Source organism: Perca fluviatilis, chromosome 14 (assembly GCF_010015445.1).
Source record: "Perca fluviatilis chromosome 14, GENO_Pfluv_1.0, whole genome shotgun sequence".
Lineage (NCBI taxonomy): Eukaryota > Metazoa > Chordata > Actinopteri > Perciformes > Percidae > Perca > Perca fluviatilis.
Window position 1 is genome coordinate 16794652 of NC_053125.1, and position 70992 is coordinate 16865643.

Genomic DNA, 70992 nt, shown 5'->3' on the forward strand with positions numbered 1-70992 from the left:
AGTCCTCAAAGTCGCAGCATTCTTTGTGGCTTGTTGTGATTTACACATTTCCATGAATCATGGATGTGTTGATGACATAAATGAGGAAATATTAGAGGAATTAAGGAGACGTGATGTTGAACTACGGTGGGATTGGACACTCCGGCGGAATCTGGTCCGGGAGTAATGCGCGATGCGCTCCTGATGGAGCGGGTGGACGGAGATGGAGTGGGGGGAGGAGGAAGGGGCACAACAGGTGGAGGTGGTGCGTTTGGAGGCCCACGCTCCATGGCTGCAGCAATCGTCTCCAGACTTGAGGAGATACGCCCGAGAGGCCGCAGCAACATCGCCACCCGGCCAAGACGGGCATTTATTACTTTGCCGCATCCCAGAGAGCTCCCGCTGGCGTGCGCCAGGCAAATCCGCCGTCATAATAGCAACCCGCCATGGAACAAGCGCGCCTGCTCTTAAAGGGAATGAAAGATGATGCTCTGATTGGTTATTTTCACGTTACGCCCAAACCACACCTAGCTACTTCAGACCAACCCATTTAAGATTTGCGTCAAGCGCAAGACTCATTTATCCCGCCCTTATAATAGCAACAGCGCCAGAGATCCGCCCACAAAGCTACTTGCATTTGGCGTTTCATACTTGCGTTTCAGATCGTTAAAATAGGGCCCACAGTCTGAAATCCACATGCCTGGAAAGTCTAAAAAAACTTGCCTCAAGGACAACTACTTGTGGATTTGGAACACCTGAGGTTACACATTTACCGCAAGACAATCATTTCCATGGCGTAAACCATTCCATATCCACTCTCATGTAATCTGAATGAGTTTATTGACTTTACCCCTAGATGGTGCTGAATATTCAGTGCATGTCAAAAAAACAAAGTGGCATGTATATGCACATTAATACAAATCAGAATCTTCTCCGAAACAATTCCACAAAATGCAAATGACGCAGGTGACCTTGCCCGGTGGGGAAATGAGAGGAAAAAGCGGCACACATCATTGTCAACAGAAGTGATAGAAGCAAAAACTTCCCATTGAGGCAACTGGAACATCTCTATTCTCCCCTCCCCTTCCCTTCCCTGCAGGGCTGGCAGAAAAAGTTTCAAAATGTTAGAGCATGAAAGATTGTGAGCTTTTTGATATTGACATATTTTAATGCAACTGTGTTTCTCCCAGTCAAGCAGGTATTATCTGCATAGTGAAGCAGTCTATGTAGTCGATAGGAGTGTGTTGTCCACCGTGTGTGAATAATGGATGAGGGTCTGTGAGAGCTGAGGTGGGAGTGGGTGTATTCATGCTTGGTGTGCTCCATGAGGCTGTGAAACCCAAGGATAACGGCTGCTTTATATTTAACATGCAAAAAAATATTTTCTAATGTTAGGAATCAGACATTCCTAATTTATGCGGCTGCGATGTAAAAGCAGCCACTGGTACACAGACGATGGATGCTCTGGTGACTTCTGGACACAAAAGATGCTAAGTTGAGTAGTCCTGCCAACATCTATTTGCATTCTAGCACTGCCACTACAACTGAACCAGTATTCACTATTAAAATATCAACAAATTCAGTATCCAATTATCAGCAGGTTGAAGCAGTGCATCTACACAAGTGCTGTTTTTATTGGCCATCTTCACAGGAATAATTCAGTTACTTATACATTCTGTAAAGGACTTCTGGAGACTGTAGTGGCCAAGCATAGCCATCATGAAAGTCTTTTGTGACAATGTATAGTGTTTCTGCACCACTAGGGGCAGCTAATGCAGCTTTTATCAACATAATGCCAACCCAAATAACAAAATATTTCTGCATTTCTAATTGTATATCACATTAAATGACGCTTAAATTACATTCATATACTACGTATTTGCAGCAGCAAATACACTTCAAAACTGCTCCAGATGGTCAGGCCTGCATCGTGCATGGCAACTTGCTGCCATTCGGTGTGTGAATGGGTGAATGAGAGACAATGTGTAAAATAGAATCAGCAGAGTATAAATGCAGTCATTTCCAATGTAAAACTCAATTGACCATTTAAAACTTCAGAAGGTATTAGGCAAAAGGAATTAGTTATGTAATATAAAGGAGACTGAGTTGAAGGAAGAGAATCTTTGAGAATGTATACATTGGTTCATTTAATCATACATGAGACTTTTTGCAATGCATGTTGCTCAGGGAGGTCATGATTGTGCACTTTTGGTCCTGAAGAGCTCGGCATAGGTAAAACCGGTTATTGCCGAGAAAAATTAAGAAAAGTGAAGAAAGTGGCTTGATTTTCAGACTGGGAAGAGTTGTGACTCATGCAGTGACATATAGCTACCACATATTCAACAGTAACACTGTGCTTCTGAAGCACATTCAAAATAACTGCTGGTATTCTCTGGAATGAGTGTCTGAAATAAAAGAAGTGAAAACATTTTCATGCTAGTGGTCACTTCTGAAATGGACATATTTCAGGAACAATAGGACATTATGGAGAATAAAGTCTGTTTGGTAATGGAGGAAGATGATTTTGAGGCAGATAAAGTAGTTTGAAAAGTATCCACAGTAAGGTTACAGAATCCAGAAGTCCAAAGCCCTAAATCAAAAATCACTTCAAATCCCAAGTAGCTCTCCCTGCTTTCTACCTCCCTAACATTGCTCTGCTCAATAGTAGCTCATATCTCAGACTAAGACTCTCAATTCCAGCCGCAAAATGAAAAACAGATAATGCTTTTGCTCTCTGATTCTTCAGTCGGTACAATGTGTCCTCCAGATATGTGTGTGTCTTGACACTTGATGGGAGTAAACTCGATTGGCACTTTCACACCCATTCTTCATCTGTCACTCCATAGAATCCACATCTGTGTTCTCCTCTGCTTGCCACACTTCACTCCACACTTCACTCCCATACATGCCAGTGCATGGGAAATTACAGGAAATTAAAATTCCCTCTCAACATATACCAACGTATCTGAGCCCCACCGGAAGGTGAATAAATAAAACTGCGATGCAGGAGTCAGAAGGAAGTGCACAGCTCAAACCTTGATTTATTGCTCCAAGGATGAGGGAGACAAATGAAGGGAAAAATAATGAAATAAATTCATACAAAACAAGATAAGCATCATAGAAGAGAGGCATCATGCATTATGCAAAAATTACCAGTACTTGGTGTGTGTGTGTGTGTGTGTGTGTGTGTGTGTGTGTGTGTGTGTGTGTGTGTGTGTGTGTGTGTGTGTGTGTGTGTGTGTGTGTGTGTGTGCACGCGTGATTGATTCACAATCTAGGGATGGCAATGTGTCTTGGTTTGTTGTCCAACTCTGGACCAGACTGAAATATCTTGACAACTATTGGATGATTTTTTGGTGTAAAATTTGGGCTAAAATTAAAAACATTTTGCCACACTAATTGTAAGGCCCATCATTGCCTCACTGTTGCTACAAACGTGTAGTCTTGTTTTATGTACTGTGGGCTCCATGAAAAATATGCACTGGGAGGAATCATGTTCACTCTCACATCAGTCTGACTTCCTCAAAATTACAGGTTTTGAGCTCTGCGTCACACAAATGACTGGTATTATGGTGATGGAAGGGAGTAAACAGGGCTGTTGGTGTAGGAATGGGTGGAGGGACGGATAGTGAGGAAGATGCGGAGGGGCAGGATCACTTCGGAGACTTGACCTCCTTTTCTGCCCACTGTCAGAAGCTTGCATTGAGAAGACATTGACAGGGAAGAAGTCAGTCATTCAGTCAGTCCAGTATATACCCCTCAACTGTCCACCCACACTACATTTGCAGCTAGGAAGAGGATGGGATAGTGGGCCAAGCAAATTTCCACCCTTGCAATATGATGCTACAGATTTGGGCATTCTGGCTTATCAGCAGTTCCCATGGAGGGCAGGGTGAGAGCCTACAACTCCTGTATCCACCTCCTCAGCCTTTTAAATCGTTTGCCTGTGCCACAGCTGGCGCACAAAGCAGACAATGAGCTTTTCATTGCTGCCATTCACCTACACAAACCACTGTAATTGTTTCTTGCTCTGATTTTGCTTTGATTGTGCATCATCCGGCAAACCGCCAAGCAAACCTAACAAAGAAACCATGGGCCCCTGTTATCACCGCAGATGAATGGGTGTATACTTTGTAAATATTTCAGCGAGATGGAACGGGAACAGGAAAAGAGGGAGGATATCCCGTTGCCAATTGAAATCAAACAACCCATCCTCCTGTCAGTGGTCCAGCATTTCCATGTCAATGCGTACAGATGTCTCACCATCTGTAGAGGGTCTTGTAGAGTCCAGGACTGCATGGGTTAGGTTAAAGGTAGCTGATACCTTCCTTTTACCTCAGGGACTTGAGGGAAGAAAAAGAAACTCACTAGCTCACCCATTCATACATACAAATTACTGTACTCTGCTGGACTTCTTTTAAGAATATAGTAACAAACTACCATAGCTACAGTATGGAGGTTTGAGAAAACACTAATACATCGAGAGTAATTGTCAAATATATCGATGGCTGTGTGTGAGCACTGCAATGAAAGCACCACACAGACAGAAGGCACTGCAGCAGAGAGATGAGCTGACAGACGGTTACAGTACAGTGAAGTAAACAGTGTGTCCTTGAAACATGTGTCACTGTGAAATGCAATAATTGTCTACTCTGAAACACCGAAAGCGCACTTCCTGAGGGAATTGACAACAATGATTTATTTGCATGTCTCAAACAGTCCTTTACTCTAAATGGCTCTCATGTCATGTGTCTCTGTCTCATCTGTCAGACACTGAGATGAACACGAGAGCGCAACACTCCAATCTGTTTTAGGCAATCTCTCATGTCATAATGCCCCTGTATGAAATTAGTAACTGCCATTTTTAAGCCACATTCGATTGTGAGATGGACAAGACAACAAAACCGTGCGAGTGAATAGGGGATCCGTTGTGCTTCCACATGAGATTGGGGATGTGATGGATACCATTGAGCACACAGGGAATATATCTTTTGCCACTGACTTTTTACAACCCATTGTCACTTGAAACTTGTCAAATACAACCGCTTGGTCCGTGGCCCTCAGCATCTGCATGAGACGCACCGGGCTTTCAACTGCTCAACCACGGCGCACTGAGATACCGTAGTATAAAGAGCGACAAAGTCCAGGCAGGAAGGATAATAGTAGAAAGCCACACAGACCGTGTAGGAAGGCAGTCGAGATGGATGGGTCAAACTAACTTTCACCACCAAGGAGACCGCTGTTTGTGTCCCATGCGACACCAAAATAAAACAAAATGAAATGGGTTTAAAATAATATTTACATCATTAAGGTGACAGCTGTCTGAACGGCCCGCGGCTTGTGTCCAAATAGACCGTGCGGGTATCTTTAGCAGAGCGGAGAGCCGATTCACTCACACTTCTGGGACGTGCCGCTGCTGGTGGATTATCGAGGTTGCGACGTGCCTGGAACGCAGCGCAGACATGCCCAGTGGAAAATAGGTGTAAGAGTCTTATTTTGCAGATCAGGTTTTAGCTTTATGTAATGTAAGCAGTAATTATAACGGACAGTGTTTTTCCCTGGTTAGGTTTTAGCACCCCACTCTGAATTGTCTGCCTTTTTAAATGGTCAAAAACTGTCAAACACCCACTGTAATTTTTTGCTGTTCATTTATTTATTTTAATTTGTAGAAAATATGGCAAATGTCTTTCCAATAATCTGACTGATTTTAAGTGGAGTTACTTGAGCTTCTTCTTTTTTTTCCTACTGCAAAAAATTGGGAAATGTTCCAAATTCTCCTAAGTCATTAATAATTATCTTGGCTGAGGAAATATAAATAAATAAAATTATATCTACTCTCCAAAACAGATGGAGGTCATTGATGCTTTATTTTTTAGCCAAATCTATTGATCTAGACTTTTCAGGGTTGAGTTATTATGGGATAACTCGTCTTACTCTGGTTTGTAAATAAGATTTTAGTGTGTTTTACAGTGTAGAAACAAGGTGACATACTAACTATAACTGCCAATACCATAGCCTCTTCTTTGAGCTATTGATTGATACCTTCCCAGCAGCCTTTGCTTGTCCATACACTGTCACTTTGAGTTCACAGAGACTTTTAACTTCCCTGGAGATCAGTGATCCATCACAGTGAACAACTTGTCTCTAGTATTTGGTCAAACTTATGTTATAGCTGTTGGTGCAATGCTTTCCGACAGCCAACCATGAATTCTCTAAAATGAACCACTTTTGACATTTTGGAACATGGCACCTTCGATAATCTTCAGTAAAAAAGATATAATTGAATTTACAAATTTCTCACAATGTCAAAAAACTCAACATTATAAATTCTGTAAAGGTAGATGTTCTGGCAGTGCTGTAGTACTGAATTACAATAGATTACCTCGGTGTACCTAATAAAGTGGCTACTGAGTGTAGATTAAACTACCCAGCAAAAAACAGTATAAAGTAGTTAAAATGTAGTTTCATCATGACAATATTATAATGCTGCCTACACATTCATACATCAGTAATAACATTCAAATAAAATAAATAAGAAATGTTACACTCTCGTGGCATTTTGCTGCTTATACTATGTACGTATGTACGCAGGTCAAATTTAAGTAAAATTTTGATTGCAAGACTTGTAATAGTCACTAGTAATTTACTATTTTTACATTGTGCTATTGCTACTTTTTTTAAAGTAAAATATGTCAATACTTCCACCACTCTTTAATTGTCTGCAAGTTGATTTTCAGATTTTTACAGTGCACAGAAAATTAACTGGCAGCATAGTTTTTTTTTTTTAGAACTGCATTTGACACTATTGACCATACCATCCTGTTAAAGAGACTGGAACACTTAGTTGGCATTAAAGGAATCGCACTTAGCTGGTTTAAGTCCTATTTCTCTGAGCGATCCCAATTTGTTAACATTAACGATAAACCCTCCAAGCACGCTAAAGTTAGCCATGGCGTTCCTCAAGGCTCAGTGCTTGGACCAATTCTATTTTCCTTATATATGCTTCCTCTAGGTAATATTATTAGGAAACACTCAATTAACTTTCACTGTTACGTAGACGACACCCAATTATATCTGTCAATTAAGCCAGGTGAAAGTGGGCAGTTAGCTAAACTTCAAGCGTGTATTAAAGATATAAAATCCTGGATGACCCACAATTTCCTGATGTTAAACTCAAACAAAACTGAAGTAATTGTGATGGGACCAACGCACCTCTGGATGGTATTGCCCTGGCCTCCAGCACTACTGTCAGAAATTTAGGAGTTATTTTTGATCAGGATATATCCTTCAACGCCCACTTAAAACAAACCTCAAGAACAGCCTTTTTCCATCTTCGTAACATTGCCAAAATTAGGAATATCCTGTCTCAAAAACGATGCTGAAAAACTAGTCCATGCATTCGTTACTTCTAGACTAGACTACTGCAATTCCTTACTATCAGGTTGCTCAAATAAGTCCCTTAAGACTCTCCAGCTGATCCAGAATGCTGCAGCACGTGTTCTGACGAGAACTAAGAGAAGAGATCATATTTCTCCTGTATTGGCTTCTCTGCTCTGGCTTCCTGTAAAATCTAGGATCGAATTTAAAATCCTCCTCCTGACCTACAAAGCTCTAAATGGCCAAGCACCATCATATCTGGAAGAGCTCCTAGTACCTTATTGTCCTAGTAGAGCACTACGCTCCCAGAATGCAGAGCTATTTGTGGTCCTAGAGTCTCTAAAAGTAGACTGGGGGCCAGAGCCTTCAGCTACCAGGCTCCGCTCCTGTGGAACCAGCTCCCACTTTGGGTTCGAGGGGCAGACACCGTCAACACATTTAAGAGTAAACTGAAAACCCTCCTCTTTGATAAAGCTTATAGTTAAGGAGTGAGGAGTTGCAGCGTCTGCCTAACCAGCCCACCTGCTTCTCTTCGTAGTCAGTTTTATTTATCATATAATCAATAATATAGCGAGAGTAGAGGGAGGCAGGCCAGTACAGCCCGACCCGGTTGGGGAGAGTTCTAGCCCGACCAGGCACCTCTCTTTAACCTGCCTCTCTTAGTTATGCTATTATAATTCTAGACTGCCGGGGAAGTTTCTTCCTTCCTGTGACACACTGAGCTGCTCTCTCATCTCTACTTGTTTCCTTTTGTATGCATCCTGTCCCAGAAATGCTTGTTACTAACCTAGCTCTAGGGAGTTTGATCCCCGGAGTCCTTATGTTCTTCTCTGCAATTCCCGGCTGCATCCTTCTGCGTCCTGCTGCGTCCGCCACATCCGACATGACATGAACTTCCACGATGACCTTCGAAGTCACTGTTCCATTATCTTTAATGTGACTATTATGTGCCACTGTTAATCACACCCCCAACCGGCCCGTCAGACACCGCCTACCAAGAGTCTGGGTCTGCCGAGGTTTCTTCCTAAAAGGGAGTTCTTCCTCGCCACTGTCGCAATAGCCACTGCTAATGCTTGCTCTTGAGGGAATTACTGTAATTGTTGGGGTTTTGGAATTTATAGAGTGTGGTCTAGACCTACTCTATCTGTAAAGTGTCTCGAGATAACTCTGTTATGATTTGATACTATAAATAAAATTGAATTGAATAAAACAATTAATTTAGTGGAAAAAGGCAGATTAACCGATGATGAAAATAGTAGTTCCATGGTTTGTTGTAAATTCAAAACTACCAACACAGTCCTTTAACCTCTCTGTATCTCTCCTGAAATAATATAGAAAGCAGTGATTTACAATTATATAGTGCAACAAACCGAAACAAAATCATCATGAATGTTAATAATTTCATTTAATGGACATTTCAAATGACCAATTTCTCCCCCCAAAAAAGACTTTGATGAACTTTTGTGTTACACGCTGGGCATCATGATTTACTGGTCATGATGCCCGCTGAAGTCTTGAGGTTGCGCTTCCCCCGCGATGGTTTGGATGGACTGGAATCAGCACTCCTTGTAAAGGGAATAACAAGAGCTTATCCTGGAGGGGTAATTGGTTGCAGGGGAGGACATCCTTTGATGGAGCCACGGTCTGCTTATCTCCCACCCAAGGTTCCTGCAAAAAAGAAAAACAAAAAAAAGAGAGAGAGAGAAAAACTTCAAACGTGGTTGTAATGAAGCAATAACAAGCTGCTGCGAGATGTTTTTCTTTTTTTTTATGCATGTCACCATGGTAACTGCAATTGGGAACCTAATGCGAAAGACACCACATTAAATTGCATTAACGAGAGGGGACCGAAGCAGACTCCTAAGATGTTGAGCACATTGCGAACGGACATGATGACAATGGCACACTGTGTGCTTTTCAGGAGGGTGAACAATATGAGATGTTGATGACATGCAAGCTGTAGTTTATGGTGTGAAAATTCATATGTCACCACATATAAATAAAGTACTGTTTGCTGTAATGGGGGTATAATATGGTGGGCGACAATGGCAAACGCACTGCAACTAAAAAAAAAAAAAAAAAAGATAGACAAAACACAAGCAAATGAGAAAAACATCTTCATTAATTTGACAACACATGCGCAGCATTTAGCAAATGTAACATATGCCTCTTGCCTGTTACATTAATTTCCTGTTTGAGTTCTAATTAATTTCATTAGTAATTTTACTTTTATTTGGTAGTTGTAACGTGTACATATGTCATATTTTTATACTGTTATTTCATATTTAATATTTAATAAGTTGCTAGGTTACAGTATCCAAGGTAGAATTCCAGCTATGAAACAAGTCTGACTGGGCTTGTATCTCTCAGGTGAGTGTGTACAGCCCCTGACAAAAGTCTTGTCGCTTATCTAAGTTGTAAGAACAACAAATAATAACTTGACTTGTAGTTGATCAATCGGAATCAGAAATGGCATATATGAAAGGCAAAGTCTTCTGGATTATGCTTATTATACCAAAATAAAGTCTTGTATCATTCATTGATTTTTATCATTGAATTAGGACAGAAAGGTCAGATTTGGCTTGGACAAAAGTCTTGTCATGTCTTTAAATGATTCAACCAATCACAGATTAGAGCTTCACCTGTGACAAATACTGTAATTAACACATTCCCGGGTGTGTATAAAAAGAACTCCAGCACACCAGACCTTCATGTGAAGTGCAACCTGACCAAAGTGCTCATCAAGAGCCTGAAGACCAAGTCTGCTGCTGAGGTGGCAGACATCTTCAATGTATCCAAACGTCAAGTGGAAAGGATAAGAAAAAGATTTAAAGAAACTGGTGAAGTTCATGACAAGCCCAGGTCAGGCAGACCCCGTAAGACAACTGTTCGAGAGGACAGTTTGTGGCTCAGACAGTCCACTGGCTGGCCACCAGAAACTGCTGTATCTATAAGAACAGTTTGTCGAATTCTCTCACGCAGTGGTCTCCATTGCCGAATTAGTGCTCATAAACTAGCTTTAAACGGAAGACAACTAAAAAAAAGTGTGTTGCATTTGCAAAGGCCCACAGCTTGGTGAAAGGATGGCCCGTGGAAAAGTGGCAGAAGGTTGATTTTTCTGATGAATCATCCATTGAACTGCATCCCAATTGCCGCAAATACTGCAGAAGACCTGTTGGAACCTGCATGGACCCAAGATTCACTCAGAAAACAGTCAACTTTGGTTGTCATGGTTTGGGGTTACATCCAGTATGGTGGTGTGCGAGTGCTGAGTGGATGGCAACATCAACAGCCTGAAGTTTCAACAAATTCTTGCTGCCCATTACTTTCCAAACCACAAGAGAGGGCAAATTCTTCAGCAGGATGGCGCTCCTTGTCATACTTCAGCCTCCACATCAAAGTTCCTGAAAGCGAAGAAGGTCAAGGTGCTTCAGGATTGGCCAACCCAGTAACCAGATATGAACATTATTAAGCATGTCTGGGGTAAGATGGAGGAGGAGGCTTGGAAGATTAAACCAAAGAATCTTGACGAACTCTGGGAGTCCTGCAAGACTGCTTTCTTTGCTATTCCAGATGACTTCATCAATAAGTTATTTGAGTCATTGCCGAGACATATACAGTACAGGCCAAAAGTTTGGACACACCTTCTCATTCAATGAGTTTCCTTTTTATTTTCATGACTATTTACATTGTAAATTCTCACTGAAGGCATCAAAACAATGAATGAACACATATGGAATTATGTACTTAACAAAAAAGTGTTAAATAACTGAAAACATGTCTTATATTTTAGATTCTTCAAAGTAGCCACCCTTTGCTTTTTTATGAATAAGGGAACAAATTCCACTAATTAACCCTGACAGGGCACACCTGTGAAGTGAAAACCATTTCAGGTGACTACCTCATGAAGCTCATTGAGAGAACACCAAGGGTTTGCAGAGTTATCAAAAAAGCAAAGGGTGGCTACTTTGAGGAATCTAAAATATAAGACATGTTTTCAGTTACTTCACACTTTTCTGTTAAGTACATAATTCCATATGTGTTCATTCATAGTTTTGATGCCTTCAGTGAGAATCTACAATGTAAATAGTCATGAAAATAAAGAAACACATTGAATGAGAAGGTGTGGCCTGTACTGTATATGTAGTCCTCCAAGCTCATTTTCTTTTTCCCAAGGCACCATGACTTTACATATGCTCTGATGTTATTGTAGCATGTTTGTGTATTCAAAATAAAATATAATTCCTACCGTACATTACTGTATTTTTGTATGCGACAAGACTTTTGTCCAAGCCAAATCTGACATTTCTGTCCTAATTCAATTATAAAACTCAATGAATGATACAATACTTTATTTTTTGGTATAATATGCATAATCCAGAAGCCTTTGCCTTTCATAAGCCATTTCTGATTCCAATTGATCAACTACAAGCCATTTGTTGTTCCTACAACTTAGATAAGCGACAAGACTTTTGTCAGGCACTGTACTGTAATATAAGTTGATGAAATCTGTAAATATTAATGTATAATTTGAATAAGACTGTACATCCAGAGGAATTATCTGTGTAAATATCCATCTTTGTAAATAGTATAGTTTTGTGAATTGTGAATACATTTGTAATGTTAAAAGTAGCCTATTTGATCCTGTACCGTTGATCAGTTGTCAGTTAGTAGTTGTTTCATAGTTATTTTTAATAGTTGTTGAGCTTGGCCACAGAAATCATTATTGTAAGTTTCCTTTAATTATTACTTTATTTTATATTGAGTAGTTTTACTGAGACCGGGCTTGTATCCCTCAGATCCCGAAGGCTTGTTAGCAATAAACGATCAAGTTGGGGTCCAACTGTCAGCCGTTAGTCTACAACCATCACACAACACAACGCAGAGACTACCATCAGCAGCAATTAAAGTGTTAACGGGGGACATTATTAACTGTAGAGAAGTGAACACCCCTTACACAAATGCTCTGCAAATACATATAATACAAGCAAATGCACGAACACGCTGTAAATACAGAAACAATGCAAAATGAAAAGCATACAAACCCTGAAAACAAATGCAACAGAAAATCGCTGCAATCAGTTTACACAACGGAAAAGAGACGGAGCAGATGAGAGGTTTGTTTTGGAAACTGGAAGACAAGAGTTGTAAAGAGGCGACATAAAAAGATGCATGTTTATTTTTACGTTTGGCCCTAGTCTTTTACAGTATTGGCTCACCTGTCCTTTTCACTTTATACACAGATGAGTGTAGAAGTTTTTATCCAAATAATCAGGTCATTAAATTTTCTGATGACAGTGCAATTTTATCTCTGCTGAAAAAGAACTGTGACCCATCTGATTATTTTATGGAAATTGAAAGGTTTGTGAATTGGTGTGACGATAACCACCTTGCTCTAAACGTTTCCAAGACTAAAGAGATGGTGTTTGACCCTAGGGGAGTTGGTGACCACAGGCCTGTGGTCATCCACAACCAAACCATCGCGCAGGTCCACTCGTACAAATATCTGTGTGTTTATATTGATCAGTTACTAACCTGGACCACACATGTCGACAGTCTCTGCTGCAGACTGCAGCAGCGGTTGCATTTCTTACGTCGTTTGCGAATTCATGGCGTAGATACAAAAATTATGTTGATATTTTATCAGGCAGTCCTGGAGAACCTGGTCAGGTACGGTATTACAGCTTGGTTTGGCAACCTCCCTGTGCAGTTGAAAACTAAACTGTTCCGATTGATTCATACTGCATGGAAGATCATTGGTGTTAAATAGCACTTATCCATACAGAGTATTTATGAACAGGCTTCTTTGCAACAAGCAAATAGAATTGTTAGCGACACGTCTCACGTTCTGCACGCAGAACATGAGCTGCTGCCATCCGGTAGGAGGTTTAGAGTTCCTCGCTGCAGACTTAACAGTTTTAAAAACTAATTTATCCCAGTGTCTATTAAGCTTCTAAATAGCAGCAAGTAAAAGGCAGAACAGGCCTAAATGACGATGAAGACATGTAACTGTTTTTTTTTATTTACAATTAATTTAATTTAATTACTTTTAATTTTCATTTAAAATTAATGTTTAACCAGTGTATTGCATGACACCATGTTGGGTTTTTATACACAATCAGGACCATAGTATGGTCTGTGGTATAGTACAGTATTTGTTGTTTGTACATGCTGTCTGTGTTTATTTGTTTTTACTATGGCTGCAGCATTGGTTGAGTGCCCAAGACAAATTTCCCACGTTGTGGGACAATAAAGTTATTCTTGAATCTTATAAAAGAGCAACAGGTTTACGTAGCTACCATGTTAGAGACTGACTTCTACAAGAGCTTGCTAGCTAACACTAGTTAGCCCATACATGTTACTGAAAAGTAGAACACTTGTTAAAAATCGAAGCAAAATATCCATTCTGACATATCCTCGCCTTCCGTTGTGTAAACTGGATGCAGCGTTTTTCTTTTTAATTTGTTTTCGGGGTTTGTGTGCTTCTACATTTTGCATTGTTTCTGTATTTGCAGCGTGTTTGTGTATTTGGTTGTGTGTATTTGCAGCGTGTTTGCTAAATGCTGCGCATGTGTTGTCAAATTAATGAAGAGGTTTTCTTAATTTGCTTGTGTTTTGTCTATTTGCGTGTGTTTTCTCAAGTTGCGGTGCCCCTGTCGGCCAACGTAGTATAAAATGTGCTGATAGTAATTGTGTTTTTTAAATCAGATTTTATGTCAGCATCTACCTCTATAACCCATTAGTTTTGTGGGTAGGCAAAATACAGCATCCACGTGTTTTTCCAAAATAAAATGGTGAATTTATATTGAAGATTAAGTAAAACACATTTCCTGGGCAGCATTACATCAGTAATTCAGTCATTTTCTTTTTTAGTTGTTGAGACAGTCCCATATGGCTAGGTTTGCTTGCATTTAATCAGCAGTTAATCAGTGACTCACTGCCTTTTAGACACATTCTGCGAGTGAAGGAGAGATTAAAAGGTCTAGTCCAGCATTGGGATTTGTTTAAAGTCAGCAACATCAGAAGAAAAATACAAATGTGGTAATGCTAACATAGAGAAATTGATTAATACAGTGATGAAATTCCACAAAAACCTTGTCTATTAGACATAAAAAATATACCCTGCAAAAAATATTCATCGCAGCAAGTCATTAGCCTTAAATTCAGGCCTCCACCCTTATAGAGCAAGGATTTTGTTTTAAGTATGTGCAAAGCATGTTTTAAAGGTTAAAAAGTCTAATATATATACCCAAATGGGTACAATAAATGTCAGAACAGTAAGATTGCAATCTGTAGGCCATACTGTAGGTCACTCATGGTATGTGTTAGAGGATGGATACCCGCCCCGAGCCCGATGGGACCCGACGGTACCCGATGGGCTGGGTTCGGACAGATATTTAGAAATGATGTTTGGGTCAGGCTCGGTCACATCAGCACGATAAGGCATTGAACATTTTAAATTTAAAACCGCTTATTATGTAGGTAGCCAATGGGCCTGTTTCACTTGATGCAAAGGTTCGTTTTTGTGATTTAAAATAAATTTAAAATATTAACCTAACATCCATCTTCCTGTGTGCGGAAATTTGTTTATGTAACTGACGTGCGCTTGTTGCCCCGTGTGCGCTGATGCGCTCATCTGTTGATATTTCTGAATGCCTTCCTACAGTTGCTTAATAAAAGCGGGCTTTCCATGCAAACAAATGTACATGTGTCATTAGTATGAGAAAAAAAATGAGATTTTAACTGTGTCAGGCTCAGGTCGGGCTCGGACATAAATATCTTAATGCCTGTCGGGGTCTGGTTCGGTTACTGCTCCGTTGGACGCGGGCTGGGCTCGGACAGAAAAATGTGGCCCGATCCGCACTCTAGTATGTGTCCATGGACAAGCATAATTTCCACGCTTACAATTTATTGTCTGTGTGAGCAGCCGGGCAATGCATTCTGGTAGTGTTGTGATGATTTTCGAGAAGCGGGGCGGCGAGTTGCTCGCTCCTAATTTGCATAAAGTTGAGGTGCAGGAGTTATCCAAATCAGAGGCGGCCAGCTCGACTCGCCGCCTCTCGAAAGTTCACGAAAATCTTTTAAACTGACTATTGTCGATCTAAAATGAAAACCGATTCAGCAAATACATAGCATATTTCTAGCATAAAATGTTTTCAGAAACACAATTCGGTTAACTATTTTCATAAAAATAAAGAGACACAATAACAGAGTTAAAAAAAGATGCAGTCATTTTAAATCTGTCTGTACTGAAAGACCAGATTTTAATGGAAGTAATTTCTGTAGATTCTATTAACTGATAAAAAATAAATAAAAAAAAACCTCACTGCCTTTGAGCCTCAGGTCTGCGTTTCAGAACCAGTGGCTGATTTGTATTCGGCGATCACGTGTCGCTCATTCAAATAAGCTCAAACACTTTTGTGAACACTTTCTCATTCACCCCACCATCTCTCCACAGAACACAATTACACATTGCTTATTCTTTGCCTTTGGGTTTTCGAGACTAAAAACAGAAATAACATAAAAGATGCTTAATGTCAAATTTAACACAACAGCAAGCTGCTCTCCAAGCAGTGTTATAAATCATGTATAACTACACTTCCTCCAAGCCTTTGTTCCCCAGCTCACACAAACTGTAGCCTTCCTCAAACCTAACCTCTTTGGTTTGATATATTCTGTTAAATCTTTCTCTTAAAATGTTTTGTGTGTGTGTGCGTTTTATATACATTTAGTGGTGGAGGAAGTAAAAGTACCTGTACGGCAATTTCGGAGTCAGCCCTCAACCACAATATTGGCAGTTCAATCCCTGGCTCCCCTGGCCAAAAGTAATGTAATGTACGCTACAAAGAATGATAGTGCTAATGTTAGCAACTGTAGGTATAATAAATTGAGCAATGATGCATTTTATTGCGTAATAAAACTTTTCATTGATTCTCGCTTTAAGTAAAGTTAAATAACTGTACTTAATTACTTTCCACCACTGCATACATGAGCTACAAGTGAAATGTGTCATGGGTAATGCATGTCGAACGAAGGTCCAGCTGGGTTACTTTTTCTTGTCAGTGAAATAAGAACATATAGTGTAAGTAGCTAAGGTCACAGTGCAAACTTTAAGGGGCAAAATGTGGGTGCTTCTGTGTTCTCTTTGCCCATAATAAACAACATTTGACAAACTTCTCACAAGATTGGCATAGAAATGTGCTGGAATAGTGTGCGTGGTCCGCTGTTAGATATGGCGTTATTTTTTCTCTTCTCTGCCCTGGTAAACTCATGTTCCCTTGGGACCACGCTATTGTAGTTTTGAAACAAAAATTCACCCAAAGCCTTCTTTCTTTTCTTTGTTTCTTATGAATTTCTAGAGTCCTTTTGTTTCTTTGCAAATGTTCAGATGTACTTTATATAGAAATACCAAGCCATGCATCATGTCAAGTGAGATTTACTGTATATTTCTGTATTCGCTGACTTCCAGGAACCTTGTGTGTTTGTCTCTTTCTCCTTGTCCGCCCCCCCTCCTCCTCCTCTCGCTCTCTTTTTATATCTTTGCACTTTGTGAGGAAAATAATGCAGCAAGAGAATACTTCTAATTCACTCCTCAATTGCAAAACAACTTTAATGTGCACCACTGTTAATAGCTTGTGACTGAATAACCTGCCATTTTCTCAAACTTTCAAGCGAGGGGGCTGCAAATTATGCACAGCCATTCTGGAGAGTGAGGGAGAGGAGGATGATGTGTAATAGAGGGGACAGGAAGCCATTGGCAGTGGAGGGTGTCGGGCATGGGGTGCATTGCCCTCACAACAGAGCAAAGAAAATACTAAGCAACTGAAGTGCATCAATTTTTCAGCTTCTGACAGAACATGCTATTTTTCAGGTCAGGCCCAAAAAAGCTGAGCACTTAGATCATCATTAGAGTGCAATTTCATTGAACTTCCTCCTTAATAGCGGCCATGCAATTTTCATTACCCCTCTCTGGTAAGTAGCCTGTCTCACCCTTTGTTTGTTGCATATTGGGACAGGTTATCTTTCAGGTTAGAAGTAAACCCTTGGAAGTTAGTCAGCAAGTGAACCACCTAAACTGATCCTCCACTGGCTCACTATTTTATTCTTTTGCCTTTTTTGTTTCTCAGGTAATCCTGAGTGGGAACATTGGTCCGACTAGTAAGTTGCTGAGGTCAAGGAAACAGATTCCTGTACCTTTTTTATTGTTAAGCGCTTTTGTTGTGTAACTTCAGTTTGTAGTCTTTGGTAGCTGACGTTGTGTGCTTAGAGCATTGTGTTTTTGTGTGTAGTCATACTACTTCTGTGGTGTGTATATTGTCATACTTTAATGGCGTTATTTGTAAGATCTTATCGCAGTGTTGTTGGAGGTCTTTATGCCTGTAAGCAGGTTCTTATAAGACCAAGAGTGAACTTTTTTTGGAGTTGGCATGGCAGCATGTGTAGACAACTTTTTGTTTAGTCATTCAGTTTCGCTGCTTGAAATTTTGCTAAGGATCAGCTGTTGAATCCGTTCTAGTTTGGAATTGATTTGTAAATTGATTCTCATTGTCTTGTGTACCTGGTTGTTATTCTTTGTTTCAGGAAGCTCTTATGCTATTGGATTAAGTATAAGTATTCAAATCGGATTTGTTTGTCCAGACATCACCAACAGCATGGGTTAATGTGTTTTTTGCTGTCCAGACTTTCTAAAAACAATCTGGATCTTCCAGGCCTTAAAATCCTCCCGTCAAATCAACCAATTTTAAGAGTACGTGGAATTTTATCAACCACCACAGTGCTGTAGAATAATGTTTTAATGCGTGCGAAGATGACCGCGATCCCATGTTAACATTTTGGAAAGGGGTTTCCAACAAAGACTTTGCAAAATTGTTATGCAAAGGCATTCAACATATTTTTGACACCATAAGGATGTATACGATGCATTTCAGTGATGACCAAAACTGTGTTTGATTACAATGAAAACTCCACAGGGTACATTTTAATTTTTCATGGCATTGATTCAACAAGGTGCTGGAAGCATTCTTTAGAAATGTTGGCCCATATTGATAGGATAGCATCTTGCAGTTGATGGAGATTTGTGGGATGCACATCCAGGGCACGAAGCTCCCGTTCCACCACATCCCAAAGATGTTCTATTGGGTGGAAATCTGGTGACTGTGGGGGCCATTTTAGTACAGTGAACTCATTGTCATGTTCAAGAAACCAATTTGAAATGATTCGAGCTTTGTGACACGGTGCATTATCCTGCTGGAAGTAGCCATCAGAGGATGGGTACATGGTGGTCATAAAGGGATAGACATGGTCAGAAACAATGCTCAGGTAGGCTGTAGCATTTAAACAATGCCCAATTGGTACTAAGGGGCCTAAAGTGTGCCAAGAAAACATCCCCCACACCATTACACCACAACCACCAGCCTGCCCAGTGATAACAAGGCATGACGGATCCATGTTCTCATTCTGTTTACGCTGAATTCTGACTCTACCATCAGAATGTCTCGACACAAATCGAGACTGATCAGATCAGGCAACATTTTTCCAGTCTTCAACTGTCCAATTTTGGTGAGCTTGTGCAAATTGTAGCCTCATTTTCCTACTTTTAGTGGAGATAAGTGGTACCCAGTGGGGTCTTCTGCTGGTGTAGCCCATCCGCCTCAAGGTTGTGCATGTTGTGGCTTCACAAATGCTTTGCTGCATACCTCGGTTGTAACAAGTGGTTATTTGAGTCAAAGTTGATCTTCTATCTGTTGGAATCACTCGGCCCATTCTCCTCTGACCTCTAGCACCAACAAGGCATTTTCGCAGGACTGCAGCATACTGGATGTTTTTCCTTTTTCAGACCATTCTTTGTAAACCCTAGAAATGGTTGTGCGTAAAGATCCCAGTAACTGAGCAGATTGTGAAATACTCAGACCAGCCCATCTGGCACCAACAACCATGCCACGCTCAAAGTTGCTTAGATCACCTTTCTTTCCCATTCTGACATTCATTTTGGAGTTCAGGAGATTGTCTAGACCTGGACGACATCCCTAAATGCATTGAAGCTGCTGCCATGTGATTGGTTGATTAGATAATTGCATTAATGAGAAATCTTACAGGTGTTCCTAATAATCCTTTAGGTGAGTGTATATTCTGTGAGAATTCGATGTCGATGGGCCAACTCAAAAGTATCACCTGATGACATCAAATATTAAATTGTCAGTGCTCTGAAAAGCAACTTATGGAGACAACTGTCTGTGTTTGAAGACATTGATGTTATTATCCAAGATCATGAAATATATCCTTGGGTAGGCTTTCCTTGACTTCTATCAGTTTCTACTCTGAGGCATTTCAATGCTACAGTCCTCTGTGTGTCTCATTTCAAACACATTACATCTAGTTGGTCATACAGTATTGTGATAATCTCAAATTCTCAGTGTGACTTGTGATGGCTCACCATAGGAGCAAAGCCACATCAAACCAAACACAGCTTTGATGAGAAAGGCAGCAAGTTTCACTGGGGAAAACAAGCCATTAGCTCTTTGAGAAATTCATCAAAAGCCTCCTTTTTAACAACTCACAGCAATGTCATTGTAAAGTTGAGGCAATCTGACATTGCAATTGCTTTTGTGATTTAACTATGAAATGGTTTTAGTCCTCTGGTGGAATATTAGAAAGTACAATGATTGGACTAATCTTAGGGAGGTAACTGAGGGAGTCCATGGCTCTGTTGTTTCAATGATTAAAGAGTTTTAGCTGATTACTCTGTTGGGGCGAGAGGAAAGAATGATTTGTGTTTTTGTATGTCTGCATGTCGGCATCGCTGTATGTGTTCCCCCAGCGTGTATATGTTGTCGGAATAAATGTGATGAAAGGCGTTGTGGTTTATCTCTGGACCTTTTCCACTCCTTTTTCCACTTTGTAGTTGAGAGAGCCTTTGTAGCCTGGACACATGATGCTCAAGTGTTTTTAGCCAGGGCCTTAGAAGAAGGGATAAATGGAAAGTGTGATGGACATTGAGGCTACAGCATTGAAGTAGGTCCTAGGCAGAAATGGATTTGTAAGGAGGGAGGAATAAAGGGCACGGGATGGCAAGGGTAAGCTTTGAAAACCCTGTTTTTGTTGATGAGTTGTGACCCCCCCCCCACCACCACCAGATTGACTGTGAACTGTGTAGACATTGCATTTTATGAGGTTTACTGTCTGGAAAAAAAATTCTCCTTAAGAAGATTTATTTATTCATGTTTTATTTATGAATTTCATCCTAGGACGGTGGGGGAACACATTACCATTCAACTATTTGTGAAAAAGGAAACATAATTAAGCTGTTTTTCACTTTCAATCTTTCATGGCCAAGTGTGATTGCTGTTTTTACTCCGCCAGCAGCAGGGCATAAGGATGGCAATGCTGGTTGCTCAATTCTTTTTGTCCTACCTGTTGGTACAGAGCACATTATTTATCGAAGACTACTGGTGGGATTGCTATGCAATTTGCTGTGTGTTTTCATTGAACCCAGAGGATGAATACCTGTGTATTTGTGTAATTGTGACTTTTCCTCTAGCGCCACCAACAGGTCAAAGCATCACTTTCCCCTGTGAAATATCTTAACATGGACTTAATGGATTGGCACAAAGTTTTGTACGGACATTCATGGTCCCCACAGGATGAGTCCTACAGACGTTGGTAATCTCCTGACCTTTCCTCAGTCACCACAATGAGGTTTTAGTTTGTGTGTGAAATGTCTCAACAAGTGTTAAATGGGTCGCCGTAAAACTTGCTACACATTTGTGATCCCCTTACGGATAAACTGTACTAACTTAGGCCATAGCTGATGTTCATAGTGCCATCATCAGGTAAAAATTTTTTTTTTTAACTCCATACTTGCAAAAACTGACACTCCCATCAGCCTAAGCTGTAGTTTGTGTTTAGTGCTAGTTAGCATGTGAACACACGAAACCAATACAGTACACATTCTACCTGCTAAACATCACAATAGTAGCATTATCATAGTGAGCATGTTAGCATGCTGTTGTTAGCATTTAGCCCTAAGCACCACTGTGCCTTAGTAAAGCCTCATGCTAGAGCCTCTAGCATGTCTGTAGACTCATAGTCAATGCTTTTCCATCTATGGGGTTGAATCCAAAATGCTCTCACTCACTACTTCTCATGGCTTGGTATCATGAGTATCAGTTCGGCTTGGCAGTTGTCTTTATTTAGCGTTAGCAAACTGACAGCCCTACCACGGAATACATTCAGTGAACACATTTGTTAATATGTATAACCACTGATTAATTGGTGGTTGAATAATAAATGAAGCCACTAAATGTTGCTGAAAATTGTATTCTGCAGAATCAGCCATTGTTTAAAAAAAAAAAAAAAAAAAAAAAAAAAAGTTCAAGAGAATTGGCTGCCATTTTGCATATAACGTGAACTTTTCTCAAGGGCCATCCTTAAGTCTAAAATGAGGCTTTTGCACACAAAATGCTATAACCTAACAGGCACATTATCATGTATTACTGGACAGATTAATGCACCTCAGGATATAAACCGTTTGATTTGATTTGACCCCATGGGCTCCATCACCTTTGTCAAAGCCTAAAGGGTGTGATAAATATGTATTTCATCCCTAGAGTTTAAACTTGTTGTGATATTGGTCATTATGTCCAACACTTTTCTAAAGAGGAGTAAACTGAACATTATCTTCAGGTAACCTTTATTCCTGTTGAGATAATATGCTGTGAAAATGTGCTACAATGACCTTGGGTTCTTAAAATCTTTTCGTCAACAAAACTTAATTGTGTTTTTTGCCTGCATTCACTGTGATTGTACTGTATAATCATGATCCTTTGGCCTATAATAAGAGACTGTAGACATCACATTTTATGTTTTCTCAATAAATTGTCCTCGGCACATCTCTCAAATAGGGTGATTCATTACCAAAGAGTTTGACAAGCCATCACTCCTACATGGTCACTGAAAAATCAAGTGGTCTTATAGCATTAAGCTCTCTGTTGTATAATCTAACAAAGACACAATCACAGACACACAAAGGATGGAGTACCAAGGGATAGTAGACTTGGCACTAACTTCTCAAGGTTTTTTAAATAATAAAAAATAAATCTAAAGTCAAAAGGTAACTCACCCAAAGCATTAACTGCCTTTTTTTTTTTTTTTTTTTTTTTTAAGATGTGAATGGCTTCTTTAGACACACATTTAATGTAGAATTCTAAAATCTTTAATTATATAATCTGTCTGTTATAACTTTACTGTGACAGTTTATTGTTGGCATATTCTAAACTTTGACAAAGAAGACAAGCTATCTCAATATATATAGAGGATTTTCCAGAATATATTGAGTTGTGAAAAGCCCCACGCTCAAGTGTACGGATGGACCTGTCAGTTAGGAAGAGATACCACGATGACATTTTCATTTTTGTTTTGGTATTTCACCTCAGGAGACACTTGACTTATGGCGTTTTTTGCTATGACACTGCAGCTGACGGAGAATTGGCTCATTAGCTTTGGTTGCTTTTGTGAGATTTCTACCTCATAAATTCAGACAAATGTATTTATAAAGTGCTTTATGGAACAACAAAGGCCACCTATAACAGATAAACGCGAGAAGAACATTTTAGCTTTATTACGTGACCGAAATAAGCAAAAGCTAAGGAAAGAAATAATTACTTTTGCATAAAAGGAGCAGACAGCACTTTACGGTTTTTCTTGAGCCTAAAGAAAAGTTTGATAATTATCTTAATTTCTTGAAGACAAATATGCTGACTTGCTACTAAACTTCATGCGAAGTTGAATCTGTGGGATGGAGACTCTCCTCACCAAGACAGCAACACCATCTGTCACTTGTTCAAATGCTCAAAATTAACTGACAAGTGACTAGGGCCACAATCTTCTATTCTAATACAGGCTATATTTTTCTGGATAACAATATACATCATGATATAGCTTCTTTAGTTTTCTATCTTGTGTGGAATAAATAATTTAAGACCCTACTTAAAGACAATTTATCAAGAACATAAGTGCAAAAAGGCCATAACATGCAAGGATCAGAATGTAAAGTGGCATTCTAATGATGTAAATATTGTTGTAACGCAGTTTAGTCGCTGTTTTTCCGACATAACGATAGAAACGATATAGAAAAATATGTACGATATACATTTTATACATCGTTTTGATTTCGTATATCATCACATTGCCCAGCCCTACAAGTGACCTTGGCTCTCTTTTAGCCAGGAATCATTTTTGTGATGGTGTGGTGGGTGTTTTAGAAAGCCCAGACAAACTGTTGCCAATTAACTGTCAGCATTGCTGACAAGCAGCTTCTCATTTCTCAATATGTCTGTATGAGACGTACCGGGCATGGCAACAGCTCGACCTTGCGCTGTAAAATGACAGTGTTAAGAGCGATAATGGTAGCATCCAAAAAAAGGCTCGCATTCGGTGGTGTGGAAGTATTTTGGATTCAAGCAAGACGACGAGGGTCAGTCTGATGTGATTTGCAAGGCATGCTTTGCCCTCGTTGCAGCACTGCAAAGTAACACCACCAATCTTTACCAGCACCTCAAATGTCACCACAAAGTGCAATACGATGAAGCCGTACAAGGCAAGAGGTCCGAAAGACGTTTCAATAAGCCTATTTACAGCCATGTTCAGGGCCATATTCAGCGCAGTGCATTAAACTTCTATTTTTGGTAACCTACTTGAATGGCCAGTTGAATGTTAATTCTATAAAAGGCAAGCAGTTAAAGAGTGTGCTAAAACATCATTCTGTTTTTGATACTGTACTTAAATTGGCAATTGACAAACTCAAATTCTCTAGAAACTGAAGCTGTAGCTTCAGCATTTTGATTGACAGGTTTTAATTATGTAAAGACATGTTCAAGGAGTTCAGATAGAGCCTGTATCAGGGCCATATTTAGTTCAATATGTTATGTCCCAATTTTTGGTAGGCTACTGTACTTAAATGGCCAGTATTTACTTTATTTTCTTTATTCATTGAAGCATCTATGTTTACAGGCTTGTGGTGATGCGCAATGTGCTATAGGTGCTACAAAAAAAATATGTTTATAATAATTTGTTTTGTCATGGTTCATGTGTGCAATAAACATTACACATCATGAGAAAAAAATCGTGGCAGAGAATCATGATATCAATTCTAAGCTAAAAAATTGTGATTCATATTTTTCCCTGAATCGTGCAGGCCTAATGTCAGTTTTTAAATGGCACTAAATCGGTCCCGACCCAGAGGGTCAAAAAGTGACGCAAGAGACCCAACCCAGAGGGTCAAAATATGATGCCAAGAATAACTACCAAGCGCGTCTGACTGAGACGCCAAAGAAGACCACGCTAAAAGACACCTGACCAAACGTTGCTTTTTCGATGCGCTGGAAGTGAGAATGTTTTGCATATACCCATTATTAAAGGACTTTAAATATGGATAGAGGCCACACAAGCATTATTGGGACATCTCTAATCTTTACTTCTTTGCTTTTGGTGAATACGTATATTTGGAGGAAAATCAGCCAGTAATCCCTTAAAAAAAAAAAACAAAAAAAAAAAAAAAAAAAAAAAACCAAAAAAAAAAAAAAAAAATAAAAATATTGCAATACATATTAATTTCTGCTTTAGAGTTTTAAAGATTCTGTAAGCTTTTAAGTTTAGCTTTAATTCTACATCTAAGAAATGAAAAAGGAAATCTGTCATGTTTGAACGTACAAATTGTAGGGACATGTGGTGATAGCAGGACATCATTCTGCTTTGTGTGTCCTCAGATTTAAATGTGGACAAATTTAATTTCACTTGTCTTGCATTTAAATGGACGCCATGCTGCTTAAACAGACTTAAAGGGATCAAAACTGCACTGAAATGAATTCAATAATTTTTTTTATTATCCTGAAACAGTTGCTAATTGAAGAACATACATTATTTCTTGTATAAAACAAGTAAATCAGAAATTGTTTTTTGATATTTCCAGAAGGATATAGGCTATATACTCAATAGTTTCTTATGATGAAATTCCATTTCTGTCTTTAGCTTAAAGTTTTGTCCATCACATTAAGCTAAAATTCCCCAAAAGTGTGATTCAATTTCTCATTAGCAAAGTTGCCCTCGAAACATTTGAACAATTTAGTCTGGATTCCATCTTGCTAAAACATCTTTGCATGAGAGACAACCAAAATGGGGAAAACAGTACTTCAACAGAATGTTCCCCTATCTCTGTGTCGTTACGACTGCTTCTATCAATCCATTCATTTGAATATAATTAAAAAGTTGCCAAAATAACAGTGTTCAAATCCATGGGCTAGAGCCATTAAAACATTCTTTCCCCCTCTTTTCGCTGGTGCAGCTGCCAAGTGAGGTGACACTCCAAAATGGCCAGCTGTTATCAGCGCACTCCACACCAGTTGGTCTCAATGCTTTAGAGAATTTGTTTAATAAGATTTTTTACCCCTAAACCCGCCATTTCTTTGCCCGTGCCAAATTTTCCGGCATGGGGCGGGATAAGGGGACCAGGAAAACCCAGGAATTTAAGCACTTTTACTATTAAAACGCTGAAAATCCCTCTGTCTAATGAGTTGTCAATGCTGGCAGGATGAGAGCAGTGTAAAGAGCTGTTGTGTTCTGTGTATTTAAGATTGACTGGTGTGCTGTCCGTGTCAACCAAAGTGTGTGTGGACAACATAATGAAAAAAGCAATGCCAAACAACATCCAAGGACATATTCTCTTTCAACTAAATGCAGTTTAAAGTAAGAAATGAATGTTAAAGAGCAATAATTGTTCTGACTAGCTTTGAGGTCAGATTTAATCAGAATAAAGTAAAAATAAAAATTTGAACCAAATTAAGAGTGTTGGAAGCTCATCGCATATTTCTCACTGTCACGCTCGTGTTATTTTGCGTGACTTTAAGCCAAGAACATTAAACAAGCCCTTAGCAGATTTGGGGACAGCACTGAAATAGAGTTGACCCAATCAGCTGCAGTTCAGAATGAATGAAATGGTGGAAAACTCTTCCAGTGTCACTGCTTGCTAATTAAAGACGTCCATCAGTGGGGTTGTTCCTGCCAGCATGTCCGCCGTTGCTGAGTGACACCAAAAGGGTTTTGCTTTTATTATATTCCAAGAGACACAGTTAACGTGTAATTAGGATGCGTAGGGCGTTAATACATACTACATCACATGACAGGAGTGATTGGTTGAGATATACTTGTGCTGCTTATAGACTTTTTTTTTTTTTAAGAAAAAAAAAAAAAAAAAAAAAAAAAAATCCTACAAACCCCTTTTTTTTTTTTTTTTTTTTTTTCTTCCCCAAAAAAACCCCCCGCAGCTAGACCTGGGCTCATTTTTGTTAAGCAAATCCATCATGATAAAAGTGTGCTCACAAAACATAAAGTCTGTATCATGCTGCACAGACGGAATTTAATTTAGGAATTCTGACCTGACAAATTGAGATGAAGCAATCTCACCTGAACACCCAGCAGATAATAGCATCTCAAGGTTTACAGACTAAAGGTTTTAACTAAGTTACTTGTGTCACTGGGAGCCGATAGTCTTTTCATTATTTTCCCCCACGTGAAGTGGACTTCAGTGTAAGTGTCCCTCGAATTAATTTTTTGTTTTCCACCTTCAAAGCAAACTTAGAGCAACAAAAGTGCTATGGCGAATGCTAATTCATTGTTTTCAATACCATATTTCCAATTGTGCTGTGACACTTTGGCTGTTTTTTTTCCCCCCTGGATGATGGGAGCCAAGTTTAAAATGTGTCTTCAGAGATAACAAGAAGCAAGACACAAAGCTACAGACACAGTTTGGCAGTGTTGCATAGAGGTGGCAAGAGAGTGGTCCTGGTTTGGTTGGTTGTCTTTTGACACTCAATGAGCTACACAAACACCACATATGTTGATTGCAGAGAAGGAATATGTCACCCAATGCAATGGTTTGGCCTTTTTAATAAGTGTATATAAACTTAAAGAGCTCTTAGTCTGGTATTTATTGCTTTTTGTCTCTAAAGGGTTTTTGTAAGAAGTTAGAGGGATTAAAAAATGACAGCCGTAGTGGCGGAGTCCACCATTCTTATGTTGGATTCAGGTTTTCCATTGAAGCATGAGGTTTCACAGGAAAGTGATGCTTGCAAATTTCCTACTGCTGCTATTTCACAATGAAAGTGTTTTTATTGTGAAGCAGCTAAAATAAACCAGACATATTTTTCCTAGAGGTTAGCGCTCGATTGTGATCATTTGTTAAAAATGGGTCTACAGAACATTTACATGGCAGAACACAAACTCGCAAAGGATGGGAGACAAAGTTTGCTCCGCTTCAGACCCATTCACCACCCCTGACCTCATACTTTCCACTGTGCTACATAAAGCGAACACTTCCTGCAAAGAGAACACTACTACTCAGTGAGAATCTGTTCTATAGCAAATGATGCAGCAATAGCAGTAATATTTATTATTAACTAAGATAACCGACTGAATTAGGTTTTTTTTGGTCTAGTAGTTGTAGTTTCTAGTTCGCATCCATCCAGAGGATTCTGCAGAAACATTTTACTTCTGTCATTTAAAAAGGCCAAATCGACACAGAATACATTTGAAGGAGACTTCTTCATCATCACCTCAAAACTTTTTACAGTTCTTATGAATGTTGAGAAAAAGGAACCGCAGTAATGAGTGAAATTCAGCACTGCCTAGTGAGAGAGAAGGAAGGAAGCATTAATGTCTGGATACAAATGTTGAAATGGCAGTGTTTACTGAAATAGCTTGAATAAAATGATTTGATCAAATAAATGAATGTATATCAAACAAACCAACCGACTGTGCTTTGGATGTAAAGAAACGGCTAAAGGAGGAGCAACTAAATCATGAATTGTTTAGTGTGTACTCAGCAAATCATAATCAAAACCACATCAAAGGATTTTTCCCTCCTGAGGATACAATCAAAAAATGCAAATGGAAACTAACTCATAAGATGATGTAATTCAACTGTACAGAAGCAAGCAGATAATGAGCAAAATGCAAATGTCTCTGCATCCTGCATGTGCTTTTATTCAGACGCATATGTCATGAAACATACTTTCACTAACTGAAATTAATTGTCTTTGGTGCATGGCTTGCAGTCAAATGAGACATGGGATTAAACTGATTGTAATGATGGTGCAGCGCAGGCTAGATAAGGGGTCAGGGGTGGTATAAGAATGTGCTTTAAATGCATGAAACTCTGGGAAATCAAGATTGCTGTTTTTCTTCATTGCCTCCAATCTGCGATTTTAATGTTATTGCTATTGTAACACACCCACTTAGACATTTAGTTTCTTTATTATCTAAGTGTGCCAATGAACTTTCATTTAATCACAGACACAGTTGCACTTAAAGTATGTCATACACTACAGTTTTTAAAACTTGAAAATCTTTAAACATACAAATAGACAGAAAATAAAATACAAAACAGAATAAAATAACCAAGTATGATGATGATGATGATGATGATGGTGGTGGTGATGATGATGATGATGATGATGATGATAATATGATGATGATGATGATAATGATAATGATAATGATAATGATAATGATAATAATAATAATAATAATAATAATAATAATAATAATGTGAAAACAATGTTAAAGGGGTTCTCTGTAGTGATGAATATAATTATCGCCCACGTCACAGCTAATCTCAGCTTTAAAGTAAGTTTCAGCTCATTGCTTAGCTATCTGACCCACAGTTACCAATTAGTTGGTGAACATAGTAGAGCATAGCAGATACATAGTCATATATTTCTCTCAGGAGTTAGTAGAGACCAAAACAGAGTTAAGACTATGAATATTGGACTTACACTCAGGTGACCAGAAAAACGACTCCAAATGAATGCTTATGTTGCTTTCTAACTGCTGGATGTGTGATAAAGAACTGGTTGCTAGCAAGTTAACCTTATTAAAGGCATGTTGTGATATGTGTTAACTGTTGTTAATGAGGTTATAATGGTTAAACACACTGACTTTATTGCAAATCAAAATGAAAGAATTGATTTTACTCACTTTTTAAAGATCACTTACTTTAATTGACTTAAAGAAGTAGAAATTAAACAATTTATTGCATGCTTGTTTTGTGGTCTGTTTTTGTCTTTTGCACTTTGATTGTTCTGAAACATTTCTGACAGTCCTACAGTTTCAGATACTATGCAACATAATGCAATATCTGACATATTGTTTTAAACAGAATGTGTGTAATAGGGTCAATATTTAGTTGTATTTCTGCTGTACATTTAAGGATGTGAATTCTTACTGATTCGGTGTTGCCCCAAACGGGTTAGGGGAGACTGTGCATTCCAAAAGTAAAGCAAAATTCAAACTTCAATATCTTGTGATGAGGTCATGTGTAGGCTATGTGTGTGCAAATACCTTTATTCTTTTGCCCAATGTTTTGACACTGAACAAGTGCAGGATATTTTAATATTGGTCTTCTGATGAGCTATTTAGATTAAACAGGCTTTAAACCAATCTAATTGGCAATGCAAGTATTTCCACTACATGTAAGCAATTCAAATGTGACACTTACTTCAATAACTCACACTTGAATACGTTTCTGGTCAGCATTTAGAGACACTTCAATGTATCATTCTGTGCAAGGAATTAGGGGACATCTGGCTGCTTCTCTTCGACAATCTGGGCAAAAAAAGTGGCTGACTATAAAAAATTGTAGGCTACTAAGCACTATTGAAGTAATGTTTAAAGGTCCAATATGTAATATATTTACTGTATTTAATCAAAAATTGACCACAATATGTCAACAGATACTAACGAAACATGCTAAGTTGAAATACTATGTTCTCTAACAACAAAACTAAAGCCAGTATTTTCTACTTTAAAAATGTGTATTCCAGGATGGAATGTCTGTTTTTATTTTGGCCTGTCTGTTGTTGTCAACTGTCCATTTTATCACCCAGGTTGCCATACATGAAACGCAAAAACAACGTGCTTGCTGCATGGTAGCAGCAACCAAACAAACTGGATTAACAGATAGAATGTTAGATTCATTCTACCTGCCCTTAAAAAAAAAAAACTCAACATCTTTCTAAGCAGTTGCATGACAAGGTAAAAGACAAGTAAATATTGGAGATGCATTTAAATGATGGAGACAGCTTAGAGACCAAAAGGATGCCGAATTGGGCTAATGTAGTAGTGATAGTCATTTTCAGTCATTTTAACATTCATGTGCTTGCTTTATATAGAGTACTCAAGTTAGTTACTTGCCAAAAGAATTAAGACCCATCTGGTGAAGTGATCCCAACTGGTGCTAGCGAACGTCGCCATGCTGATACATGCTAACTGCTAACGTTACCGGAGGACCAAGCAAGCGGGTGAGCCACGGCTGCTTACAACTACGGTGATGGAAATATGACAGAAACCCCAAGTTTGACTTCCTCATAATGAAAACATTGCAATTAATCAATTAACTTTGGCAAATAAACTGTGTAGCCGGATTTGTTGGATTGGGACACAGTTTATGTTCTCTATAGGTTGCTCTGCAATGTCTGTAATGTTATGTTATGTAATATTCTTGTGGCTAACGTTACCATCGCCAGCTTTGAGGTTATATGTTGGACAGTATGATTCCCACTTTGTTACAAACTGGCATGCAGCCATAATGTGTAATTAAATGTATAGACAAGCTGTATAACGGGGTCTGCAAAGTAGTAGTACCGAAAATCTCCCCCCTGCCGAAATTCTTCCCCCACGTCTGCTCAGTGGCCGTAGCCGACAAACAGTGACTGTAACCTGGGTACAGACGACCGCAAGGTCATGTTCTTTTTAGCGGATGTTGCAGTGACGTTAAGCTGAGAAATGTTGCCTGTCAGTTGGGCACAAACCTCTGCAAGGTCGCAGTCTTTTTAGCGGTCATTGTTGTTACATTTAGCTGATAAAAGGTGACTGTCAGCCGGGTACGGAGCACATGTTTTTATAACCGTAAACATAGCATCATCTAGCAACTCTGCTGCGCTGTGGAGTAATGTCTGGCAATGCGAGACTAGCATTTAGCTAACATTGACATTGTGAGACATTGGGTTTAGCATTCGCAACCTGGCAACCCCCGTGAACATCGAAGCTGGCTAGGAGGGGCCGGGGAGAAGGCTCTCTCCAGTAATTTCAATTTGAACTGCAGTAACCATTTTAAACGCTAGCTGGCAGTATAATATATTGGACCTTTAAGGCTTATTTAACACAACTTTAAACTCATTTAAATGTATTCTACTGGTCTGTTCCATTAAAGGGGTGATAGAATGATTATATGGGGTATTACACACTGATCCTTAAGGTCTCCTAATAGCAACATGTAACATTGGTTTGGCTGAATATTGCTCGAATGCTATTTTATGGGTCCTTAAATACCTTGTGAATATAGACCTATCTGTAACAAGAGCTTTTCTTCCAAATATGGTATGCATGAATATGTAGATGAGCTGCGCACTGATTGGTTTGAGCGAACCACATAGAAACACATTGGAGACTAGACAGCAGGTCTCATATTTCAGACACTGCAAAGTTATTTTTGCAATTTAAGGCATTTTTGTGAACATGAGGGGTCTCTTTAGGAGGAGCTGCTAGCTAGGCTATGTGTCCCATTTAATCCTATGGGAAAAGATTGTTGCTACACTTTCGGCATAACGGTCGTATATTTACAGTTTGAATTTCGTCACGACATGTATATCACAGCTACCCTAAATTCTTAACAAAGCTAATCTACATAGTTGATTTCTCGCATAAAAAAGTCTCAGAAGTGAATTTTGTGGTAAAATAGCAGATGAACAATGTATACAATTTGGCACTTAGTAACGCAGGTTATAATGCTCGCCTAGCTGCTAGTGTGGCACACCCTCAAACTCTGCTTCTGACTGGCTTGTAGTGCTTACCTAGGTACAGCGCATTTGCGACTCCCAACAAAGATGGAATAGAAGTAAGATGCCTCACTTGGTAGCTAAAACGGAGAGCTCAGCAATGTGCAGTACAACAAAAATATGGTGTTTTTTTTATATTAAACCATGTAAACCTATTCTGATATAACCTCTAAGGGACTGCTTGTTTTTTATTTAAGGGGCCCTCCAAAGTGATTGGGGGAAAAAAAGGCATGACCCTCCCCAACAAGTTATTTATGCCTTTTGTACTGGTTTGATAGAGGGACAGATTTTATTTCAGTAGATTTACTCACTAACTTTTTTGTTGAAACACAATAAGCATGGAAACTAAATGCACACGTACTGCATTACTTCAAATACTAAGTTACTCCTCTAGTAAACTAGTATTCACATGAAATAAAACATTGACACCATTCAACAAAAGCACACTGAGCAGTAACCCATATTGACAGCTGGCCCTACCAATCAGAAATTCAACGTTAAGTGTGTTGGTGTGCAAAGCGCTGCAACAATCACAACATCCAGGGATTGCTGTTGTGGCCAACAACTGGAAACTTTATACATTGTTTGTCTGCTATTTCATTACTAAATTCACTTCTGAGACTTTTGTTATGCCAGAAATCAACTATGTAGAGCTCAAATATGGGCCGTTTTACGAAAATTTATCTGGTACCCCGACTAAAAAACGTTGGGTGACACCCACCTCAACAAAGAATAAAAAGACCCTCCCTTATTTTCCTCTGGTGGTCCATTCCATAAATACTGAACGAATACAATACTGAACGAATACAATTATGAACCTGAAAATGAGCATAATATGAGCACTGTAATATTATACTTGTAACTTTTGGTTTGGATTGCACGTTGCAGTGTCAGAAGTCAGGTAAGCCATTGCACCTTAATTTTCTCCTTTTGAAAGGATGTGTGTGTGATCTTGAACACAAGTGGCATCCAGATACCCTTTAAATTTCTTTTTAATCGTTATCATTAGTAGTTATTCCTTTTTACGCAATGGTTCACAATGATATGAGACAAACCCAAATACCTACAGCTGGGTCATTTTTTGTTTTAAACAAAGTTTGAGCCAGTTAGTAAATGTGGACAGCCAGAACTCTCAGCACATTTTAATCGTTGAGTTATTTGGATTGATAAACAAAGCGATCCGGTCCATCTAACTCTTCACACTTGTATTATCATGGCAATGACCATGTCTAAGCCACAGGGCTGTGTAGATGTCTGCCTCTGTGTGTGTGTTTGATAGAACCACTCAGGTGTTCTCCCCTAGGCCTCCTAGATATCATCAGTCATTATCCTCATCATTCATCAAACACCGCAGGTGCACGTGAACATGTGTGCCTCGTCGGTGCCCCCCTCCCATCATGTCTACCTACCTTTTTCTGCTGCTCTTTCACTCGCTCCCCCCGTGGGGCCTTTCCAAACGTAACTCCCTGGAGGCCAGAAGAGATGCAAATTTGCACATTCTGGAGATGTGCGCTGATGTAGTGAGTAGAGAAAGAAAAAGGAAAGGGAATAAATAAGGTAGGAGAACTGCAGTGAATATATCAAGCTCTCCCTTAGTGCTGTGTCCCCTGCCCTAACCCTGAAGCAAAAATAAAACCCTGAAACAGAATTAACCTGCGTGATCCCAGCAGTGCTTTGGATACTTAAGTCCAATTTTGTGAACATTAAAAGTCTCTAAAATATTTGTGCAGTATGTTGAGAAAAAATAAAACTGAAAATGATGACTCTTATCACCACTGCAAATGCATTGGGTTAGTTGCTGATTCAGTTGTGCAGGTGTGACAATAAATGTAGTAAACGTGGAGGGGGGGGGCACTACGAGACACAGGGCCTAGATTTTTGTGCTACACCACTGGAAATCAAGTAGAAATGTAGAACTAATTTATAATGCACGCATTAGGTCATTAGGGTTTATTTGAGTTTTATTTTATTTTATTATTTTATTTGTTTGTGGCAAAGAATCTTGAAATTTCCACTCAAATACACGTCTTTTGTTGTACAGCATAGTCTAATGAGCTCTATGTGATCAACTGTTAAGTCAGGCCAAACTTGCACCCTAGAGCAAGTCTAAAAAAAGATTCACCAGTAGTATTTAAGTTTTTTTGACTACAATAAGTTAATTTTCCAAAAGCAATGTTGAGTACGGTTCACTGGATGGGTTTTCTACCTGTCCATTTGAGGGTACCTTCTTGTGACATTATGGCTTTCATTTCCTCACTTAACTCCAACCTACACATCAGCCTAAACAATAAAACCCAGTGGACTGAATTAGCATGGAGGTTTGCTGAAATTGCCTATTTGCACCCAGGGACTTAAATCTAGAAGCCAGAGAGCATAGAAATCTCCCATCATTATCATAAACATAAATGCTTTCAAATCCATGATGTTAAGTTTTTCAAGGCCATGACTGCACCTGTGTGTGCTTCTTATCCTACTCCTAGCCTCATGTCCTGTATGTTCCAGTAGGTCCTGGGTATTCATGTTTGCTTTGCAGATGGACATAGCTAGGTGTCCTCAAGCATGCTAGCGGTCCCTCTAATAATCACTCTTAATCACTACTTTCTAGCTTCTCAGGCCTCGTTTTGTAGTCTCTGGCTTTAGCCATTCCCACTGCCAGTAGATTATCTTGTTGGTGGTTCCAGTTCCTGAATCTTTGTAATAGTCTGCTCATAGTAAAGGGGTTGTATTTTACATTATCTCTCTCCTTTTTATATGTATTTCTGCTAGGTGCTTCAGATTTAGTTTTTTTTTTTTTTTTAGTAGAACAAACTTTATAATTTCAAAACACTAAGTGTTTTTGTTTTTTTGCTAGTGTTCTCCTGGTTTTAGTTATCTAAAGATATAAAGCAGTATAGGTCACCGTTGCGACCTTTCAGTTTACTCTGTAACAAGCCTTGCATTATTGCATTACCATCTTGTTTGTTTTCTTGTACTGTAGATATGCAGCCTTGTCTCTGGTCACCCTTTTTCCTCTGCAAAGTCTTGTACCCCAGACAGACTTGGCTCCACCCCAGCCTGAACGCTGCCTAGTGGCTGATTGAAATGTTTTAATTGGGATTTGGATGATACGAGCCAAAGACATGTGCCTCTGCTCTGTGCCTCCTCTGCTCTTCCATTACCACACTTCTCTTGCCTCCAAACGTTTGCTGCCAGGGCCACAATAGTAGCACAGCAGAGAATGTTTTCTCGTTTGTGAGGTTGGCGCAGCAAACTGGTAAACACCAGCCTGTAACAGAGGGGAGCCATTGGTGCAGGAACCAACTGTGATGATTTTAAAAGTGGGCGCAGCGCATAATGAGTTAGCAGCCTTCTCTATCACCCCCAAAATGAGTTTCCTAAACCTGATATTATGTTGCGCATCTGTTGTCATGCCCCCCCCCCAATTTGAAGTGGTATTTGTGTTAGTAATGGGACACTTTCATGCACTCCTGTTTAAATGTTTGATATGACATCTGCGTTCCTTCAATGTGATTCCATTTATTTCTTCCTTTCTTTAGTTTATTTTTACATGGAGCCAATCACATATGCCATTAACATTAAATGAATACATCTCTGTTCCTTTTTCAAAACGCCCAGATGGTGACCAATGGAATTGTTCCTCTGAAACAAATTAAGGATGAGAGCAAATGTACAGATGGAGGGTAGAAATTAATTTCTTGCAAATTACATTTCATATGTAGATTGCCGTCACATTAATGGTCTGGTTAATGCCTCTGCAAACGGGGAATAAGAGGAGAGAGCCCGAGAGGGGAACGCAACGAGGAAATGATAGGGAGACACAGAGGAAATGAAATGAGCGAGAGAAGCAGAGTATGAGAAAAGAGAGAGGGATAATGCGCTGAATACTGGAGGGACACAGCTATTGTGCATTGATATGAACTCCACATAGGCTATCACAGCCTTATCCAGGTGTGTCTCACTTTTGTTTTATGAGAGATTGGGACCTAACACTGCTTCTGCTTGGCGTTGGACTTTGCTCAGGTGGAATTAAACAGAAAGCAACCTTTCCCTACTTCCAACACCATTACGTTTTCCCCTCTTAAATCTCAGATGCAAAACATTCGGTGTGTAAGAGGCTGAAATCTGCAGTAAGGTAATGGTGCCAAGCAAAGAGAAAGGCAGAGGGGAGGTGTGTGTGTGGTGAAGGAAAGTATGCTGACAGAGTTACTGTAGCATGGGGAGCACTTTCACTCTCTCTGTCACTCTGTCTACTTCATCTTCTTTCACTTACACATACAAACTGAGTGAGAACATTTGCAACTTCACCTTAAGAGCATTCAAGGCTTACAGTACATACACTGTCATGTGCCAGGCATGGACAATTTTCTGGCCCTTCAAAACTATTGCACATGTGGTCTTTATGGGGAAAATGACAAAATGTACTGAGTCAGGGATGTTGGAACCATTTTCCAATATGGTGTGGGGGGTGCACCGCGGCGTACCTACGACGTAGATTCAACACACATGTATAAACCTGCCTTAAGACCTACCACCTTACATTTGGCATTGCCTCCCCACCACACTTGGCCAAACAAACAAACTCCCGGGGTTCATTTTGCCAAAAAACATCCAATCGCAGTCCTTTAAGTTCTGGTTACATATGCTGCATATTAATTCTGTTTTTGATTTTGGGTCAGGTTTGGATGAACTCAGCGACCATGGTGCAATGGTTTTGTTCACAACGAAGCATGTTGAATCCTCTACAACTTTGATTCTGGCCTCTGACTGGGTTCTTCTCCTTTGCAAGAGCAGACAAGGCTAATGAGTATTGTAGTGTTTGGAGCCATCTGCCATGCCAAACTGATGGACAAAACAAGATTGGTAAGGGAAAAAGTTAAAATAATAAAAAATGGGGACCATGAAAACCAGTAAAGTCATAGTTGTTGCATTATATTTCATTGCTTAGTTTGTATCTTTTTTGTCTTTTATTAGATAGCTGCTAGTTCAGAGACCACCGGTAACGAGGGGAGAGAATGAGAGATGGAGACTGACGTGCGACAAACGTCCCTGGACTGGGCTTGAACTGGGGATGTAACTGTTCATGGTTTAGGAACATTGAGGATATCATTAAAAGAAAAAGTAGGGTGAAAAGTACATTCAGAAACAGTTTCTCCTCACACTTTGCAACTGTATATAGTTTGCAGTCTCTCATACAGGAACCACACTTCATAAGATATTGCTATTAGTGTTCTGTCCTTTTTTAGAATGAGATGTGTTCCCCCTCATTCTTAATCTGGCCCTACCAAATGAGCCCCATTATTATACAGACGGATGGAAATTAGCTAATTATTTTCCCTGACTAATGGCCTCACACCATGCCATGTTGGCAAATGTGTGAGCAGGAGAGCATCAGAAGTCTTCTAAAATACTGACTTGAATACCAAACTCATGTCTGATTGTGAGCTATGATGACAGAAGCACAATGTAGACATCTGATTCACAGCCATTGATTAAATATCACAAGATACCAATGTCATAATCGTAATTTTGAATTGGAAAAGACCACAAAAACCACACATTTATTTAGGACAGCACTTTGATCCAAGTTGGATCGCCCGTATACAGTATATATACAGTATATACTAATAGGCTAATAATAAGGCTCTATGGTGACAGGTGTGGCCAACCAGCAAACCAGCACAGAATGATCTCAAAACAATTACAAATTTATATATATATATATATACTGTAGGCCTATCTACTATATCAAGAATGTCTCAAATATATTAAAAATGTCATATACATGACAAAAAGCAGCCACTAATATGCGTCCTAGATTTCTATTAACACAGGCCTACATTTATGTCATAGGCAGCAATCGACATTTCAACAAGCATGTCTGGCCACAGGCTTTACAATATACATGTCTACTTCTTTCGTAGACTGTTGAAGGCTGAAATGATGGCTTATCAACTTTATTTCAAGCCTGCCTCAGCTCTCACCCTCTTTGTCAGGATACATTTATGAATCAATGTTAAAGTTGGGCAAATGAAAAAATCACACATCCTTTGTCAACATTTTTTCTTAAGATTTTTACATCCTCTGTCTTTCTCCATCGTCCAGTGCTATTAAGGTTAAGACCACGTGCTCTAGAAAAGCTAGAGTGCTCTGCAATTGTCAACCTCTCTAATGGTGTCCCCTCTCATGTATGGCTTCACAAAGGCAATTTTCTGTTAGTGGTCACAGAGGGGAAAAAAAAACAGACTGAGCCGACCCACTTCAATAGAAAGCAAAAGAGCTTGTACACGTATAAATGGAGATAAAACCACAGGACTCATCGGTGGATTAGAAGAAGCAATTTTCTGCACTACTTTAAGAAATGTTATCAACAAAAAAACAACCGGAACAAAGTGAGCTTCGTTCTGAGATAAAATGCCCACCACCTGAGTAAATAAAATGGATGGATAAAAAGCTTGATAAAAGCTGGGGGAAAAGTTGAAAAAAGCAACATTTCTGATGGTCTAAAAATTAAATGTTTACCAATGAATATTGGGTAAAAATGTCAGATTTGAAGGATGTTGGATAAAAACAACCAAATCCATATAGAGTACATCCCTGAATATCCTCCCTGATTTTGATTGCCTTGTAGGTAATTTCACGTTTTTGAAATTACACTTCACGCTGATGAGGTATTATCCTAAGTGTCGAACAAAAGCCATGGCTAATTAAGCCCAGAAGGAAACTGGAGTGCTCTGGATTTTTCTGTAATCATTATTTATTAGTTGCAAGGATTAACTTTTGGATGCACTATGCATCTTCATTCAAGTCGAACAGCCTTGGTACAGAGTGCTCACAAGAATGTGATTGGCTTGATTGGTGGAGAGTGGAGTGGGTGGGGCACTCACTTTAACCAATATTCTTGCAGCAAGAAAATTTGCTAGGCTCAGGCTACAATAATTGGCATTTATTTACATTATAATCTTTTGAGAAAATGGCTTTTATGGAGCTTTTAATCATATATTAGCAGATCCTGTTAAGCCAGTTGTCTGAGTGATTTGAGGACTTTTCATCCTGTTGGCTTCAGAGTTTATTCTTGAACTTTAAAAACAGTTGAGAAAACAATTTCACCACAGTGTCCATTTAGCAGCAGTTCTCGAGCTTTTGATCACATCCTCTGATCTTCCTCAGTAAATGGAGTTTGCCGAAGTTGCCCAAAAATAGTAATACTCAAATAGGGTCACGCCTAAAGTGATGTATGATAGCATTTCCCCACAATGGCTCACAATGAACATTGCATATGTAAATGCTACATTGCACTAGAGTAAAGGTCAAGGGGCTACCAACATAGGTTTAACAATTTTAATAATGCATTTATTATAGTGGATCTAATATATTTATTTCAGTTAATTGCATAGATGAACATACAGCAAATACTTTGACTACAGGCACTGTAGAAGGGGTGTACTTTGGAATTTGAAAGTTTAGCCCAGTGGTGATGCTTGAACAAAGGTCACAGGGTCTCCAAAATCAACAGCTTGCTCACACCGAGAGCACAGAGTTGCACAGGAAATGTATCAGAATGAGTAAGGGGTCAGGAGATGACCCTGGAAAGTGAAACCGTGATAACGCTTGAGTAAAGGTCTATGGGTCATGGAAATCAATAGGGTTCTTCATCTTGGTCACAATAAATACAAGAATTTTTTTTCTAGATATATTGGTCACCGACAAACTGAAGTTAAATGTTGCATGCATTAATATACTCTTCCACTATTCCTCCAGGCCATGATTTCAACTCTGAATGCATATTAACTTCCAGGCAAAGGCATTGTTTTAGGATATTATGTTGCCAGCTTCAATTTTACATCTGATCCATTCAGGAATTCAAAAATAGTTATAATATAGTATGTGTATAATTACAACAAAGTTAATATCCCAGCTTTTAGAGACTTAATTCAGGCTTTAATTCGTTTTTCATTAAAGCCCCAATCTGTCCAGAGTGTATGAAGCCGATCAGTGTAGTTTATCAAGTAGCAATTCTCTGGTTTTAGCTTCTTAAATGTATGGATTTTCAGGTTCTCTCTTTTCCATTTCATTGCTAATTGAATACATTTGGGTTTTAGACTGTTGGTCTAACAAAACAAGGAATGTGCACCTGTAAGAGTAAATAGAACGGTCACATGATTAAAATTCACATCGCATGTTTAGTCATGCCTTTAAAATGGCCACTGTGCGGCAGTAAATAAAACGGTCATACACGTCGTTTCAGGAGTCATTAGCAATCAACCTATTCTGTGGTTTAGGTATGAGGATGTGTTGATTATATTAACATTGGTTAAAAAAAAAGTAGTTCAAGGTGATCACACGCAGCAGATGTCCATCTACGCAGGACAATTAGACAAAATAAAGTAGTTTCAGCCCTAGTTGTGTTTACATGGGGTATATTAGAGGCACTATAAAGTAATTTATACGTACCGTTTCAACTTTTGAGTATTTGTTACCCCTGAAGAAAAGTATGTTCTGCTTTATAATACAACCAAGACACTGCCCCATGCTATCAGGTCTTCAGAATGACTTTTAGCAATGATTCAAGACAAAAGCAAAATACCAGATGTTTTGCCTTTTTGTTGTGGATATCCAGGACTGCAGAATGGTGTTTTTTAGGAATAAAATATTTGCGCTGTCTTGTTTTGCCAATCTTTACACCTGATAAAGCAGAGAAGAAACAAATCACCAAACAGCTGTTAATACTTAAGGTCAGTGTGCTGTATTTTTCTGAATAGAAGACCTCATCCCTGCTGGAGAGACGATTGTGGAGCTATACATTGGGATTTGATCACTCAGTCATCTTCCATCGTGGCAGCACTTTATGGGACTTTAACACTCTCTCCCTCTTCCCTATATAATCCTTCTCCTCCAGCAGTCACCTGAAAACACTTTACTATCGCTCCACTGTTACTGACTTCAACCTTCAGGCGCTTTTTCTTTGAAGCTAGTTTTACTGGGCTTCAGCTGTCTGGACCTAATGGAAAGCCGCTTTCTTCCTAGACGATAACATTTTTCTCTGACTAAGTAAGGATCAACAGTTGTGGTTTCTGAGGCTCTTGTGGTTTCTTTTTTTATTTAATCACCTGATTGGTTTAAAATTTTAAAAATTTTTTTTTAAAAAAAAAAAAAAAAAAAAAAAAAATATAAATAAAAAAAAAAAAAAAAAAAAAAAAAAAAAAAAATATTAATATTATTTTAAATAAAAAAAAAAAAAAAAAAAAAAAAAAAAAAAAAAAAATAAATTTAAAAAAAAAAAAAAAAAAAAAAAAAAAAAAAAAAAAAAAAAAAAAAAAAAAAAAAAAAAAAAAAAAAAACAAAAAAAAAAAAAAAAAAAAAAAAAAAAATTTATTATTTTAAATAAAATAAAAAAAAAAAAAAAAAAAAAAACAAATTTTTTTACAAAAAAACAAAAAACACCCTAGTGTGTGTGTGTGTGTGTGTGTGTGTGTGTGTGTGTGTGTGTGTGTGTGTGTGTGTGTGTGTGTGTGTGTGGCAGAGAAGAGTGTGAGTGGTAGAGCCGTACATATAAGTTCAGACATGATGTGTGACAGTGTGACTGACACACATGAAAGACATGACACATGCACACAGACATAGACATACTCTTTCAAAAGTGCATAGGATCAGGTGTGGAGTTGCCACAAAGGGTTGAAATGACACGGACAACAGGAAAACATGAGGGAATTGGCCCCAGGGACGCCACTGACAACCTGATACTACTACACACACAAACCTTGTGTGTGATGCAGCATACACATTCAACCTGAGCCATTCATAGCAGACTGCTGTAATCCCTGTGACTGTAATTCCACACACATCACTGCTAAACTGTAGGTGTTTACAAGACTTTGCACAAGAAATATAACGTGGGATCATGTTAAAGTCATTATTTTCCAAAGCACTTCATAAAGGTGCAACGAGCCTGTAACATTCATTTTTTGAAACATTGGCATGTACTGTAAACAACCTTTATGTAGTTTGAATGCCTTCTTTCTATATACCAGGTCTTGGTATGCTTAACTGTTCAGACAAGACCGTGTCAGGCACATCAGAGAGTGTATTATTATGCATCAGTCACACACCTGTCATTCAACACACATACAAATACAGTGTCCGTTCAAAGATGAAGGACAAAGTAAAACAACAGCCATGCTAGTGGCTCTGTTAGGCCGGCGACAGACTGGATGCGTCGCATGAGCGTGTGAGCTGCGTGGCGTGTGCAGGGGAGGTTCCTCCTACAGGCAGAGGGTCATTAGTGATTGGAACCACCTGGGCTCAGCGTATTTAAGCTGTTGCTAACCACTCTGTTTTCTCTCTCTGCTCCTCCAGGTATGAACCTGTTTCGTTTGTTCCTTTATAGTTTTACTTAGTTTCCACTCAGTCATTTACACCCATACAGATTCACTCATCCATGCACTTTACATACACCTTACATTATGACATTCTCACACCTCATTCCTTTTTCTTTGTTTAAAGTTAATAGTTTTGATTTATAATAAAGTATCTTTTTGATTGGCCTATACTTGTTGTTGGTGTCCCCTCATTTCTTTGCCACAGGCCATGAGCCGGTTTGTGACCAGTGGGGGCTCGTCCGGGATTTGAATCCGGGACCTCTCGTCACCCACTTGTCACAAACCAAGTGCCAAGTGTGTTGGAAGCGTTTCCAGGCAAGTAGAATAGGAAAAGATGTTTATATGTCATTTTGACACAAATACATATTAATAAATGACATATTGATGTTTTAAAGTCTCTAGGTTTTGACATAAATGCAGATATAAATGTAATAAAAAAATTGATTTTCAAATATTGCACCTGTCAATACAGAACGAAATATTCTGTAGCCTATTTTGCCGTTAATGCTGCCGATGTTGTCTTTGCTGTAATCAAATCCGTATATATTTATGTTTTAACATGAAGTATACTGCTGCTTGAGTGCAGTAAATCAATGGGAATCATACAAGTGTACAGACAAGGCTAACAGCAGCAGCGCTGCGTCAGACACGTTTCTGGTGTCTAAAGACTGGTGTCTAAATCCACGCAACAGAAACGCCACGTTCACGCGACACATCCAGTCTGTCGCCGGCCTAAGGCTTTACTTAGACACAGTGGTGCATTGAGCTGAAAGCCAAGTTAACAACTACACACTAGGGCTGTACCTGACTCAGAATTTTGTTAGTCGAATTGGATCTCACTGTTCAATACAAATATTAGACTATGTTTTCCTTTTTTTCATGAAGAGCATCAAGCAACGCTTATTGAGCTGCCAGATTTTTGAACGGCGGTACATTCAGGGTGACAAAGACATTCACATAATAAAGTAAACAAGCCAAGTTATCCCTCCAAGCTAACTACTGTAACGGAGAGTTATAAATAAAAACAGGCTTTGTAATTTGAACCAGCATGAAGACCACCAACACTATTAACTCCCATCAACAACTGCAGCAGATGACGCTACTGCTTCTCTTCACTCTTTACCCTTCGCAATAAAAACCCAACTTAATCCTAACTTTATAAAGGTGCAGTGAGCCTGTAACATTCATTTTTTTTAAGCACTGCGGCATGTACTGTAAACAACCTTATGTAGTTTGAATGGCTTCTTTCTATTTACCAGGTCTTGGTCTTGTATTATGTTCACATAAAAGTAAGGGGTCAAAAAATGCCAAGATGTAAGTATATTTTTTCTTCAGTGAAGGAATTGTATAGATATGAGGATAAGGTCTGCACATATTCTGTAAATATGTGTCATTTCTATGTTTTATTGGTCAAATGTCTGTACATTTACATTTTCGTAAGCAGAACAAACTAACATTTATTTTTAAATCTTATACATTTCTATAAGCCCTTTCTAAACAGCCAAAACATACAATTTTATGCTCAGACTTTGTGGATATAAACACCCAGCACTGGATTGGTTTTGTACATTGACAATACCAATAAAGTCTAATTCAAATCAAATGACGATTTTTCGAAAAAGAGAAAGAAAAAGCAGCCTTAAAGGGGTGATAGAATGATTATATAGGGTATTTCACACTGTTCCTTATGGTCTCCTAATGGGGTATGTAACATTGGTTGGGCTGAAAATGGCCTGGTTGATATTTTATTGGCCCTTATGCATCCCTGTGTTTTGGCCCTATTTGTAACAAGAGCTTTTCTTCCAAATATGGTATGGTCATGAATATTTAGATGAGCTGCGCGCTGATTGGTTGAGCGACTTGCCATACGCACATATTAGAGACGCGCGCTGATTGGTTGAGCAAATCCCCAATACACATACATTAGAGAAGCGACAGAATCTCATATTCCAGACACTGCAATGTTTCATTACCAAATTCACTTCTGAGACTTTTTTTAAGCGAGAAATCAACTATATAAAGCTGAAATATGGGCCGTTTTACAAAATTTGATGGCTAATTGAAATTTGGTAAGACGTGTGGACTTTAGGAGCTCCACACAGTCTGACGAGAAAGCGGCAGCCTGCTGGGCTCCATACCCAGGGCAGAGTCACCCTTTGTGGATACTGCACTACGGGGCTCCGCGGCCAGCTGCCGGCATAACTATAATATATTTACGGTTTGAATTTCGTCACGCCACTTTGATTTTAAGGCATTTTTATGAACGTGAGGCGTCTTTGTAGGACGAGCAGCTGCTTGCAATATGTCCCATTCATTACAATGGGGAAATACCGCAGCCATAACTAAATTATATTTACAGTTTGAATTTCGTCACGCCACTTATACATCATTCCCCAATGTCTTATAAAGCTAACAGTTGTGTCCGATTTGATTTTAAGGCATTTTTCTGAACGTGAGGCGTCTTTGTAGGACCAGCAGCTGCTTGCTATATGTCCCATTCATTACAATGGGGAAATACCGCAGCTAGCTAGCTACACTGTCGCCATAACTAAATTATATTTACAGTTTGAATTTCGTCATGCCACTTATATAACATCATTACCCAATGTCTTATAAAGCTAACAGTTGTGTCCGATTTGATTTTAAGGCATTTTTATGAACGTGAGGCGTCTTTGTAGGATCAGCAGCTGCTTGCTATATGTCCCATTCATTACAATGGGGAAATACCGCAGCTAGCTAGCTACACTGTCGCCATAACTAAATTATATTTACAGTTTGAATTTTTTACGCCCACTTATATAACCTCATTACCCAATGTCTTATAAAGCTAACCGTTGTCCGATTTGATTTTAAGGCATTTTTATGATGAACGCTAGGCGTCTTTGTAGGACCAGCAGCTGCTTGCTATATGTCCCATTCATTACAATGGGGAAATACCGCAGCTAGCTAGCTACACTGTCGCCATAACTAAATTATATTTACAGTTTGAATTTCGTCATGCCACTTATATAACATCATTACCCAATGTCTTATAAAGCTAACAGTTGTGTCCGATTTGATTTTAAGGCATTTTTATGAACGTGAGGCGTCTTTGTAGGATCAGCAGCTGCTTGCTATATGTCCCATTCATTACAATGGGGAAATACCGCAGCTAGCTAGCTACACTGTCGCCATAACTAAATTATATTTACAGTTTGAATTTCCGCCAACCTTATATAACATCATTACCCAATGTCTTATAAAGCTAACCGTTGTGTCCGGATTTGATTTTAAGGCATTTTTATGAACGCGTATGCGTCTTTGTAGGACCAGCAGCTGCTTGCTATATGTCCCATTCATTACAATGGGGAAATACCGCGCTAGCTAGCTACACTGTCGCCATAACTAAATTATATTTACAGTTTGAATTTCGGCACGCCACTTATACAACATCATTCCCCAATGTCTTATAAAGCTAACCGCTGTGTCCGATTTGATTTTAAGGCATTTTTTATGAACGCTGTGCGTCTTTGTAGGACCAGCAGCTGCTTGCTATATGTCCCATTCATTACAATGGGGAAATACCGCAGCTAGCTAGCTACACTGTCGCCATAACTAAATTATATTTACAGTTTGAATTTCGTCACGCCACTTATACAACATCATTCCCCAATGTCTTATAAAGCTAACCGCTGTGTCCGATTTGATTTTAAGGCATTTTTATGAACACAAGGCGTCTTTGTAGGACGAGCAGCTGCTTGCTATATGTTACAATGGGGAAATATCGCAGCTTGCTCACTTTCGCATAACTAAAGTATATTTACAGTTTGAATTTCGTCACGGCATGACTATTACAGGTTCCTCAAGGTCTTACAAAGCTTAGCTAACACTTGTCCGATTTCGGATATCAATTGAATGTATTTTTGTGAATGTCAGAGTTAGGAGGAGGCTAGCTAGCTCTCATTGATGGACTCCATCTCACCGCGGCTCTATCAATGAGACTCGCGGACAAGAGGCTTTATTTCCCCGATTGTTTGTTTAAATAACTCAACACACATACCCATTATAAGATTAACTGGAACCTGCGGGCTGCGGTAAAAGATTGCAGGCGTAACAAGCTCGCTGACACTGCGGTCAGGGTGGCGATGTAGCAACCCAGGCAGCACCAACACCGGGACTAAACTCCGCCACACAATTGGGAGAAAAATTTGCAATTAGCCATCCTTTTTCGTAAAGCGGCCCATATTTGAGCTTTATATGGTTGATTTCTCGCATAAAAAAGTTTCAGAAGTGAATTTTGTAATGGAATAGCAGAGATCTGCGTGACCTAGCTAGATTCAGAAGACTACCTGATCTCAGGTTCGTTGTGTAGCCTATGTAAATATTGGGGCGTGACTGTTCTCTTAGGGTTCGGATTTTGAGGCGCCGCAAGCAACTCAGCTTTGTTGGGATTCGCCCGTTTCGGCGCGCAGTTTCAAAATATGAGATTTCATGTCATGGTAGCAGTGGGACTTTGAGCTTCTATGTATGTCCTATTTACCCACCGAACTGTCGTTATTCAACTATGACAGGGTAAAATCGGTTTTGCATTCTATCACCTCTTTAAGTGATGGTTATTAATTCCCTTTTTTTATAAATATGTATGACCTCGAGCCAAACACCCCACCAGAAGCTTTTTTCACCTGGATCTAACATTGGGAGCGTTAGTAGCGTTATCAGCTGAATAGCTTAGCACAGGGGCTAATGGACCCAATTTTGTATCTCGTAAATGACCCCACTAATAATGCCCGAAATGATACCAAACGTCTACACTAGTAAATAAGCCTGCTGGCTTCTGCTCTCTGCTGTTGTTGTTGCTGCTGTAAGACGAGTGCTTAGGGCCGTCTACAAATTACAACACCGAAAAGAGATGCAACAAAAATATTTTTTTATTTAACTTTGTTTTTAAGTGCTGTAGTATAACTAGCAGGAGACAATTAATAATTGAGGTAAGTTTGGAGACATTACCTTATTTAATCATTAAATTAATAAATATTTTTGTTGTATCTCTTTTCGGTGTAGTAATTTGTAGACTGCCCTAAGCACTCGTCTAACTGCAGGTAGCAGCAGCAGCTAGCAGAAGAGAGCAGGCAAGTGTTCATAAACTTCTGGTGTACTTACAAACTTTCCAATCCATCGTTTTATGAGTACATAACCTATTTGTACTAGTGTAGAAGTTTGGTATCATTTCGGGCATTATTAGTGGGGTCATTTACGAGATACAAACGTGGGTCCATTAGCCTCTGCGCTAAGCTATTCAGCTGATAACGCTAATCTACGCTAACTCTCCCAATGTTCAACCCAGGTGAAAAAAGCTTCTGGGGGGGTGTTTGACTCGAGGTCATGGTGCAAAGGACCCTAGGGTGAAATTACTCCGAACCATCACTTTAAGTGTTCTTCCAGAGAGTCTAAATGAAGACTACAAAATACTACTCTACTTACTAGTAAATCGAAATTTCAGACATTGTCTGCAGTTAATCAGGTGTCGCAACGTTGCTCAAACTGAACCTCAAATCACTGCTGATCTTAGTAGAACATATTGTAAAGTTTGTCTGGGGTGACATATTTGGGGTTAACATCCATCAATGTCTGTCCAGTTAGTGGAGATGGAACTATGAAATGTTCCTGTGGATTCAGTTTTTCAGTGGGAAACAAGAAGTAGCATACTGTATTATAGCTGAGCTGGCAATTGAGCCCCAATGCAAAATGCTACTGCCAGTTTTTGAAGTTGAACTTGAAGTGAAAACCTCAACTGTGCAGTAACTAATGGTATTTGCCCCTGGAAAGAGCCAGAATTAGGAAACAGACATATTATAAGAAGCATATGTTTAAAACGTGTCTTGTTGACACCCAAACAAGCCATTATTGAGTTCTTAATCAGATGAAAAGGGAGCAGAATCCAATCAAAATGGCATTTTGAGCTACAATGCCCCTTTCGGTCTTACACCTCCGTAATAATTAACATTACACTCAAACCCCAGCAGATGAGGACCTTGTAATGAGGGTAGTGAAGTAATGATATCCCATTATGACATGCAGATCCCTTGCTGAATGCACTGCCAGAGCTACACTCTGTGGCGAGGTGGGTTACTCCTCCAGAATACACTTAGGCAGCAGCAGTTGAGTCCTTCATCCTCATACAGCTCAATTTAAGAACGTCAATATGACCAAGGGCACCGGCAAACACAACTGGTAATTGACGCAGCAATCATATTATATTCAGGGCCAGGTAATGTTCATTTCCGAGCTATTGAAATTGATTTTTGATGCGAATGGAAGACAATACAGAGTATATTAGCAGCAACGGAAAAAACCTCAACCCTGATAGGTCGCCGTAATGTGAGGTTGGGTCACAATTACACTGGCCAATTTGTTTGTTTGATGTTCCTAATTAGCGGCTCAATGGAGAATCAAGGATAAGAGATGTAACTGAAAGAGAAATAGGATGTGCAAAAAGAGCCATGGCAAGAGCAAGAAAGCTTTGAGCCCCTGGGCAAGAAAGGTGTGTCACTAACGCACATGGTTTGTGTCAAACCAATGGCGCAAGGAGGAGGTATTTTACAGGGATGCAATTTAAAGAAAATAACTTGGACCCTAGGTGTTTCGTTTATGCAAGGTAATTTGAGTCTCTAAGAGAGGCCAGTAGCCTTGTAAGTAATTCCAGATAAGAGAATCAATCAGTTCACAAAGTGATAAGTTAGACCTGTGACGTAACCGGTCCATGATCATAAAAGACAGGTGCAGCCATAAAAAATAAAATACCACCATATCCCTATTATGTTACTGTAGCCATTTCAAAACATTGTAAGCCATCTGTTGATGATGTAAAAGGATTTTAAAAAATGCCTCAGTGATCGGCTGATATAATTACATGGCTCAGCTTCTTTACTGTGTGTATTTATAAGCGCAGGCATACATCAGCTGAATGGCATGTGTTATTACGTGACGTTATTTATTGGTGAAGACGCTGAACTTAGATTAGCCTCCTCTCAAGCTTCTTAATGAGGAAAAGTAATTGGCCATGTCTGCTGGAGCACCTATGCACTTGTGTGATAGTCATAAACAGGGTGTTAAGGAGGAAAAAAAATCTTATTCTTTAAACAATATAGAGATGTTAACAGGGCAGTTGGAGGAATTGTAGTTGAATTTTCGAGCCTGGAAATTAATTGGGGGTTTAAGCCAGGAATGAACTGAGTTAGGTGTTCACACTTTCGAGCAGTCACAGTCCCAAGTGCTCAGGCAGGAAGAAATATTACAATAGGCATGCATAAAAGGCATGAAAAGTGCCTGCTCCAGTCCCTGTTAATTCCCCCTATTGTGCTGTACAACATTTTCTGATTGTTGCATATGCAAACGAATCACAAAATGTTTTCATCAGTGGGAGTTTTGACCAAGCCCAAGCTCCCTTCTGTGCTTATCCTTTGATATCATGCTTTCTGGGCTTTCACCACGCATGCCGCCGCTGATAGTGCTCTGTTGGGTTTTTATGTTCTGTGTCTTATCAGGTCAGAGGATTCCACAGAGGAATGGCGGTATTGTCGGCACTGACCTCCCCAAAAGTCACACAAAAAGAAACTAAATTGAGCGGTGGCACGCGGAAAGCTCCAAGGAGGCACCATTTGCAATTCAAAGGCAAATTAGCAAATCAAACACTTTGTCATTGCCAAAGGAAATTGATGTTAGAAAATTGAGTGACATGTGTTTAATATTAAAAAACTTACCTTAACCAACACATCATCAGCTAAAACAGTAATTGCACTTGAGTGAAGGTAACATTATGACCTTGGAGGCTTTTTGAATGCGACGTCCTCTACATAAAGTGAGATTTTAAGGTCATCACTGTCATATCCAATCTGTGGAGTGACTAGTCAGGATAAATCAAATTACAAAGATATCACTGACAACTGCCCTTGTACTAAGTCAACGCTTTCATCCATAAGTTTTCTGCAGCACTCAAGTGGCAGGGTCTAACAAAGTGGAAAGTAATGTGAATAATAAACTAGATGAATGTTAAGATCCCAGACATGGGTAGATGCTTAACTGTTCAGACAGGACCGTGTCAGGCACATCAGAGAGTATATTATTATGCATCAGTCACTCACCTGTCATTCAACACACATACAAATACAGTATCAGTTCAAAGATGAAGGACAAAGTTAAACAGCCATGCTAGCGGCTCTGTTAGGCTTTACTTAGACACAGTGGTGCATTGAGCTAAAAGCCAAGTTAACAACTACACACTAGGGCTGTACCCGACTCAGAATGTTGTTAGTCGAATTGGATCTCGCTGTTCAATACAAATATTGAACTATGCGTTCCTTTTTTTCATAAAAAGGATCAAGCAATGCTTTATTGAACTGCCAGATTTTTGAACGGCGGTACGTTCAGGGTGACAAAGACATTCACATAATAAAGTAAACAAGCCAAGTTAGCCCTATGAGCTAACTACTGTAGCCAAGAGTTATAAATAAAAACATGAGGCTTTGTAATTTGAACTAGCATGATCCAAGACTGGCAACACTGTTATTAACTCCCATCAACAACGGCAGCACATGACGCTACTGCTTTTCTTCACTCTTTACCCTTCGTAATAAAAACCCAGAAGGCGGAAGATAACAAAATAGATCTTGGAGCCTGACCGGACAAAGCCTCTCTTCCTCTGGGCAGCTGTCACTCAGACTCACCCTAGATCTGGTTCTGTAGCTGCGTGTTCCTGTCGCTGACATCTTGAAGGAGTAGATGTGATGACTTGATTTAAGATTTTACCCAGAGAGCAGTGTGAAAGGGAGGAGCGTTCACTTTGTAAGAAGTAGCTGCACAGTGACTGTCGAAAAAAAAACATTAAAAAAAAACTGCTCCTTTTGTTATTGTGTTCTGATGTGCGTAACGACAGTGATTTTGAATTTGGGCTCTGATCGCTGCCAAAACACGGATAATCTACATGCAATACTGTCCTCAAACGCAGCCTTTGAAGATGAACCGGAAGTGCTAAAGCAGCTGCTCTAACGTCGCTGTGTAGAAAGGTGAACCTAAAGGCAACCAAATCATTTTACCAAGCAGGAAAGACCAATGCTATGGAGGAAACACTAGTATAGGCTTATATTACAATGTAAAGATATTGAACGGTACAATGTTATTGGTTAGGATTTAGAGGGGAGGCCCACAGTGTCCACATGCTAGCATTTAGCTAAAGCCATGAATGTCTGCCCAAAATTTAATATAATGACAATCCATCATAGCTGTTGTTGAGATACTTTAGTCTGGACCAACGTGGTGGACAAGCTTATCAACCTACCAACCAAGAAGTCGCCATTGACATCTCTAGAGCTTTGGCTAAAGAACTGTATGGTCAACTTAAAAATGGATACAACTAAGTACATCCCTGGATTTTGAGTCTGCCATCATTTCTGAGGGTATTTGGACAATCACATAAATCCATGACAGTAACTCAAGTTCACCTCGGATCCCAATCAGCAAAGACACAGACAGTGCGGTGAATGGACTGTTGAGAAAGATGTGAAAAAGACAGGCAGTAGCTCCTCTGGGTAAATGAGCTCATGCCGATGCAAGTGACCTGTAATTATAGATAAAAGCCCTTTGCAGCAGACCATCATCTGCATCATTGACTCCTCTTCCTCTCGCTTGGACTCTTAAATGACTTATGAAACGGAGCTGGTAAAAATCCCCTGGTCCTTATCTCTGTTTGCTGATTCTTCACATACCTATTTTACATATGCTCCACATCTACATACAATGACTGCTCCTACACCTTGATTCTCCTTGGAGAAGAGTTTTTTGAGAGATTATTAGTGTGTGAGAGCATCCCTCTGTATGGTATAATAGCAGAAAGAGTAAAGGAAGATGAAGATGGCGGGTTAAAGGACAGCGTTATGTGTGAGTTATGTACGGTGGCCGGGAAGTGCAATGCAACATTACAAAGAATGAAACACTTTTACATTTTGGAAAACAAATTTACATTTTGGAAAACAAATTTACATTTTGGAAAACAAAATAACATTTTGGAAAACAAATTTACATTTTGGAAAACAAAATAACATTTTAGAAAACAAATTTACATTTTGGAAAACAAAATAACATTTTAGAAAACAAATTTACATTTTGGAAAACAAATTTACATTTTGGAAAACAAAATAACATTTTAGAAAACAAATTTACATTTTGGAAAACAAAATAACATTTTAGAAAACAAATTTACATTTTGGAAAACAAAATAACATTTTCGAAAACAAATTTACATTTTCGAAAACAAATTTACATTTTGGAAAACAAAATAACATTTTAGAAAACAAATTTACATTTTGGAAAACAAAATAACATTTTAGAAAACAAATTTACATTTTGGAAAACAAATTTACATTTTGGAAAACAATAACATTTTAGAAAACAAATTTACATTTTGGAAAACAAAATAACATTTTAGAAAACAAATTTACATTTTGGAAAACAAAATAACATTTTCGAAAACAAATTTACATTTTGGAAAACAAAATAACATTTTAGAAAACAAATTTACATTTTCGAAAACAAATTTACATTTTAGAAAACAAATTAACAAGATGCAAAACACTTTTACCAGTCCCGAAACAAATTTACAAATGACAGATTCTTCACGGAAAGGGAATGTACCACATACCGGAAGTGATGAGGTGTTGTTGGTGAGCCGATCAATTTGTGTTGTTGTGAGTGAGTATATGGCGTGAATGAAGTTTATGGTGACTTTACGTGTGGTCGGTGTTTGGAGTTTTTATATGCACCGGACCTGACGAAACACAGGGAACGTATCGACAGCCGCGCCCGGATCGGAGCTACAGCAGGGGGCAGCTGAGTCCGTCTGCAGCTGCAGGACCTGGAGCTCACTGCCCATTCCTGGGAGCCAAAACGACACCACGCACGCTGGAGACCCAGGCCGTATTGCTGGGCCCGCTGGAGGGAAGGGAAGCCCGGGAGAATCAGATCCAGGACTGAACGGAGCGGACTGTCACAGCCTGCTGAAGTTTAAATCACAGGTTTCCTAAAGGGAGTCTGGCGGGACTCGGACTGTGGACGACGAAACACGACTTAAAGTCTCGTTAAATAAATAAATACATGCAGAAATAAATGAATCATTAGTGGGGGAGTGAGCCTGGACATTTCAGTCTGTTTAAACTTCACTTTGAAGCAGAACCTCTTAGTTCAGAAGGGTGAAGTTTCCGTTTGTACTCATATCTGTGAACTGATTATAATAAATATTCTTTGTATTAACACATTAATTAGTCTCTTTGTCTTTTTGTTTAAAAAAAACTAGAACATCGCATGAGATTTTGACGATTTATAGTGATTTTATTTCCGTTAGACCTTTGCCTACATTGACGCTGATGCATTAGGACGGCCCATAGACAGTATATAAGGCAGTGCCTCCCTGTTCCAAGATGGCGGCTCTATTGACGCATTCGATCCATAACTGCCGTAGTCAAGGCGACATGTATACAAAACCTCATCACTTCCGGGTATGTGGTACATTCCCTTTCCGTGAAGAATCTGTCATTTTGTAAATTTGTTTTCGGGACTGGTAAAAGTGTTTTGCATCTTGTTAATTTGTTTTCGAAAATGTAAATTTGTTTTCGAAAATGTTATTTTGTTTTCCAAATGTAAATTTGTTTTCTAAAATGTAAATTTGTTTTCGAAATGTTATTTTGTTTTCCCAAAATGTAAATTTGTTTTCTAAAATATTTTTTCAAAATGTAAATTTGTTTTCTAAAATGTTTTTATTTTTTTTCAAAAATGTAAATTTGTTTTCCAAAAATGTAAATTTGTTTTCTAAAATGTAAATTTGTTTTCTAAAATGTTATTTTGTTTTCCAAAAATTGTAAATATTTGTTTTATAAAATGTTATTTTGTTTTCCAAAATGTAAATTTGTTTTCCAAAATGTTATTTTGTTTTCCAAAATGTAAAAGTGTTTCATTCTTTGTAATGTTGCATTGCACTTCCCGGCCACCGTAGTTATGCGACCGTAATTCCTCCATCATAGTTAATGCCAGGTAGTACCGCTAAAGAAAGACACAGAATACCTCACACAATAGGACAAAGCCAGATCTACCTGCAAACTAGCTTTTCTAACCTTGTGTCACACATTTGGAAATGAATCACAGTTGTTTTCCTCCCGTGTGATGCAGAGATTGTTGTGAAGCAGGATTTGATTGGGTATGGATCACAGCTGATGACCCTGCTAGCTGTTGGAACTACAGTACTTACAGTACCAGCTTCTAAAATGTAGTAATACAAGCACTAATTGTTGTTGTTTTACTGCAATTTCACAGGATGCTCACTCCTTTGAAGCTGAGGCTCAACGGGAGGTAGCTGGTGGAGCATTGATCTCTACCACTTTAGCTTTGCAAAACACACAAAATCATGAGAAAGAAAATCTTTAAGAAAAGCCAGCAAGTGGTCCTTTTTCCTATTTGATGCGTGTTGTAATTAAGCTTGTTTTGAGGCTCCACAACATTAGGGTGGAAGCATACCACCAGTTATTCTTTTGTTTGTTACATTAGCGTGTACCTAAGAGCAACTTTGATGTCCCTTTTCAGAAACCTAAACGATTCCCCCCTTTGTATCAGAAATGTAGCCTTTTCATTGCCTGCGCTAAATGTCGGGGTTGCATCCTCAGAGGGTTTTAAAAGCCAGAGAGGAAAGGTCTGGATCTTTCATCTGGCATTCACTAAGTGTACTGAGAAAGAAAAATGTGTGAGAGCGCATGCACCGGTATTGATGGCGGTCCCCTCCTCCCCACGCCCCATGAAGCTGGATGCAAATGGTCAGGCTCCCCTTTGACTGCCTGAATGCTCAAGCCTCCCAGCATGCTTCCTTAAGCGGCAACACTTAACGAATTATTGAGCAAGGCAGTGTTTCAATTGGAACACTAGCTTGGCTTGTAATGGATGTCAAATTGTTGGGCATTTGGACTTAGATAGTTTAAACATGATTTGAACACTGAATAGTAGTATTTCATTTCTTGGAGTAGGCCTGCCTAAGCCAAGAGTTTGTTGAATCATGAGGTGAATGTTGGATGCTAGCAAAAACAATGGCCCTTGTACTGTACTTACAAGTTAACTCTTTTGAAATTCCACTAATTGTAGTGTAATTGCAGACATTGTGCACACAGCATGAGCATAGATAGCAGAATGCATCATCTCTGCGTTGCATGGCAACAGCTGAGCCCAGGTAGCAGGTGCGAGCATTATTTTATTCAGAAAGTGTGTGTAGCCCCGTGCTGGCATCCATAATGGAGCCAATCCTTCAGGGCTGCATGTGGATCTCCAAGCAGCTTGAGCCCTGAACGCAGAGGTGCATTTGCTAACACAGGGGTTTCATTAACCCCTGTGTTAGCGAACAGTTATAATGTTGGCAGCTGCCAGATGGGAACAGGGATGGTGGGATGGTTCACGTCATCACATAATGTGGCAGGTGTTGTGCAGGGAAAATCCTTAGTGCATAATGTTATTGTTAGGAGTAGGGAAACATCAGAGTATAGACAGGAAGGGGCAAAATCAAGCCTCTGGGGGTAATAATTCTGGACATTTTTAAAATCAATTTTACAGACTGATCTGACTGTAAAATATATATATATATATATTTATATTTATTTATTTATTTATTAGGGATGCACCGAATATTTGGCCACCGAAAATTTCCAGCCGAAAAGGGACGAAATACTTTTATCACCGAAAACAATACGGAACAAACACCGAAACAATACGGACGAAAATGTTGTGATGACGCAAACAGAAACCGCGACCTGCACGTGTGTCAGTACCCGATCCGTTCCACCTGCAAAGCGTCTCCCAAGCAAAGAGGTTGAGACGGACCACGGAGTGAAAACAATGAAAAGTGCGCTCTTAGAGTCTGTCAGCACACGTTTCGGTGAGATCTATTCGGATCCTCTGCACTTCATCGCGACTGTACTTGATCCGCGTTATAAAGACCATTACTTGGATGCGGAAATAAAGCAGGGCGCACGAGAAATGATCCAGGCCGCGATGGATGCGGAGAACCCGCGTGGAGACGGAGCGCACACGTCGTCTCAAATGTGCCTCAAATAATAATAACAATAATAACAATAGGTAAGCTATTCTGTTCTTAGGCTACTATATACTGTATGTGACTATCAGATTGTAGCCATATTTCTGCTAGATATTTTTTTAATTAAACTTTAATATTAATTTATACAATTGCAATGCCTTGATTTTAGTAAAGTTAGTACACAGTCATAGCCATAAATGCAATGGTACTAATAATTGGCATAATTTCTTTCGGTATTTCGGTTTTTGGTCTTGGTTTCCTCTTTTTCGGTTTCGGCGAAGAATTTATTTCGGTGCATCCCTAAGAAATATATATATATATATATACATACATACATATATACATATATACATATATACATACATACACACACACACACACACACACACACACACACACACACACACACACACACACACACACACACACACACACACACAATTTAGACAGTTTATTAGCCATCACTGTTTCCTGTGTTGTTGCATTCTACTATTGCTTTGGAATTCATCATACTATCATCTAAAGCTGGTTAATCAAGGATGGCACTCCATAGAGACTTAGCTACGTTCAGACTGCAGACAAAAGTGACCCAAATCCGATTTCTTTTTTTTTGGGGGTGGGGGTCAAGTGAGCACTCAAGTCTGGCCCAGATCAGATTTTTTTCAAATCAGATTCAGGCCACTTCCATATGGTCCTGAATCAGAACCAGATCTGATTTTTATTTATTTATTTTTTTTCTCAATGCAGCCGCAGTGTGAACAACCAAGGCAGATTTGATGCAACTTTTACCTCAATAACCCTCGCTGCGCCCCCTCTCTCTCCACAGGGAGGGGCGAGGCCCCCTGATTCTGGTGCGGCTGTCAACCGGGGTGGACTGTCCTCAGTGGGCCCCAACCGCGTTGCGTCGCCAGGGCGGGGATTGGCTCACGTGAAAAGGCGATGTCGGCAACCCAACCGACACGTCTTGAAACACGGACCAAGGTGTCTAAGGCCGGTTACACACTGCACGCGTCGCATGAGCGTGGCGTTTCTGTTGTGTCTCAGCTGCGTGGAGTTTTCTGTGTCCTACACACCAGAAGCGTGTCTAACGCGGCGCTGCTCCTGCTGCTAGGTACAGGGAGGGCCAGGGGTGGATCTACAGGGGGCAAGGGGGGGCAGCTGACCCCCCCACTGTAGGGCCTTGCCCCCCCAGCTGCCCCCCTAACTTTGGTGTTCAAAAAACTTTGCTTGTAAAAACAAACTGCCACTATGTGCACAGGCTTCTTAAAACATTGAAACAATTAATTTATATTAATTCATAATAAATAATAATTGTAGATGTAATCTTAGCCCCCTGCCCCTCAAATACTTAGTTACGTCCCTGCATCAAACGTGCAGAGCAGCGTTCGCACATTCTGGCTCGCACACAGCGAGTCTGCTGCGGTGTGGTGACCCTGCATCCCGGCAAAGACTGGAGCGACCAAGCTGCCCTCCCGAGCCTCTGAAAGTGAAGTTAGTTTCCCCAGGTGAAGTTAAAACACACGTTTCATCTAAAGTTAAATTTGTAATAAATGTAATGTCTGCTAAAGGCGAGTCAGCATCAACAACAGCGCGTCCATTACGTTAGCCAAAAGTCAAATCGCTCCCTCGTGGTTTGTAAGCGCATTCTGCTGTTTGATTAGTTTGATTTCAGTAAAGACAAGAAGAGCATACTACAAAATATTACAAACTGGCATGTTTAATTCATAACGTTTACAGAGGGTCGCCGTTTCGGTCGCGTTACGTTACAACACACTACACAGTGCTCGCTGAGACCGATTATTTGTAGGCTATATGATTAGTTAAGGAGTATTATAAAATCCACTTCCTCTCACATATCACGGCAGTATGGCTGCACAAATTAAACCAGGCAACATCCTTTACTGTCAAACTGGGAAAACAACAAATACAACGGGATTAAGAAGGCTAGTCTAAACATAACTGATGTGTGCATGTAATAAATCTCGTCTGATGTTATGTTTTTTAGGCTACTTATTAGCTACAGGGCCATACAGTGTAATGTAATACAAGAATAACCTGAGCTTTTCACATCTTGACTTTTGCAGGCCAGAGTAGCTGGAGATATTAGCTGAAACCTAAAAGTGGGGATATTGCCAGCCAAGAAAATCCTGAGATGTGCACAGGAGGAAGAGAAGGAGGGAAATGAAGAAGGAGATGACAGTAAACTGGAGAGACCAGGCAGGTCAGAGCAGGAGAAGACCACAGAAGGAGATGCAGAAATGAGTGAAAGAGAAGAGGGAAAGGAAGAATTGACAGTGAGGGATGAAGAGGAGGCTGCAGCTTCAGAGAGAGGGACAGAGACAGAGAGAGATCAGGAGGAGGCAGATGAAGATGACAGAGAGGAAGAGGAGGCTGCAGTTACCCCTGGACCATATGGTTGGTTTATATTCTCCTTACATATCCTATACAAATTGCAGTACAGTAACATAACATGTCGTGACATGACGTTTTTTCAGTTTTTGGCTATTTCCATTCTGTTGTATATGTTATAGGGTTAGATATGTAAATATTTACATATACAACAACAGTTCACTCTTCTCAAGACACTTTACAGATAGAGTAGGTCTAGACCACACTCTTTAAGTTACAAAGACCCAACAATTCCCCAAAGAGCAAGCATTTGGTGCAACAGTGGCGAGGAAAAACTTCCTTTTGGACAGAAACATCAGACAGATCCAGGGTCTTGGTGGCTGCTGCCGGTTAGATACAGATGGATACAGATATACAGATATAGAGAATTATGATTCATAATAATGGTAATTATAGTAACAAAAAAGATAATGGAACTATGACTAGAAATAATAGTTGTAGCAGCTTAGGGCATAGCAGGGCGTAGTAGGGCATAGCAGTTTACATATGGGGGTTCCCATGTACCGTCTTCCCCTGCCACCCTGCCAAGATCTCTCGCTACCCCTTTGCCCCCCCATGTAAAATTTTCTAGATCCGCCACTGGGGAGGGCTGATCTCGGGACATAGCGCAGACAGAATCAAACTCTGAAAAATGGGTAAGTGGGCTGTCTGTTTATAACAACTTTGTGTAGCTGTAAAGAGCCTATATAGCCTATATCTGATGTTGGACCGTCACTCACACATACACTACGTTGTTATCGTAGCCTATCCTACCATTTATATATAGCCTACTGATTTGATTAAAGCAAGACAACGTCGGCAGTATTGACTGCAAAATATGTTACAGAATATTTCGTTCTGTATGACTATATATTTGAATATTTGAAAATCTTTTCTCTGAAATTTTGTATTACATTTATATCTACATTGATGTCAAAACCTAGACTTTCAAACATCAAGATGTCATTTATTAATATGCATTCGTGTCTAAATGACATAAACATATTTTCCTATTCTATTTTTGCCTGGAAACGCTTCCAACACGCTCGCGTCTCGCGTGAAAAATAGGCGTTGGTTCTATTTCTAGCAAGCACGCGTCTCACGCCGGCAGTGTGTAAGGTTCTAACCTGTTAACATGGGAGCCGAAATATAAACGGACACGCCACGCTCGCAGTGTGTAACCGGCCTAACGCGCACGTGAGTCAGAGTGTCGCCCTGTGGCGCAATGAAAGTGAGGGCCGGCGCGCGCCGGCTGAGGTGGGATCTCGGTCCTTCGGGGTCGGGCGAACCACTGGCCCATCTCTCTCGCACCGTTGGGGAGGTGAAGCGTGAGCGTCTGCGATAGGACCCGAAAGATGGTGAACTATTCCTGGGCAGGGCGAAGCCAGAGGAAACTCTGGTGGAGGCCCGTAGCGGTCACACAGAACGCTCTACTGAATTTGCAGCCATAACCCCACAAAAGGCCCAAATAGCCAATTTGTCTCTTTCTCTTCATTCTTCTCCTCCTCAGCACCTGCTCATTAATGTTATGGCTGTCATTACACAAACATTTTTAAATAAAAGCGAAAATGCTTACTTTCTCCAAAACCTCCCTAACTTTAGTTCAGCAGCGTGCTGCGTCTGATGTCATTGTTATTGTTCGTTTGCGCATGCGGGTCAGTTCGAAACCGCAAACAGTTCATACTGGAATCTGATATAGGCCACGTTTTAAAAGGTAATGTGAACAGCCAAAAAAAAATTGGATCTGAGCAAAAAATCTGAATTGGGCATTAAGACTTGCGGTGTGAACGTAGCTTTAGTGTCTGGCAGATCAGTTAAGCTGTGACCACATTATGTCTTCAACAGTCTTGCCTTAGTTGGAGCCACCAGAGGTTGTGGTATGCCTGAGCGGAGTCAACTCTAAAAGCTGTACAAAATATTGGAGCCTCCTCGGCCCGGAAGTTAGATTTGGAGACTGTTTCTGGTGATATAGTACTCAAATAGATATAGGTATATTTTACTGCGTTCCTCAGAACTTAGGAACGTGTACTCATCTTCACTGTACAGGAGCATGAATCAAGCAGTTGGAGGCAAGAAAATGCATAGCAACAAACTCTGGGCAAGTCCCAATCCCTCAGCCTTTTAAATCCATGTTGCTACATGGCAAGGATTGTATAATTATAACACTGGAGTTCATCTCTGGTGACTGAGAAAAGGGCAATGATTGCAGAATAACTCAACATGTTTTGAAGCTGGCCATCATCCCCCTCATCTGCATAATTGTTGCTATCTGCCCTGGGCTCTCAGCATTTAATTACATGGCAACACATGCAGAGTCACTGTTTAAGCACCGGACCTTCATTCCCACCATGTTCAAAGTCCAGGGACAACTGTTTGGACCGGACAGAAGCAGAGATGTGGAAGGAGGCAAATGTGTCATCCATACAAGATCGTGTGTCTCAGCATCCACTAGAGGAAAACTGCTAAAGCCTCAGATGGTGGCCTTGTCCTGCAGGAGCTCTGACCGTTCTTTGTCTACAAGCTGGTGGGAGTCCGCCTCTTCTGACTTGTAGTCTTCTTCCAGGAAAGTATTAGTCTTTGGCAAAGGTCCAGGAATATGGCTGTGTAACCAGCCCTGAGGTCATTCTTTGGACAGCAAACACATCTCTGCATAAACAGAGATTGCATGGCTAAAAAGATAAAAATGATAGGACCTTACTGGCAGGCACCATTATACCACTAATAAAGCCCATCAGTAAATGCATGCCAAGGGAGTCATTAAAGCCAAACATTGTGTGCTCCACTCCAGAGCAGCTGTAGAGTGATTTGTGGGAATCCACCACAGTCATGAGTCCACAGAGCCTTGCAGCATTTTGTCACCACAGAGACAAAGCCATTACTTGCCACTGTTTGTCATGTTGTTGGATCTTGCTTGTGAATGGTGTGCATCAGTTGGTGAAAGAAAGTGAATGTCAAGTAGGGAAAGCCAGCTGCAACAGTTGTCACTGCTCCTATTTTGAAGATGAGTGGTCAAGCTTACAAACTCCATCAAAAAAAAGTTTCTGCTAAAACCTCTTAAGCTTATGCACTTGACTCCCTCTTAGCTTTTTCCTAGGCCCCTCTCCGTCAAGTTATCTCCAGCTATCCCCCAACTGATTCATTTCAGTCCAACTATGGATTTTATAAATACCAGGCGTGCTGTGAATTTAAGCCTCTGTGCAGACATAATTTAGCTGTCGCATATATGAGCTTGTTATAGCCACCTCATCCTCTCCTACTGTCAATATTTACACAGTAGACAGTGGTCAATGTTCATCCCAGACCCTGCAGAGATTAATTTCCCCAAGGAAGCTACTGATGTGCAGCAGTGTAAATTTCCCTTCTATGGTAAATTGAATTACCTAGCCTCTATCAGTATTAACAGAGAAACACCTATGTTATGGCTGTGCCAATTATAATATATTTTGAATTATGGAATTAGCTTCTGAAGGGAGATGGAGGGGGGGGGGGGCATACAATTTATTGCCAGACCTGCCATTACATTGAGAAATGGTCATGACATTTGCATTACCCAGTGCATTTTGAATAGCACATCTTATTCTATTTGGATAGAATTAAATTGGGACTGCAGGGCTTTATGGATAGGAGACAACTCCTGCAATATAGACCCTACAGACAATGAGCTAAGGAGATGATCTTCAGACGACTCTGTCGAGCAAATGCACAACAATTGTACAGCTTTTTAATTTTAATATTACTGGGTACCATATGACAGACTGAGCAACAATCTGGTGTTTGGGAGTAACCTAAAGAGAACTTACCTACAGTATGTAGTGAAGTTAGTGGAAGTGCCTACAAGTATGCATCGGTAAGGTGTTTTTAACTACCAAGTAGCATGTGCTGGTACACTGTTAGTACAAGAAATTAAGATGGAAGTTGGAAAACATTATGCTATTCCTACTAAATTGGATTGCTCATATGTGCTCTCTGTGCAAATGTATGAATGGTGCAAATAGTGTAAACCGGTAACATGCTGCATGCAAATGTTTAAATAATGTCCTTCTAAAGATCTGCTGCAGTCTACGCACTGACAGCATTGATCAACCTTGGAGAATTTACTTGCGTCTCCAAGTTCCAATTTGTCACCAGTTCATATGTGCACTCAAAACACAGCTTGTGCACATATTTACTGATGGCTCTTGTGAATGAGATGTTGCAGACATATCAAAGGATTTGCCGTTTTGCCACAATCCTCCTGCCATCTGCTCTCCACCCTCAACCAAGATGGTTCTACTGGAACCTCCCTCCCCCAACCACCAACCCTTAAGGCTCAGCATACACTCCATGGCAGTCTATCAACAGTTTCCCATGTTGTTTTTGGCTTTCAAAATCTTTGAGTTCATTTGTAAAGTTATTTATTTTATGAACTTCTAATGACTAAATTAGCCTGTTTTTGTGACTGGGACTAAAACCTTTAGACTTTGTCATTTGACACCCCACTGTTGTCACCACATATTCTTAGCTTAGCAAAAGTCAGGAGGACGACAAAAACAACTTTGAACAAAGCAACTGTACTTCTTCCACCCTGTCAGCTCTGACAGGAATCCTCTAGTTTCACTCATGGATGAGCAGATAGAAAACAAAAACAAATGTATATCTGTGGATAATTAATTGAAGCGACAACATTCTTCATCTAGCCTTTTGTAAAGTAGCTAAAGTGGTTATTCAGTCAACACCTTTTGTTCTGTTGAAAATGTGTCATTTCTTCAGAGAAACAACTGTCAAGAGTGTTGAACGACCAACCTTTCTTTGAGGCATTTGTCTCAGACATAACTGTTAATGAGATGAAAAAAACCTGTGTGTAATCTTGTTCCACAATCTTAAATCGTGATCTGATGCCAAGATTGGACAAGTGCGTAACCTTGTGTGATTGGATCATAAAAATTGCCTTTAAGCATCAGAGCGAATACCTGCATTAGAGATGTTGAGGTGGGAAATATGGAACATAAATTATTTTACTATGCGAATGATACTTTGGCAGAGATGACAGACCCCTTGACTTTCTACCAAACCTGATGGATACTGCACAATCATACTAATTTTGCTGCTCAAAACGTTTTTTGTTTATTCTACGAACTTCTGAAATTTTAACATGATAGATCAGATTGAAAAAAACAAACATAATATAGAAACAACAAAGTAATCTACCAGGAATGTGTGCCTGCATGCATTTGATTTGCCTGCTTTGTTGCTGGACTGGCTCCTTTTGAAATGTATGAGGTGCATTTTTTCATGCAGGGCCTAAATCAGTCTGAACATGGCCTCAGACGTACTGCTGGGTGGTATGACCAAACATTTGTATCATGGTATTTTTTAAGATTCTGGCGGTTTCACGGTATATCACGGTATTTTCTTTCTTTTGCTTGCCTAGGCCTTTATATAGGTTCATAATGGCTTGTTCTATTGTCAGGAGTACATAGAATATCACAAAAACATTTTAATGCCGTCATGTTTACTAAAAGCTTTGATTACTAAAGGGTTTGCTTGGCTCTACAACATTATACAATAACGTTATATGAAGGAGAATGCATCAAACAGTTACAGAATCTAAACTATTTTTATTGTGCAAACTGCAAAGTAGTAAAATAATTGAATACACAACAACTTTAACATTGTTTCCCTTTCAAAACAAAATCGTTGTAAGATAGTTGTATAAACACTACCTTGGCCAAGGTAGTGTTTATACAACTATCTTACAACGCACAAGTTAGGTTGTTGTAGAAAAATGGACAACTGAACGTAGCTCCGCAGTCAGCCTCCTTCACTGTTTGAATAATGTTAGTAGGTTGGCGGATGTATTTCAGCGAGGCAAGACATCTTAAATTTCTCCCGTCTTTTTCAACGGTCTGTAGCGCGACCGTAGGTGGATTGTTATTGCATTCATATGCATGCTTGAAGTGACAGGTCTTGAACGTTAGCACGGCCGAGGAACGTTAGCAAGGCCGAGTAACGTTAGTGCAACCAAGTAATGTTAGAGTGACAGGCAACAACAGTGGCTAAATTATGTCAGATTTTTTAGAAACAAAAACTTAGGAACAACAGACGGCTCCTCTCGTGAGCATACACTGTTCTGGTGTATCGCCGCTCTTTCTTCACCCTCTGACTTTCTTCTCTGTTCTTGATTGTGCAGTAGCGACTGGAGCCTCTCCCAGCTTAACAGACTATTATGCTACCTGGCTATCTAGCAGCTAAAACGTTACCTAACATAAATTTGTAAATGTAAAATGATTAGTGTTAGAAATTGTTTAAGGGTTATTAATTGTTGTGTTATAAAGTTACTACTATGAGTGAGAAGGGTACGCAGTTAACAGGGCTCCCGTTCTCAGTTCACTCACAGGTTACTTCGGCCATAGCGCTCTCTGCGGCAATGAACTGGTATTACGGTTTATGAAAAATTCATATCATACGGGAAATTAATACCGGTATACGGTACAAACTGGTATACCGCCCAGCACTACTCAGACGTTATGTGTAGATGGTTTGAATTATGATTGGTTCTTTTTCTGGGCATGATTACAGTTAAGCTGATAACATAATTTAGTAAAGCTCCACATTTAAAATACTGTGTTGATGCTCTCATGTCTTCTAAATTAATGTGTGATCTTATGACTCTAATATGATTAGATGCCATAAAATAATACGGTGCAAACCGAACCGCCTTCAAGTGACAACTGTAATTGTAGCTTCTGCCTGTTAATGCATGTCTTTGTTTAGTTTGATTTCTTGGTTTTGACGTGGTCATTAACAGTCTGTCACTTTGCGTGTTGTGATCATTTTATTAAATTATCTTTGGCTTAATCCTGCATTTTACTGTATGACATAGACTGTCACATTGCCATTCAGCACTCAGATGAATCATAATCTTCAAATCCAGTGTGATAAATAAAAAAAATGAATGATAGATAATTTCTTAAACAATAAAGGAGCTCCATATGCATTAAAAACTGAGTAACCATACACTTTTACTTTAGAGGACTGTAGGTCTGTGTGTGTGTGGGGTCCTTGTGGGTCAGTGGGCGGGGCGAAGGCACTGTGTACCTGTCAACTTATGTAAATGTGACTCTTTATTAATTGCAGGGCAGTGGCTCTGCACCAATGGCTCTCCATGTGTCAACGGGGGCTGGGCCACCCTTGTGACAGTCCTGATTAGTGGTTGTGTGCGAGGGTCATTTTACCGACTCTGCTACTACAGGAGGGCATGCAGCCTTCACTGACAACACTACTCACCTTTCTCACTTGACCTGAAGGGGTGAATGGAAGAAAAGCATGAAGAGATAAATAAAGGAGGAACCGGAAGATGAGAACCCTCTCAGTAGATGAAGTGTCAAAAATATTAGATTGTTACATTGTTAGCGCCTGCATCCCACATGCTATACATTGCATTTCATGGCTTAGTTTGAAATTGGCTTCAGAAGTTTGGAATTTGATTAATAAACGTGAAGCCAATTCATCTGTATCCATTTATTGGAAATCCTGATTGCCTGCTAGTTATGACATCATTGAGCGAACGGGAAAAGGGACAATGGCAGTGTGACATGATCATTTCCAAGTCTAAACTGACACCTGGGGCCACACGATGTCCCTCCAAATTCTCTGACAGCAAGACAATGTAGGACAGCTTGGAAAGAGGGCGGCCATACACAGCTTTGATTGGACGGCCAATGGAATAATCAAGTTCGTTTTTTTATTTCACCTTTTATTTTTACAGGCAAGTCATTAAGAACAGGTTCTTATTTACAATGGCGGCCTGACAAGTGGCATAGCCACTGAGAGTGCTTCAGCTCCTGTTCCAGAAACATTTGTAATTTCGACTTTCATTTAGATTTTTTACAAATTAATTGTTTTTCCCCACCATGTGTCGAGTCAGGAACCATTTTGCTGAAGATGAATGTCTTCCAAGATGGATTTTTTTTATTTATTTTTTATAATCATTCAGTCTGCTATGGTTTAGGTTTCTTGGTCTTTTATCTTTTTTTTTTTTTTATAGCTGACCTAGGGAAGAAAAAAAAGCTTCCTGAATGCATCAGAAGATCTTAATGTGAACATTTAAGAAGTTAAGCATAAGCCAAATCCAAAGCACTCTGCGACAGAAAAAAAAAAGTGTGAAATTGTAGAAAGTCAGACTGCTTTGTTTATTTCAAAAGCTTTCCTCTCTCCCTGGTAGGGATTTCTGAATATGATCTTAATCGCTTTATTATCTTTGAAGGCATTTCACCTATAGGACCTTGTGAATAAGCCTAATCTGAGAAAAATAGCAAAATATTGAGTTCTGGCTGTGACTGATAAAACACGCTTTTCACTTGCTGTGTTCCTTTCTCCCTTTTGAGGACAAACGGGCTCCTTTTAAGCAGCTAAAGAGCGCAAACCTTTAATCATAAAGCAAGGTGACCGCACATTCTGTTTATCAGGCTCGCTCAGCATGCTCACACACACACACACACACACACACACACACACACACACACACACACACACACACACACACACACACACACACACACACACACACACACTCACTCTCACACACACATGCTGTATACACTCAGATATGCACAAAGGCATCTCTCACCCACACACACTACATCAAGTACATGTATATCTTTGAACACACACAACTCCTGCATTGTTTTTTTTATATTTTCAGGAAGTTTGTCTGTTATATAACACAGCTACTCCCTCATCCTCCAGATATACACATGGAAACATGCAGGGACCCACTGTATGATAATGTATTTCATCCACGACATTTCACTTTCCTCTTGCTTGCAGGATTTCAAAAGATTGTACCCAACCTCGGGAAGGGAAGGAAATTGCTTTTAAGGTGAGGGTTAGGGCTGAAAATAAACCTAGTGATGACTCTGATTTGGGACCATAGTTCTATTTCCTTTGCAGGTTCGGCATATTTTCTTTTATTTGAGAAAGCTGCATTTTTGCCCTTTTATCAGTATCCCATCATTTTAAAAGTAAATGTAAGATTGTTAAATGTTTAAACTTTTTTTATTATTGAAATTTAACATGTTTTCAAGCTGGTGTTGAATGATCCTAATAAGGACTTTAAGCTTAGTGCTTAATTTGTCCCACAACACAGAAGCTGCTGATCAGACGGGTCAGGCGACAGAAAAAAACTCATGAAAATCTTTAAAAAAACGGTGCTTGGAGCACGTTGGAAAACACGGGCTCTAACAAGACAGTCATCCTAAACAATGTTGTGCAAACCTGCTGTGTACTGTAAGCAGGATATTGTTGCATCTGATGTGAAAGCCTAGAGTACAAAAGCCCACAGCGAATTGGACGCGATCCAGGTTTTCATTATGCATCATGCTTTCACCACACAGCACAAACACCCATTTGCTTAGCTGGGAGTCTTTCTGTAGAAATATGACTAAGCAATTTAGACACCAAAGCACAATTGTCAGAATACAGTTCACCAAGATGTGACATGTTGGTGCTGAATTTCCCCATTAATTTAAGTGACGCATGCAACATAGTCAAAATTGACAACTCCTCTTAACGAATCAGCAGGTGTAAACACCACACACAGGGCAATGACGAATAACCCACTTTTCCATTACCCTACGTGGAAGAAAATATTGCTGCCTATGCTGCTACTGGAGCCACCCAGCTGATGCATTAAAGTGTGTTTGGATATCAACAGAATAAACAGTCCCTCCAGAAAAACGCGATTATGCAATCGCATAATTCAATGCATAATCAGTCAAAGTCCGCATATTCATGCGGGGGCCGCATTTGTTCAAATATGCCGCACTTTCGCCGCATAAATGGCCGATGTCCACACAAAATATGCGGTGCTTGCATGATTTCATAATCCCTACATTTTCATTGCAAAAAAGTCACATATATCTTAGCAGAAAGTTGAAAAATATTGCGTTTACTTAACACAAGAGCAGCCATTTTCCCCTGTTGCCATGGGAATGTTATGAAGTGACGTAATTACGCGACGTGAACATCATCGAAAAGCAGGTGTTGGAGGTTGAATTTGACATGTACTTTGAGTCTCTTAAGTTGGTATCCAATAATAAAGCTATCTTAATATCTGATGTCTACTCAAATTTCTTTCTTTAAGTGCTCCTGCTGTCTATATTAACGATTTTTGAAAGTCTGTCTCTTTTGTATCTTTTATTTCCCTCTGTTTAGACTATTACTTTTATTTTTACTTTAATATTATATTATTTGTATATATTTTTGTATCTTATTTGTTTACTTATTGCAATGACTGAATATCTGTAAACTATTTTTTTAAATTAAGTTTAAAAAAAGCAGGGTGTTGGGGGAATCACTTTTTCTTCTCTTTTTCATCAAACCGCAGTTTTTGCAAGTTCTCGCAATTTCATCGCATAAAATTGCATAAATATCCCGCATATTCCATCGCATTTTTTAAGAAAACGTGCCGCATAATCAAGGATTTTTGCCCGCAACAATCACAAAAAAACTCTGTTTTTCTGGAAGGACTGAATAAAGCACATTTACTTTAAAGTGCTCATGTTATGGGCATTTTCAGGTTCATACTTATATTTCCAGGTTGTACAAGAATAGGTTTACATGGTTTAATTTTCAAAAAACCCCATATTTTTGTTGTACTGCACATTGCTGCAGCTCCTCTTTTCACCCTGTGTGTTGAGCTCTCTGTTTTACAGAGTGAGGCATCTTACTTCTGTACCATCTTTGTTGGGAGTCGCATATGAGCAGTAGCTAGGTAAGGACTACTAGCCAGTAAGAAGCAGAGTATGAGGGCGTGCCACGCTAGCAGCTAGGCGAGCATTATAACGTGTGTTACAAAGTGACGAGCGTTCGTCACGGAAGTAAAGGCTGGACTACAATCGAGCTGTTTGGAGCGGTTTGTGAACAGTGTTTTCTGTTGGAGATGGTAACTCCCTTTGGGGTGGACTTTGGGCTTTTTCACTTTGTAAACCTATTACATGTACAAAAAGATATATAACACAATAAAGGAAAGGGAAAAAGCATAATATGAGCACTTTAAGAAGACACGGTTACACACGGTTACACACTCAATACTGAATCAAGACTGATAACAGTCCCAAAAAACGGCTTTGGTACTGCAGATGTTTCTAGCGAGAGAGAAAAAAAAAGAATAAAACTGGAGCTAAGTTTCTGTCATATTGGACTCAGTGGGACCGCCCCCTTCAGACGTCAACAGTGTGAATGGTTTGCAACTGGCCGATGTCGCAATTGTGTGTGTTAAAGGTCAGTAAAGTTAAACTTGTGTGACACAAATCTTAAATGTGGATTTATTTAACTGCCATTAATGAATCATCTATGAATTCCTTTCTTTATTTTGAAATGTAATTAGTTGGAAAATTGTAATAAATGTCTACTAGGAGCTTTTTCAGACGACTATTCTGTTAACTAGTTTTGGTTTCCGATTATATTCTGAAGTTATGAATTCCACGAAATAGGTGTGGGTCCAATCTGTTGCCGTTAATGTTCTGGCAGGATCTGGCACAATTTCTCTCTATTGTTTTGTAGCTTGATTCTTTGTCTGTATTTTAGACAGAACAGATGTTTGCACTTTACAGTGACAGACTAAAACAATTCTCTTGCATCCCTCTCCATCTATTTCACCGATGTCCCCCACCTGTCGTCCAAGCCACGCAGCTGTGAGAGCTGTGTGAACGGAAGCCGGGTGACGGCGAACTGCAACTCCAATCATGCCCCGTCCCTCGGGAGGGTGACGCTTAATGGCGACCTCCTCCATACCTGGATTGTTTCTTTAGTTCCATCACACTCCCACCCTCCCACCAGACATGGTACAGTACATCCACCTCCATATGGCATCTCAGATCGGTACGGTTCCCCTGGGAACCGAAAGGCCTCT

At 39.6% G+C, this 70992-nt stretch overlaps 1 long non-coding RNA gene across 1 annotated transcript; it reads right to left on the reverse strand.

Annotated features, from left to right (window-relative positions):
- Positions 1 to 8895: 8895 nt before the first annotated feature.
- LOC120572320 lies at positions 8896 to 51393 on the reverse strand. Its single transcript, XR_005641419.1, has 3 exons — positions 51319 to 51393; positions 33650 to 33752; positions 8896 to 9024 (listed from the first exon to the last, which is right to left on the reverse strand). It is a non-coding gene; the product is annotated as an uncharacterized LOC120572320 (long non-coding RNA).
- Between the last annotated feature and the right edge of the window lie 19599 nt (positions 51394 to 70992).